We start from the raw sequence: 72,089 nt of genomic DNA, 5'->3' as shown, positions 1-72,089 counted from the left end.
GAAAAGACAAGAGGTGACAAGCCTCGACACAATAAAAGAGTATAGGCCAAAATTCATATCCTCATTTCGATAAATAAGTTGGTGAGTCGAACATGATTACTAGAACAAAAATTTAGACACACGGAGTAAGAAAAATCAGCATGGGCTAGTGAACAAGATAAACTGAACATCAATTAGGGATCAAATGATGTGATAATAGTCGACATCAAGAGAATTTCAAAGATCACATTCCAGCAATAATAAAATGGACAACAAAAGAATAACGTTTAAAAGTCATTCAGGAAGACGCTCTACCAAGGCAAAAACTTTGAGCGGAGTTAATCTTAGGGTATTAAGTGTGCTAGTTACACTAGGTGTCACCCTCATGTATAAGGAATTCAGTTATCCCTGGTAGAGAAGGGTTAGCTCAAGGCGAGTAAGAGTTAGTGAAGACGTAAAAATATGCCAAAGATGAAGAGGTAAACCATATATAGGTAAATCTTCATAGAACTAAATGCTAGTACTCCCCTAATGGGGAGAAAACGGTGTGATATGGTAGTAATTTGGAGTTATGTAGTTCAAGTAACTATTGAATAGTAAAGAAAGAATGTGATAAAAATACGAAAGGAATGAGATTGCATTTATTCAGATCCTATAGATATGTTACGACTTCAGAACATTATTCAAGCACAATATCAGGAAAGGCAGTAAGGGTTCCCATACCAGATGTTATTGATAAATAAGTGTGAATGAACATTTGATACATTAGGAGCTAGTGCAAAAGGTAAGTTATGACAAAATACATAACCCAAGAGAGGTTACGCAGATTATAAATATGGGCATTGACTGAGGAGTAGTTAGTAGTTGATTTAGGAAGAGCTTATTTATGGCTAAACAAGAGGTCTCAGATAAATCTGTAGATCATGCAAGGTAAACATAGTGAAACCCAACATCAAAAATGCAGTCTCGCAGATACGACATCGTAATCCTGGAGAAATATTAAGATAGGAGTTGGGGTAGTAGAAGGTACAATTTAAGTGTTAACGAAAATAAAAGAGAGTGCTACTAGGGAGAAAAATGAAATTTCAATTCAGAAGCAACTCTATGAGCACAAGGGCATGGAGGTAAGTAACTAAGGATAATGATAGGTGAGTAAGAACATCAGAAATTCCGTGGGATATACAATGTCATAAGCTCGCAGCTTTACAAGAGTCAAAGGGTTTTCCCTAAGCACTGCAACGAAAGACTAGCTGAGAAAATAAGGAAGAATGCTTCAAGCTAAGCATAGTGACCTAAAGATGAAATGATCTTATAACAACCGCCCCACTACAAAATTGTATGCACTCCATAAGAAAGTGACACCTATCGTGACTAAGGAACATAAAGTAAAATCCAAAGTAATTTTCGAGATCATATGAGTTGCATGAAATTCCAATATATGTGGGCACTAAGATAAGCCAAGTATTTATGCATCAAGTGGCAGGACGTCTAGGAATAATAATTGCTTTTGTTTAAAAACCACAGAGATGGCACAAAAGGAATTATTCGATCTACGATCCAGAGTTAGTTACATTATGATCGCACTTAATATTTTAGAGTATTATCCATACAACATATGTGTTAACATTCAAACAACTATAGGATACCTGGTATAAGTTAAAATAAAGAATTGAGTTCACGTCATAGAAAAAGGCTTGAATTGTTAGAAGATTATATCATGGATATTCCATAGTTTCCACGAAAGTCTAAAGAAATAACTAATACCATGAGCTGCGGATCGGAAGATAGCTTAAGACTACTTAAAGGCTGATATAGAAGAGGAAACTAACGAGTTACATCATATAAGTAAATCAGGAGTCTGCTTATTAGATCCAGATAATTATAGAAATCGTGATTCAGAACATTGCAAAATCACTCTTAATATCAGAGGTACAAGAAATATAGTATAATGGCCATGTTCTATAATTGCTCTATGATAAAGCCAGTTGAAAGATTACCAGCCTCATCAGAAGTTAGTATTAAGCCCCTGCTAGATTTTGTATACACTAGAGGTGCAAGTATTATAGTAGAGCTTCAAGGTGCGGATGTTGAATTCCACCTAAGTGGAAAGGAGGTTATGAACGAGGTGAGAGGTAATATGCGAGATTTAAAGGTAAGTAATATAAAGAAAAATAAAGTACGAGATACTTAAGTACAAAAGGTTATGAATAGTCCAGATATCACATAGAGGGCTGGAAGCGTCGTGATTCTGTATCAAAAAATAATAGTGGTGTTGCCAGTGGCATATCTTCTAGCCTATGGTTTTCAGGTACAAAGAGGTAAAGTTAAGAGAGTAAAGAAGAGTTAGAGGTATTGTGATGTCTCTCTTGAGGTTCCAGAATAACATAACAAAATCTGTGGTGCTATCAAGTTAAAGGAAGGTTGTGAGTAGTATAAATAGATATGTGTAGGTCGTAAGCTAAAGTATGGTAAAGCGACAATATTTTAGGTAGACGGGAGTAAGGATAAGAAAAGGTTAGTGAGAAGGTAACAGGAATAGGTAGGTCCTCAGGATTAAACTCATCGAAACAATAGAGTTAATGGTTTCCGTAAGTTATAAAAAGCTCAGTATAGCTTGAATGGACTCGGAGGTGTTTAAGACTTGGAGAATTTAGAAAATAGGGAATGCTACCCTAGTAGTAGAATACCCCCATAAGATGAATCACGTTGGGATGATATGAAATATGATTATTGACGATTAATATCCTCTCTATACTGATCAGGCAAATAACTTTAGATATTCCCTGATGAGACGTGAGCCCTAACGATAATTTATTACATAAGAGGTTTCAAGTTATCAGTGGTAGATTATAGATCAATATTAAGGTGAATAAACAATAGGCGGGTAAAATGTCCAAAGTAAGAGATGAGATCAGGCCATCATTTGTAAGATGAATAGTAATGAGGAAGAACTAATCGACTTATAATTATACATATAGGATAAGAAACGAGAGAGTAACCAGGAGTTGGGTAGCAAACCTCAATAATAATAGACAGAAGTAAGTGTTATGGTATAGTATAACCTGAGCGAAGAAGTTCAATACATCTATATATACCGGGAGGAACAACTTGTCATAGTTCTGTATATGTTCCCAAAGTGAGGCCTAGAGATTTGCTAAAAGCTGGAGGAAAAAGGATAGAAGAGTCGCCTAGGCGCACATACAAGGACAAAATCGTACAGGCTCCATGAAAAAAGGTCGCAACGGTTACGAGATTGGAAGAATTCCGACAACAAGCCGTGGTGTGAGAAAGAGGCCTAAAGTGTGGAAATCCCTAGCCATCAAATTTATTCAAAGAACAGTTTCCTAGATAGCAAGGACAATATTAAAATATTTGTAACATCTATGGGTTATGAGAATAATAAGCGCATCCACCAACATTCGAGGATGGATGTTCCAAAGGGAAGAATAATGTTACATCATATGTTTTCGTACATAAGAGTACGTCTTAAGTCAATTGATGTAAGACCAAAAAATGAGATCATCTTTGGAAGTATATATAGTATGTTATCATGTTACCTAGGATTTTACATATATTGAAGATCATGAATAACAAGTACAAAGAGGGTTGGAAGGTTTAGAAGCTAAGTAATTGAAGAAAACAATGTTTCGTCAAAAGTCGACAAGTTGGGAATGTTATAACATGTACTTTTAGGGTGAGACTAGGGTGCTTAATATGATAAGGACCATGTTATGAGTTATGTTAGTCGTATGATAGTCTTGTATTATATTTTGAAGTCAAGTGAGTTGTGGAACAAAAGTCAATGAAAGTCATCATAAGTTACGTTCATAAGTTTTACTGAACATTTGGGTCAACTATAACTGCGATTTTCTCCCAATATACTTAGATTTGTGGGGTGTTCCACCCATCAAATTGAAGCTCTATGAGTTTATTTTCAAATGAAGTAAACCATTTTTCAATAAGATATCAAAATAGAGAGATATATGCATTTTTGTGAGACTACATAGGCTACTAGGTGACAAGTAGGTGTGTCACCTACTTGCTTAAATGAGAGTCCAAAAAGGGGCTATTTCGGGTTTCCAAAAGAGCCCAATTTAAGGTATCATCTCCTGCAATATAACACCCATTACATAACACTATAATCAGACCTAAACCCCTAGAAACATTCTCCCAAAAATTTCCCACAAACCTTAATTGATTTTCTCTACCTTTCAAGTTATAAATGGAGGTAAAATCTAGAGTTTGAAGAATCATGATAGGATCTAAGTTATCCAACAAATAAGGTACGTTTACTACTCTTTTTCATCCATTTTCTTGCTGTAAATGTATGGTAAGTTGTTCTATATTTGTAAGAACTCACTGGACGGTGATCAAAAGCCGTGAGTTCGAGTTATTCACTTGTAGCGGATTGTTTTATGGAATGTTTTGTGTTGCTGTTGTGTTGCATGTTTTACTACTGTTTTGTGTAGTTTTGGAGGAGTAAGGATATGGAGAAACACCACATAAATATAGGGTGATGGGCTGGTCATTCGTCGTAATATTTTTGGGCCGTTTGACACTACTACGGTGATCGTTTTTTATTTGAAAAGATTGGTGTGTGTTGGGCTATTTTGTAGTATTTTGTGGTATATATAAGGTTGGAAAATAATGTATATATGTGGTTATTGTTGTGTTCTTTTGTTTTTGGTGTTATATTGAATTTGGCATAAGTAAGGATTATAGGGGAGATGCTACCCATTTTAATACAAAATAAGCTTGTCGTTCGTTGTGCAATAGTTGTACCTTTCGTAACTTAATGATAGTATTATTATTGTGGTTGTAGATTAAGGTGTGAAGAGAAGTTCAACTTGGTGATTGGAAATATTGTGATAAGGTATGTTATGGCTAAACTTTTGTTCATTTTGGCATGATCCTGTAACTACATGAGTTTGATAACGAGGCATAAAGAGAAGTTCGTATTCCTAAACTTATGTACATTATCCTATTCTCATAAGTTACAGTATTCTCCCTTATCGGGACTTTATCTCTCTCTCTCTCTCTCTCTCTCTCTCTCTCTCTCTCTCTCTCTATATATATATATATATATATATATATATATATATATATATATATATATATATATATATATATATATATATTTCACCATTTTGGAGCTATAATCGGTGGGTGCCCATCACTTCTCTTCAGGTTTGGGGCGTGACAGTTCCATCCACCCACGGTCGTTGTCATCATCCATGTTAGCTAGTACAGCATGGTGACTGCGTTTGCTGAAGTTTATCATTCCCCCACAGAAGCTTTTCGGGGAATAGAGGTTTATCACGTGAGCTAGGGATAGCTCATTTCCCGTCTCCTGGAACAAGTGTCGAAGGCATGCAATCGTCCTCCACATGGAAGGACTTTCTTGAGCCAAACATACCTGATAGCGGAGACAGAACTCCGCAATGGAATCAAGCTCTCCACTAAGAGAAAATGCTCCCAGAGTAAAGGGATACGTGCAAAAGTATGTAAAACCCTCATTAGGTAGGGTTACCCACTCTGCCAGATCAGAAGCGATACTGTCTAAATCCTGGCAACGACAATCTTACTTCACAACAGGAATACTGGATGGACGGATGGAAGAAGAGTATCTTCCAACGTCCCATGTACGAAAGCTAGCAGAAGGAAACTTCTCTTCGAAATCTTTAGTGGTAATCAGACCCTTTGGGACGAAGGTACTCATAGTAGGGGGAGCAGCATCGTTAGCTTTTCCTTTGTTCTTTAAAGAACTAGGTTTTCTTGAAGAGGAGGCTATTTCTTATTAGAGAAATAGTTTTCTCTCTCTAAGAAGGAAGTTAAAGAAAGGTTGAAGTCGGAAGATGAGTTGAGTAAAGAAAGTCTTAAGAAATTCAGAGTGTAATGAAATGTAAATTAAGGAAGTTGATGCGTATAAGCAAAGGTTTAAGCGGCTAAACTCGTGGCCATAATTATCTCGATAACCGATAAAGGTTATGCTGAATCCTAGGATGATGCGTGTTCGGGGTATTAAATGAGCAGGGTCGTGCGTCTAATCAACTGTCAGAAGCTTTTCAGAGGAGGTAAGTGAAATTCCCGCCAAAAAGAATGTTTCTATCAACTTCCCGGTTACACAAAGTGATGTCACCAGAAAATAGGGGGTCTATCTATATAGGGTAAAACATGCTATGTTATATGATTACATAAGTGAGCGACACATGGAGCCAAAGACAGGAGATAGCCAAAACTGAAGACAACTATTCCATCTATTACCGGAAAGAATGGTGCTCATAAAGATGAAATAAATGCCTACCACCCAGTAGCTTTTAATGGAGAACATTCTACATCATTTAGCATTACTGCCCGTTATAAAGAATTTGTCATTCATGCCCGCCGTTACACATTCTTCAGTGACCCTCGTAATTGACATTAAAGAAGGGCATGATCCTAGGACATTGTTCCCTAGGTGCAGCTATAAATTATGAGCTCTATTACCATTGTAAAGGGGAGAAATTTTTGGGAAAACTTATGCTATAATCTGCTCAATGCTTTATACAATTTTTATTTTCTTGCTTTTTTATTTGATTGATGTTATACCCAGAAGCCCTGCTCCTGGAACTACTGTTTCTGCTGTTTCATTTTCATTTCAAGGCTAAATATTGCATATTTACTCAATTCTTCTATTATTCCAGGGTCAAATAAATTTACTTGTTAGTAAGCTGTATTTGTAAACTAATTCTGGAAAAGATAAAATAACATAAACAAAAATATAAATGAAATGAAAATTAATTCGAGCCCACTGAATTCACAGTGTTTCCTTAAGGAATTTAATCCCCTCCTAGTATCCAAGGTTATGGATTATTTTCTCCTGGGATAGAACGAATTACCCACAGGTATAATGGTGCTTCAAACCCCAGTGTTTCAGTAAACACAAAGTTCGGTAGAAAATCACACTTATTGTTGCTTTCTTTGAAGTTAACACAATGTAGAAGGAGGAGAAACTCAGAAATTCGTATCGAAATTCTGAGAGAATAGACTTGTATTTATAGCCAAAGTTGGGCTAAAATCTGAAGAGGTGCAAAACAGCCATAACATAAATGGTTGTGTTTATGCAAAACAGCCATAACATAAATGTCATAACATAAATTGCTATTTATTCAACAACAAAGAAGGAAAATAAAGAGGAAATATTGAAGAGGGTAGATTAATTTTCAGTTACACAACTAAAAATGGAAAACTGATTGGATTTAATATTAATATTTATTTTAATACTAATATTCTGTTATTAAAACGAATATCTAATAACATTTCTATTAATATTTGTTATTAACAAATAAATTTGGTCCAAAAGATTAATAAATCAATCGATCATTTGGCCAAATCCAAATATAAATCCAAATCCAAATCCAAATCCTAAGCCGAGCCGAGCGAGTGACGACGTCGACGGAGCGAGGCTTGCCTTCTTCTCAACTCTTTAAGATCTAGAAGAAGATAAATTGTTTATATACCTATAAAAAACCTCTTCCTCTTCCAATATGGGACAATGTTACTTCATTAAGGGGGAAAACATAAAATTTCACTTAAAAATTTCATTTCCCTCCATTTTCTATTCACCCTCTTTTAAGAATTTAATATCTTTAAAACTTCAACAATCCCCCACATGAATGGGGAATGGCTATATCACAAAAATATGCACGAAAAACTGTGTGATTCGCAAGCAAGGATTAATTACATCTGGATAAGTAGGTTTCCCTTTGAACTTTCCGTAGTGTACATATGTCGGATATACCTCGGTCAATCGGTAGATTTGATATCTTTGAACCATCGAACTTTAGTGTATACCTAGACAATCATAAGTCACATAACCAACCCTTAACCGTCTTTGGTTCTCATTCTTGTGTTCATTTCAGCCATGAACACCGCCTGGTTTCATAAGTGCGTAGAGAACTGGCCTTACAAAGTTCTCCTTGAAACAGCTAACACTTCATACTTACATAGGTGATTCCTAAATGTGTCATCTCATAGATACACTATTTGATATACCCCGTATCAAATTTAAAAATCATTAAAAAGCCCTTAATGTTTTATCCTTGGTACTTAACATTGTCTCATCACGAGAATGGACCAAACGTTTAGTTGACAATGTTGAACCGTCATTAATGACTTTGTTTGATCTACTTGAACCTAGATCTTGGAATCTCCAATCTTCTAGGTGCAGTTACCGCCACTATGACTTGTTCTTGGCCATAGTCCCATTCCCCTTGATGATTTCTCAACTACATCTCTGGTTAGGCCTTTTGTAAGCGGATCCGACACGTTATCACTTGACTTTACATAGTCAATCGTGATAATTGCTCTAGAGAGTAATTGCCTAACAGTTTTATGTATTCGTCATATATGACGAGATTTACCATTATACAAAATGCTCCCAGCCCTTCCAATTACCGCTTGACTATCACAATGTATGCATATTAGTGCCAACTGTTTGGGCCAAAATGGAATATTTTCCAAGAAATTTCGGAGCCATTCAGCTTCTTCACCAGCTTTATCTAAGGCTATGAATTCAGCCTCCATTGTAGAGCGGGCAATACAAGTTTGTTTGGATGACCTCCAAGATACCGCTCCTCCACTAATAGTGAATACATATCCACTTGTGGACTTAGAATCAGTTGATCCGGTGATCCAATTTGCATAATAGTATCCCTCAATGACCTCTTGATATTTATTGTAGTGCAAAGCAAAGTCTTGGGTCTGTACTAAATATTCCAAAATTCGTTTCATTGCAATCCAATGAGATTGACCTGGATTGCTCGTGTATTGATTCAATTTAGTTATAGCACAAGCTATATCTGGTCGTGTACAATTCATGATGTACATTAAGCATCCCAACACACGAGCATAATCCAATTGTGATATACTTTGGCCTTTGTTCTTTGTTAATGCAAGATTCACGTCAATTGAAGTCTTTGCAACTTTAAAGCCCAAGTGCTTGAATTTTTCAAGTACCGTATTAATATAATGAGATTGTGACAATGCCAGACCTTGAGAAGTCTTATGGATCTTAATTCCCAGAATTAAATCAGCAACTCCCAGGTCCTTCATATCAAACTTGCTAGTTAGCATACACTTAGTAGCATTTATATTAGCAATGTCATTACTCATTATCAACATATCGTCCACATATAAACAAACAATGACTATGTGATTTGGAACATTTTTAATGTACACACATTTATTACATTCATTTATCTTAAACTATTTGACAATATTGTTTGGTCAAATTTTGCATGCCATTGTTTGGGTGCTTGTTTTAGTCTATAAAGGGACTTAACAAGTCTACAAACCTTCTTTTCTTTACCTGGAACTACAAACCCTTCAGGTTGTTCCATGTAGATTTCTTCCTCCAAATATCCATTCAAGAAGGCTGTCTTAACATCCATTTGATGAATTTCAAGACCATACACTGCAGCTAATGCTACTAACATCTGTATGGATGTAATTCTTGTAACTGGAGAGTATGTATCAAAGTAATCAAGACCTTCTCGTTGTCTATACCCTTTGACTACAAGTCTTGCCTTAAATTTATCAATAGTGCCATCATCTTTCATTTTCCTCTTAAAGATCCATTTAGAACCTAAAGATTTATTTCTAGGAGGAAGATAATCAATTCTCATGTATGGTTGTTCAATATAAATTCTATTTCACTATTGACTATCTCTTTCCAAAACAATGATTCCGAAGAAGACATAGCTTCTTTAAATGATTGAGGCTCATTCTCCAATAAGAAAGTCACAAGATCTGGTCCAAAGGAAGTAGATGTTCTTTGACATTTACTACGTCTTGGATCTTCCTGATTAAATGTACTTTCTTTTGTTTCTTCTTGAGGTCATTTAGATCCTTCACTAATCGACTCACATTCCTTTTTATACAGATATATATTTTCAAAGAACTCAGCATTATCTGATTCTATAACTGTATTATTATGAATGTCGAGATTTTTTGATTTATGAATCAGAAAAAGATATGTTTTACTATTGGTCGCATATCATATGAAAATACAACCAATAGTTTTCGGTCCTATTTTTACCCTTTTAGGTTTAGGAACTTTCACTTTCGCCAAACACCTCCACACTTTAAAATAATTCATATTGGCCTTCTTTCTTTTCTATTTTATTTATAAGGAATGTATTGTATTTTTCTATGGGGTACTTGATTTAGTATTTGGTTAGCCATAAGAATGGCTTCCCCTACAAGTTCTGTGGCAAACCAAAACTTATCAATAATGTGTTCATCATCTCCTTTAATGAAAGATTTTTTTTTCTGCAATCCCATTGGATTGGGGCATGTAAGGGGCTGTTGTTTGATGAATAATTCCATATTCTAAACATATTTGTTCAAAAGAAGATTCATATTCACCACCTCTATCACTTTTTATCATTTTGATTTTCTTGTTAAGTTGTGTTTCAACTTCATTTTTGTATTGCTTGAATGCGTTTATTGCTTCATTTTTACTATTAAATAAGTAAACATAGCAATATCGAGTACTATCATCAATAAAAGTTATGAAATATTTCTTTCCACCGCGAGATAGTATTGACTTCATATCGCAAATATCTGTGTGAATTAAGTCTAAAGGATTTGAATTCCTTTCAACTGATTTATAAGGATGTTTAACATACTTAGATTCCACACATATTTGACATTTTGATTTATCGCATTCAAATTTAGGCAATAGTTCCAAATTAATCACTTTCCGCAATGTTTTATAATTAACATGACCCAAACGTATATGCCATAATTCATTTGACTCAAGTTAGTAAGACGAAGTTGAAATTTTATTATTATTTTCAACAACCATTACATTCAGCTTGAAAAGGCCGTCAGTGAGGTAGCCTTTTCCTACAAACATTTCGTTCTTACTTATTACAACCTTATCAGAAACAAAAACACACTTAAAACCATTCTTAACAAGAAGTCTAGCAGAGACTAAATTCTTCCTAATCTCGGGAACATGAAGGACGTTGTTCAAAGTCCCTACCTTGCCAGAAGTCATCTTTAGAAAGATCTTCCCACATCCTTCAATCTTGGCGGTTGCAGCATTACCCATAGAAAGAGTCTCTTCGGGTCCAACAGGAGCATATGTTGCAAAGGCTTCCCTAACACCACAAACATGGCGTGTGGCTCCAGAATCAATCCACCACTCTTTAGGATTTTCCACCAGGTTGCATTCATAAATCATGTCACACAAGTCATCAACATCTTCATGCTTTTCAACTAAGTTTGCTTTCTTCTTGTCTTTCTTCGGAGAATGACACTCCGTAGATTTGGGCCCAACTTTTCCACAGTTGTAGCAATTTTTTTGAACCACTTCTTGCTTGGGTTACTTTTCGGTCCAGAAGCCTGCTTCCTCTTTCTCTTATTTTAAGAAGTATCCTCAACAATGTTTGCTCCCATTATTGTTGAGTTTCCACGGCCTCTCTTTTCAGCAGCTTTGTTGTCATCTTCGATTCTCAACCGAACAATGAAATCTTCAAGGGACATCTCCTTGCGTTTGTGTTACAAGTTATTTTTGAAGTCCGTCCACAAAAGAGGCAACTTCTCAATCATCGCTGCTACTTGGAATGCTTCATTGATGACAAGACCTTCAATGAAAATTCTGTTAGTAAAAATACTAAGATTACTAATTTTAACATTAGTATTAATTTGATTTATACCTTCAGCAAGGAGATCGTAAATAATCACTTGCAATTCCTGGACTTGGGTAATAACAGACTTGCTATCTACCATTTTGTAGTCCAAAAACTTGGCGGTAATAAATTTCTTCAACCTAGCATCTTTAGTTTTGTATTTCTTTTCAAGCGCAGTCCACAATTCTTTTGACGTCTCCACGCCATTGTAGACATTATACAAATCCGTTAAGAACATAATTCTTGCACAGAAAATCAGAATGCTTTCACGTCTCAATCACGAGAAAGCGTTCATTCTCTAGAGTTTCATCGGGTAGAATATGAACATCTTCCTTGATAAACTTTTACAGACTTAAAGTAGTCAAGTAGAAGAACATCTTCTGCTGCCACCGCTTGAAATCTAACCCGGAAAATTTTTCGGGTTTCTTCGCCGGTGCTAACGCCGGTGTTCGCCTTGTTGATGTATTGGCAGTCACCATTGGAATAGCCTGGTTCACGTTATGATTAATCATTTCTGTAAAAGAATGACACAAACAACCGTTAAAATCACGTAGATTTTAATCTCCAACGAAGTAGAAAACCACAAAGGTTTTAAACTCCAAAACAATAAATATAACACATATACAGAATACAAAATCAAATTCCTTAAGCTTGTTAGTAAACTATATTTGTAAACTAATTACGAAAAAAGATAAAACAACATAAACAGAAATATAAACGAAATAAAAATTATTCCGAGCCCACTAAATTCACAGTGTTTCCTTAAGGAATTTAATCCTTTCCTATTACCCAAGGTTATGGATTATTTCCTCACAGGATAGAACGAATTACACACTGATGTAGTGGTATTTCAAACCCCAGTATTTCAGCGAACACAAAGTTCGGTAGCAATACACTTAATGTTACTTTCTTTGAATTTAAAATAATGCAGAAGAAGGAGGAGAAACTCAGAAATTCATATGGAAATTATGAGAGAATAGACTTGTATTTATAGCCAAAGTTGGGCTGAAATCTGAAGAGGTGCAACTCTTCAGAATAGTTGTTTATGCAAAACGGCCATAGCATAAATGACATAACATAAGTAGCTATTTACTCAATAATAAAGAGGGAATATTGAAGAGGGTAGATTAATTTTCAGTTACACAACCGAAAAACGGAAAACTGATTGGATTTAATATTAATATTTATTTTAATATTAATATTCTGTTATTAAAACGAATATTTAATAACATTTCTGTTAATATTTTACTATTAACAAATAAATTTGGTCCGAAAAATTAATCAATCAATCGTTTGACCGAATCCGAAGCCGAAGCCGAGTGAGCGATGACGGCGCGAGGCTTGCCTTCTTCTCAACTCTTTAAGAGCTAGAAGAAGAACAATTGCTTATATACCCATAAAAACCCTCTTCCTCTTCCAATATGGGACAATATTCTTTCATCAAGGGGGGGGGAACTTAAAATTTCACTTAATAATTTCATTTCTCTCTATTTTTCATTCATCCTCTTTTAAGCATTTAATATACTTAAAAACTCCAACAATTTACTTGTCTAGAAATCACGTATAAATTCAACTGTAATTTTTTACGCGTAAACAAAAACAGTAACAAGAGCACGATCGAATGCAATTCAATTAAGTGGTACTTGTATCATTTATTTCCCATTACAGTTAGGGGTCGTTTGGTAGGATGCATTAGATAAAATAATGCATGCATTAGCTTTGTGTATTAATAATACATTATTTGGTACATATTTTGAACTCATGCATTAGTTATGCAAGCATTAGTTATACATCCTATTTGGTATTATCCTATGCATAACTAATGCATAGAAAACAATGGTATTAGCAATGCAATGAGTTTTAATGCATGCATTAGCTTAGTTAAAGACCAAATTGTCCTTTAAAATTTGTGTTTGATTAAAATATGCTAGTTAGTATATTAATGCAAGTTCAAAATAATCCAAATAGTGAGAAATAAAATTATATCCCTAGTAAATAAATAAATACTTAGCATATTTTCTTTTTTATAAATAAATGTTTAATTTTATTTTACAATATATGTAGACAAATCAAATAATTTTTTGTAAACTTTTTCATATAAAAATATTTCTCAACATATGTTTTTTTTAAAAAGTTAGAGTGTGAACTAGTTTTGAAGGCATTTTTGTAAACAAACAATTCTTTTAGAAATTTTGCAATGCTTAATACATCAAAACAAATAATGGATAATAAATATATCTGCATAACTAATACCAGCATAACTAATGCAAGCATAATTAATACCAGCATTACTAATACACTGTATTCAGTATTATTCTTATACACCATACCAAGCATAATTAATACCAGCATTACTAATACATTGTATTCAATATTATACTTATACACCCTACCAAACGACACCTTATAGTAGAACTAATTTGGTACAACGGATTGTAAGTCACAGTGACATCTACTAACATACAGTACGGCAGGATATGATTCACATCAATTGCCGAAATAATCAAACACCGTGACCTTTTTAATTATGGCAGAATACACGACGCGATAAGAAGGTACTCAACTAAGCAGATATATGACGTGACAACAGACATGTTTTATTTTGCAATAAATTAAAGGCTAAGTCCTAGCAGAAAGCTACAAAGAGGATCTGGAGCAAAATAACACAAAGTTACTCGGAGTGATTCGTTTTATCACTAGCGGTGCACGAATTGCGCCAAGTTTCTTTTCGGGCAAAAATACTTTTTTTTTTTGTTAAAAGTATTTTTTTTATTAAAATTAAGGTGCTTGACCAAGTTTTTGAAAGAAAAAAGAAAATGCTTTTGAGGAGAAGCAGAAACAGTTTTGAAGAAGCAGAAAAAACTAAGTTCTCTCCAAAATCACTTTTTTGAAAATCACTTTTGAGAAAAATACACCTAAAAACAGTTTTTAAAGCTTGGCCAAACACTAATTGTTGCTTAGAAGTACTTTTGAAATCCATTTGCCAAATACAAACTACTTTTCACCAAAATTACCTTTGAGAAAAGCACTTTTGAGAAAAAAAAATACTTCTCAAAATAAGCTGATTTTTGCAGCTTGGCCAAACGAGCTAGAAATCAGCATTCCGGCTCATCATACGTTTAGATTCCTGAGATTCAGGTTTATCTACCTATCTATCTATACTATATTAACCTTTAAGTTAAAAGTTAAATTATTAAAATGCCACTAAAAATCAAAGACTTTTTTATAAATATATTTAAATATAAAAAATTATTAATTTGAAGTGTCCTTGGCTTAAACGGTTGTGTTCTTTCAATTGTTTAACTAACCTTTATAGACGAAACAAACCTACCCTTTCAAAATTTGTGCCCATTCGTACGGCAACCTAATTATAAGAAGATGCTCTAAAGTATCTGAGCAGCAGCCAACGCATAAGAATAGACAAAGAGAAATCAAAGCATTCTTCTTTCTGCCAACTTCTCAAAAGTTCACTGCCAACGTATGCATTTTGGGTGGTCTTTAGATATTCTTTTTCTTTTCCAAGATATACTTTCTCCAATAGAATATGTGAATTTATATTATTCAATATTAGAATTTTGCTGAAAAAATAAAGGATAATCATGGATGACACAAGCAGCACTTAGAAGAAAACATTGAAGATACAGAAAGTCAAGAAAGCAATTTTGCATGCACGATGCTATGAAAATTTTCTAAAGCAGAAGCAAAGTGGATAAAGTTCTTTGGCTTTCAAATTTTCCAACCGACGCACCAGTATGTTTGTAGTGCCAATTACATCGCTACAAAATCATTGTTGACTTGGTTCATGGCAATTAAAGATTGCAGTCGGCGATGAGTTATACGTTGGCGATATAACCGAGTTCTACTTTCTTAACCCTATTATTTATTTATTTTAGTTTCTACCCTTTTAATTTACTAAAATCCGACTTCTATGATTTATAGGGTAGAGTAATTTTTAAAGTGATAATCTCATGTTGCCCAATTAAATGCATAATTAGGAATAATATATGTTTACTGTTTAATTTGTTATTCTTTTTGCTGACTAATAAAATTATTGATATATAAAATTAGATGCATCAAACAAGAAGCTTCATTGGTAAAGTTACAAGACATGCATGAATCAGAAGTTGCACTATTTTTTTGATAATATTCTTGAGATCAGATCATGAAAATGATATCTTATATATAGACAATATTGGCACTAAAGACATATATATCTATATACTTGGTGAGAAACATACGATCAAAATTTAGATAGGTTAAAAAATTTAGCATTTATTGAAAACCATTGCACGAATTACCGCGCACTGCCATATAAATGATTGACAAAGAAGATGCAGAAGAAATGATTTTCTCTTTGTTGTTTGGGAAAGTATGAGATACATATTGTCTAACATATTAGCGGTCGACTATTCCTATTTTCCGAGCCAGGGTAATGTAATTAATTGATTTGATGAGAATGAGTATGTATCAGTTTGCGTTTGGTTTGAAATTTCATTAAATGGTATAATAAAAATTTTTTGATTCAAAAGGCTCTCTTTGAAAATGGACTAGCTCTCAATAAGCAAATATATCAATGTGAAAGTTTGCAAATTAAACGTTCCTCCTAATTGAGTAAATGATACAGGTGGGTTTTACTGCTTTCGAGGTGCTTTGTTAATTTATATGCACAATACTTTTATGTGTTCATGTATAATTATTTAATTAAAGTATTAAATAAATAATATGGATATTATTATACATAAAAGTATATTATATGACTTGGTATACACGTGCAACACACGTGCCGCAAAACTAGCATATCTTAAATATATGTCCATCATCTAACCTAAAGATACTTCAATTCTCCATCCCATCCACTCTCCTTTTCACCTTCAACAAATCGAACCACGATTTGTAAAGGAATTATATCATCTTTCTCCCCCCTGCACACCAAAATTCTTGAACAACCTAGCCCCGATAAAGATTGAGCCTTTGAAGAAAGTAGATTAATCAATGGACTATCAATAGGCGATAGTAACCCAGACTCTAGTGGCGGACAAATGTTGAACCAAATCTTGTAAGCAAAACCCTCTTAATCAATGTCCATATTTGGAAACAAGAAGTAACGATAAGCAAGAATTGATCCAGTGATTTTCACCTCATTATTCGAAATTCCTATTCCAGCCCTCATAGTCATATGGTATACTACTAAATTACCACCAGCACTGTCACCAGCTAAAAACACTGCTGCTAAAATCACCATGGTTTAGTAACCATGAGCCTTTGTCAATGTTTACCCTTAAAATCGGAAAAAAATTCAATTTATATATGGTTTTAAGAATACGTGGATTAATCTGATACAAAACGATGGATTGAATTATAAATAAAGCAAACAAGAATTAAATTCAAACTGTGTGACTTAAACAGTTATAACCTTGAGAAATAAGTCTCACTTGAACTGAATATGATCCAAATGATGTCAAATTCAGAAGAAAAGTGGCTTGCAGTAAGGAAATAATATTATAATGCTTTGGGATACGTGTTACAATGTGTATTACAAAGAATTAGCCCCCTTTATATAACAGAGGAGTTCTGCTTTATATAAAAGTTAAGAAGTCTCATGATTTGCTAATTAATCGGTCTCTCACTGATACCTACCGAGATTTCCAACGTGATATCCGACCGGTTATAGATATTTTGGCCTTCCGTTATTTGGTACGATAATATTTCCTCGAGCTTATTCAGAGTCGGGGTTGGTTCCGGAGTCAAGGGCTCGAAGATCTTGGAGACGTATCTTCTGACTTCGTACTTTAGTTCAATGGAACTTGAGGTCGACCTTCGATTCATCACGTTCAATTGCGATCCGTCATGTAATAGATGAGCCCGATTTCGGCGGTATATAGATAGTCCCCTCGTTTTTTGGGGTGTAAACGACGAGGAATGATATGAGCCCCTGATCCTAATCTCTATACTTTGCATCAGAAATAACAAAAATAAACGAAACGTCTCGTCAGTCACGTCTTAATGGCATTAAATATTCGCAATCGTTGGTCGGCCACTACAGAATTTGAACCGTCATTTAAAAACTATAAATACGCCATCCTTCATTCATTCAAACTATATGTTTAAGTCTCTTCTACTTTTGTTCTTAAAAATTTTTTGCGCTTTCTATCACTTGTACCAGATTTCTTGAGGTTTTTGCAAGAACGTTCGCTTGTCTTCATTCCAAAATATTAAGCGTAACCTTTTAACTTCCTCTTCTTCATCTTTATTCAAAAGAATAATGGTGAAAACTTCTAACAAAGTTTCATAAAAAGAAACTACCTCTTCACCACGGCCGGCCGGCGAGGAACCAGCGGCGGGACCTCACCCTGAAGTGATTTTTCCTGGTGGGTGCTCGACCGGTGCTGATTTCAAGGTCGAAAAAAACATTCTCGGTACCTGGTCGATGCGAGACAGTCTCTAGATATATATGCTCGATCACCGACAGTCTCCTCTCCAAGGTCAAGTAGGATTGCAACTAGATTGATAAACACATGTTAGTACCTATGCCTGAGGAACCGATTACTGCTCACTTGGAGGATTTTTCATGTGTTACAATTATCCCTTTATGTTGGGCCCCTTGGACCGGTCATCATCGCCTTCTGTACGAGGCACGAGGTGACCCTTGATCAAATACATCCCTCTTTCTGGAGGATAGTAATTCTCTTCCGCTTCTTCGTAAACAAAATCGAGGAGTGTCCCTTCACCCTCGATCCTCTCATGCACCTGTACAGTCCTCGACTTTATCGAGGGGGATTAATAAAACTTGCCCGTCGGACCAGTAAGGCCCCATACTCGAGTATAGATAAGGATCGGGACTGAGGTTGGTTGGACCAATTCGTTCGAGTGAAGACCTCGGATTTAATCCCGGCTGAGGACATGCCATTTCTCTAGGAATGGAACATGAAACATAAGTATAACCTTGCCTTAAAGATTTTTTTATTGTTTTTCCTTTTCCCCCCTTCTTATCGGCGTTTTGTGGTGCAGCTGCTGCTCGGATGCCGGATGCCAAATGCAGTTCCTTGACTCAAGGAGTGGGTTGAGGGCCTCAGGTCACAGAAACCTAATTCCAAGCGCGCGTGGCATGAACTGTCGAAGGGACGGTGGGACATTCTCAAAGAGCCCATTTCTAGGGTAAATTTCCTTTTCCGAATTAATAATATTTGATCTCTTTTTATTCTCGTGCCATTGAGTTCTTATATGTTCCATTTTGTTTTGCAGGTATTCCCAAGGATGCTGCTATGAGGCCTCTATCTGGTGACGAGGATATGCCTGTTGAGTCCCCTGTACCGAGGCAGGGTGATGAGAAAAAAAGGAAGAGGGCCTCGAGTTCTCGCATGCGGTCAGGTATCGTGATTTGGGTCCTTAGAACTAGTGAGAGCTGAAATTGAATTGCTTCGACTCAGGGAGGTTGATGAGGGAGCTTTAGCCGAAGCTCTAAACCAGAAAGGGGACAGGCCGCTTTGCCTCGAGATAGGGATACCGATAATAAGGTTGTAGCTGGTTTTTCCCAGGAAGCGGATAGTGTTTCGAAGAGTGTAGCCAGAGTGATAGACCTCTCCGGTTCGCCATAACTTACTGAATCTATGTTTACCGAGGCTCAGGTACTGAAAGAACGATCCAATAAAGAGCCACAAGGGGCAGTAGACCCCCTTCACAACTTTTTTGATGGCGTAGATTCCATCACTATGGAGGACGTCATCGGATTGGGTGATTTATCGGTGTCGAGGAAGAGTCCTTCATCGGGGACCAACAGACCTTCATTGAGCCCGAAACTAGTCAACCACTTCCCAACCCCGAGTTTGAATCCTTATCGGAAGCGGTCAATTTTTATGTCCATTCTGAAAGATGCCCGGGCTGTTTCTGCCCCGACGGGCGTGGCCAGTTACCTTCAGTGCTTGGTGACCGAGTAGGATCAGACCAAGATGAATGAGGTGGGAGTGCCTTTCTTGTTCAATGAAGCCCAACAGGTATTAAATCGGGTAACCTCAGACACCTATTAATAATTTGTAGTGTGTACTTAGATTATTTTGTAGGTGATCATAACTCCTCTCTCTATGTTTGTAGGCTTCAGTACTTTACCATAGACATTCCTCCGATACAGGGAAGAGCTATATCACTACGAGGCCGAGATTCAAGGACTCACTGAGAAAGAGATGCTTACAAACTTCTCAATGAGCAAAGAGAAGGGGAAGCTAAGGGCCTCGGGGCTAATTTGAAGGTGTCTAGGAAAGAGCATGCCGACCTGGTTGAGCAGGTAAGAAGAATTTTTTTAGTTAGTGATGATGAATCAGATATGGTGACTAACGGTCTGAACCCGTAGGCCCATTAGAATATTGAAAAGATCTTACAGCTCCGGGATGAGGTAGATGTGGTAAAGGCGGAGGCTGAAGAATGGAAAAAGAATATAGACCGTATGGCCTTAGAAAAGGAGACCGACCAGGCTAGCTGACTTCGATTGAGGTCCAACTCTAATGTATAAAGAAGAAATCCTTGGTGTAGGACAAGGATATCGAGGAGCTCCAGTCCCAGTTTAATTTGGTCGTCTCTGATCGAGAAAATCTTGCCACGGATCTCGAAGTGGCTAGGTTTGGAGCCAAAGTGATTAAGGCCGATACTAATGAGATGGTGGCTGTTTATAAGGCCGATGCCGAGGCAGCTCAGGTTCAAGCAAAAGACATCATCGAGAATGCTAAATGGCAATCTCAAAGGGAGGCCCTTGAGGAAATTCATGCTTGGGGTTTCGACCTAACAACTGATATTGAGAGTGCAAAAACACTTGAAGTCGAGGCCAAAAAATTGGCCTATCTTGAGGACGACGAGAAGCCCGAAGACATGGGGAATTTCGAGGATGACGGAGATCGTAAGGGTGACAATGCTTCCCCTGATGAAGACTAGGACACTTAGGCCTTTAGATTATTTTATTTTATTATTATGTTTTTGGTTGAGGCCATTCGACCTTTGTAAAGAATTTTGTCGGGCTATTTTACCCTAGTAAAAAGAATTTCATTATGAATATAAGGCTTTTTCCCTTCAACTACTTTTGATTTTTCACTTTGCTTTTATGTACTTTTATTTGCAAAGATCTAAATGCTTTAGCATGAAATAGTTAGATTTTGTTCAGAAACCCGAAGAAACATTGCCTTCAACTTTATTTCATTTTAAGGCATCGTGGGGGTTCAGTATGAACGAAAGTATTCTTTCCCCCAAGTACTTATCCTATATTTGATATCATAGTCTGCCGAGGGCAGCCTTTAGAACCGGTTATGAAAATTTTCTTTTTTGAAGGCCTTATTTTTATTATGGGTCTCAGACGTCTCCGCGCCGTGTTAATGTGGCAGTAGCCTTTTAGTTCGGGTATTGCCTAGTGTGCTTGCTTTCCCGAGTTATCTGGGCTTGCCTAAGATAATAGTCTTCGAGTGGAGGTGGCTGTGGCCTTTAAAATTCAGAGGTTACCTTGTAGGTCTTATGCCCTTGAGGTCTAATAGCTTGGACCATTCGAGTTTGTTTTCGGACGGCAGTCCCCGAGTGAGAGAGTGATTGTTCGATCTCAAGTTAAAATGACCCTTGGGCTCATTACCTTTAGGGGATCAGAAGCAGGGAATTGCTTAAGAAATGTAAAGAAGAAATTTTAAAAGACAAAATGATTGCAAGGAAGAGACTTCTCTTTATTCTTGTGCATAATAGTAATATATGTGTGCCTGCTTTGTGTCAGGGCTCGAGCAATCTATGCGGGCACGGTTCATTTGATCGTTTGGCCCTTACAATAAATCCTACCAATCGAGACCCTTCCATTACAAAGTACTTTCCTTGCTAAAGTCGACATCCGAGTGAAATGACCCCCAGTATTCGAGGTTGATCATAGAGAGAAGCCTCAGATATTGTCGATGCAATCCTCAATGTCGATTCATGATTGGCCTTCCATTATAAGTTGGCACGATCCATTGTTTCCTCGTTAAAAACCTTGCCGGAAAACCCATTTGGGACAAAACCAGTCTAAGGGAAAAAGAGTACAACGCGTGCTTTCAGACCTAAAAACATGTTCCGCTTCTTGTTGGTTACCTGTGAGTGTTAGTCCAAAATAAGTAAAAAGGAAATGAATGGGGTCGTACCTTAGTAGTAGTATCATTTCAAGTGAGTTATGTTCCAGTTATTCGATAAAATTTCACCGTTCATTGCGCTGAGCTTGTTTGATCCTTTCTTGTCGATTTTGAGAATTTGGTACGGTCCTTCCCAATGCAGCCCCAATTTCCCATCATTTAGATTCCAGGTGTTTAGTGTGACCTTCCTGAGTACTAAGTCCCTGATATTGAAGTGTCGAAGGTTAATCCTTCGATTGTAATAAAACTCAATCCGTTGTTTTTGAGCGGTCAACTGGACGAGGGTGGTTTTCTTTCGTCTAATAGATTCAAGCTCGTACTGATGGCCTCGTCATTCGATTCCTTTGTTGTATTTTGAAATCTAACATATTGGTTCACCGACATCAATCGGTATTAGTGCTTCGGTGCTGAAAAAAGCGAGACAGGGTGGTCCCGATACTGGACTTTAAGGTAGTACGATTTGCCCATAGGACTTCGAGTAGGATTTCCTTCCATTTTTCTTTGGCGTCAGTTAACCTCTTTTTGATGTTTTGGAGTATAGTTTTGTTGGTCGATTCCCTTTGTCTGTGCACACTAGGGTTATAAGGTGTTGACAGGATCCTTTTGATCTTATGATCCTCGAGAAACTTGGTCACTTTGCTGCCGATAAATTGTTTCCCGTTGTCACATACGATTTCGGATGGCATTCCAAACTAACATATGATGTGGTCCCAATGAAGTCAATGACTTACTTCTACCTGACCTTCTCGTATGCCTGTGCTTCACCCCACTTAGAAAAATAGTCAGTCATAAATAATATAAATTGAGCCTTACTGGATGCCCATAAAAGAGGGCCAACGATGTCCATACCCCACTTCATGAATGGCCATGGTGACAAGACAGAATGCAGCAGCTCCCCGGGTTGGTGAATCATCAAAGCATGTCTTTGGCATTCATCACATTTTCGTACGAACTCATTCGCTTCTTTTTTCATGTCGATCCAGTAATAGGCAGCTCTGATTACCTTTTGAACCAATGATTCGGGGCCTGAATTATTTCCACAGGTGCCATCGTGGACTTCCCTTAAAACGTACTCGGCATCACGTGGTCCCAAACATATCGCTAGTCGAACATTCTTCTGAACAAGGTTCCTTCTTCGCACAAGCTGAATCGGGCTGCCTTTGTGCGTAGGGTCCTCGATTCCTTTGGACCTAAGGGTAGTTTCCCGGTCTTCAAATATTCTACATATTTGTTTCTCCAATCCCAAGTCAAGCTTGTAGAGTTTATTTCGGCGTGACCTTCTTCTACTACAGATCTCATAAGCTGTACCACTGCCCCCGAGTTGAGCTTGTTGTCTTAGACCAATGACCCTAAGTTCGCAAGGGCATCGACCTCGCTATTTTAATCTCGAGGTATGTGCTGCAAAGTCCACTCTTTGAACCAATGTAATGTTATTTGCAACTTATCTAGGTACTTTTGCATTCATTATTCTCTTATTTCAAACATTCCATTAACTTGGTTCACCACAAGGAGGGTGTCGCACTTAGCTTCGATCACCTCCGCCCCCAAGCTTTGGCCAGTTCGATACCTGCAATTATTGGCTGATATTCGGCTCATTGTTAGTCAATTTCACAGTTCTAATGGATTGTATAACTACATTGCCTGTGGGTGACTTCAGTATGATGCCAAGTCCAAAGCCCTTTGCGTTCGAGGCTCCATCTATAAAGAGGGTCTAGATTCCCGAAAACATCCTCGAGTTTACCAAAAACTCTCTTTCGACCTTGGGTATTAGGGTCGGCGTTAAGTCGGCCATGAAATCTGCCAAAATTTAAGATTTAATAATTGTCTGGGGTCGATACTCAATATCGTACCCGCTGATTTTCACGGCCCATTAGGCCAATCGTCTAGAGAGTTTGGGTTTATGCATTATGTTTCACAATGTGTAAGTTGTCATAACACATATAAGATGGCATTGAAATATAGTTTCAATTTCCTAGCGGCGCTTAGCAAAGCGAGCGCTAATTTTTGTAGGTGAGGGTACATAGTTTCGGCCTCATCCAGGGGCCTACTAACATAATAGATTGAAAATTGCGTACCTTGTTCTTCCCGAACTAAGACTCCGCTTATTGCTATCTTCGATACTGCCAAGTACAAGTGTATTTGTTCGTCTGGCTTCGGCGTGTGGAGTAGTGGCGGGCTTGATAGATATCGTTTGAGTTCTTCCAAGGACCGTTGGCATTCCGGGGTCCATGTGAAGTTGTTTTTCTTTTTCAGTAACGAGAAAAATCAGTGGCTCTTATTTGAGGACCTCGAGATGAACTGCCCCTAGATGGCAATGCTACCGGTTAGTCTTTGTATGACATTCACAGTGTCCATTACTGTGATATCCTCGATAGCTTTAATCATATTGGGGTTGATCTCGATCCCTTGATTGGATATCATGAACCCGAGAAATTTACCTGATCAGACTCCGAACGCACATTTCTCCGGATTCAACTTCATGTTGTACTTCTTCAATATATTGAAGGTTTCCTACAAATGCTTTAAATGGTCCTCTTCTCGCAGGGACTTAACCAACATATCGTCAATGTAAACTTCCATGGATTTCCTTATTTGTTCTTCGAACATCCAGTTTACTTGGCGTTGGTAAGTGGAACCGTCATTTTTTAACCCAAATGGCATCACGTTATAACAGTATGTGCCATATTAAGTAATAAATGATGACTTTTCCTTATCATCATCCGTATTTGGTTGTACTAGGAGTAGGCATCGAGAAAGATAAGGATCTCATGGCCAGCCGTGGCATCGATCATGTGATCGATGTTGGGAAAAGCGAAAGAGTCCTTGGTACATGCCATTTGGGACTACAACATTTTCTAACTGATTCAGGTATTTGACTTCCCGGATAGACCCTATTTAAAGGAGTTAGTTATCTCATCCTTAATGAAAGCATGTTTGATCTCAGATTGGGGTCTCCTTTTCTGCTTAGCCGGGTAGAATTTCGAATCCAGGCTCAGCTTTTGAGTGGTTATCTCCGGTGGGATTCCTATTATGTCGAGATGGGACCAAGAGAAACAATCTATGTTAGCTGTGAGAAATTGAATAAGTTATTATTGAGCTCGGGGGTTAACCCTGTGCCGAGGTATACCTTCTAATCGGGTAGATGTTCGGTCAGTGTGACTTGCTCTAGCTCTTTGACCATTGATTTTGTAGCATCGGAATCATCAAGGACTACAAAAGATCTGGGAACCCCATAATCACCGTCTTCATCGGTCCACTATTTATCTGATTAGGTCGTGGACAGTGTCGATAATTCTTTTTAGTTTCCAGCTTTGTATTCGAACTTGGTTCCTTCGATGTCGCCAGTGTTGATACCATAATCACTTCTTCGACTGCAAACATTTCCTTTGTGGCCGGTTGTTCCCCATAAATAATTTTAACCCCTCCTAGCATTGGGAATTTTAACACTTGGTGAAGAGTCGAGGGAACTACCCTCATGTTGTGGATCCATGGCCTCTCGAACAAGGTGTTGTACCTCATGTCCCCCTCTATCACGTAAAACATAGTTTCCTAGATGGTCCCGACGGCGTTTACTAGTAATGTTATTTCTCACTTTAAATTTTTACAAGCCATGTTGAATCCGTTTAGCACTCAGGTTGCATGCACAATTTGGTCCTGTAGCCGAGTTATTCTACGACCCTTGATCGAATGATGTTGCTCAAGCTACCTAGACCAATTTAACACACATTTAACATGAGATTTATTCATGAGTATCGATATTACTAGTGCATCGTTATGGGGCTACATGATTCCTTCTGCGTCCTCATCGCTGAGAGATAAAGTTCATTCTGGTATGTAATCTCAAGTCCGTTTCTCCCTTATGATGGATACTTTGGTACGCTTTAACATTGGACCTTGAGGAGCATCGACCCATTTTATGATCATGTGGATGACGTGTTGAGGTTCTTCCTGCTCGGTTTATTTATTAGAGTCCATGTTTCTGAAATGATTCTTTGCTCAGTCACTCAGGAATTCTTGAAGATGTCCGTTGTTGGATAACTAGGCTACCTCCTCCCTCAACTGTCGGCAATCCTCTATTATGTGGCCATGAGTGTCGTGATATTTGCACATTTGGTTTGGATCCCTTTGGGCTGGGTCGGATTGTAGAGGTCGAGGCCATTTTGTATCTTTGATGCATCCTATAGCCAATACGATGGCAACAACATCGATGATAAAGTTATATTTTGATAACCTTGGTGCTTCTTTGGGTCCGATAGCCCTATCGAAACCTTTCTTGCTCATGAGTCCCCGATTGCTCTAGCCTCAATCATTTCTTCTTTCATTTTGTATAGAACTCCGTCCGAACCCATTGCTTCTTCGATCCTTATTATACGGCTGATACCGATCTTCATTCGACCTTAGATCAAGATCGATATCTCTCTTGACTCTATCGATGGGTCTAATAGGATAAATGGACCCGGAAGAAGCCCCAAGTTGATAATCTTCGAATCTGATATTCGAATGATATCGGTTATGCATATCAGCCCAAGTAAAAGCCAGATATTCTATTAGATTCTGTTTCAACTGCTGTGCAGCCATCGAACATCGAATATTGAGTCCTTGGGTAAAAAATTGAATGGCCTAATCATCAGTGACTGGTGGCAGGTCTATCCGTTCCATTTCACGCCGAGATACAAACTCTCTGAGCATTTCATTATCCTTTTGTCTTACTTTGAAGAGGTCTGATTTCCTAGTTTCGACCTTGATAGCCCCGGCGTGTGCTTTCACAAAAGAGTCTGCAAGAATAGCAAATGAATCAATAGAATTAGGGGTAAGTTATGATACCATATCATAGATCCATTTGACAGGGTTTCTCCGAATTTCTTTAGCAAGACAGACTCGATCTCATCATCCTCCAAGTCGTTTCCTTTGATGGCACATGTGAATGAAGTGCATGCTTTTTTGGGTCGATCGTTCCATTGTACTTAGGAATCTCGGGCATGCGGAATTTTTTAGGGATCGGCTTCAGAGCCACACTTGGAGGGAAAGGTTTCTGTACAAACTTCTTGGAATCAAAGACTTTCAATATCGGTGGCCCCCCGGGATCTGGCCGACCCTAGAATTGTAGGTTTCCACCTTTTTATCATTTGCTTCAATTTTCTTCTCCCCTAATTCTATTCATTTTTCAGCTCCTTGAGCATTTTTATGATCTCGGGGTTATTACCCGACTCGTTCCTACTCATCATTTCCGTGACCGATTCCTCCATGCTAGTGATCTCTCAAAATGGGTGGGCTCAATCTTGCTTGGTATGCGACTCTTGTTTTGTAACTGAGCTATTGCTACCGGTAGAGTCCGCAACATTTCGAAGATCATCCGTAGATTGACCCTATCTCATCCATTATTTTAAGTATTTTGTGCTGTCAACAGGGCTCCACCACGGATGCTATTCTCGGGGTCAGTATGGAGGCTTGTGTCATTAGCCACATGCGAATTAGCGTCCAACGAGTTCGCAATTGAAATTCTGATGGGATCAACGGGTATTACCTCGTTATCGGGTGCTATGTTATTGTTTACACCGTGGTGACTAGACTCACTGTCAGCAGGTAGATGTGCTAATTGTCAGTTTGAAATTTTGAGTTTAAGCATGAAATCAGAGACACTTAAAAGATCAAGTGTAAAATTGTGTGTGTTATGAAAATTCATATCAAACAACCACAATTTTCATTAGTCCTACGGTGATCGCCAAAGTGTTTACCCTTAAAATCGAATAACAATTGAATTTATAAGTGATTTTAAGGATACATGGATTAATGTAACACATAGAGATGGATTGAATTATAAACAAAGCAAACAATAATAAAGTGAATTCAAACCGTGTAACTTGAATAGTTATAATCTTGGGAAATAAGTTTTACTTGAATTGAATATGATCCAAATGATGTCAAATTCAGGAGAACAATGACTTGCAGAAAGAGAATAATATTATAATGCTTTGAGATGCGTGTTACAATATGTATTACAAAGAATTAGACACTCTTTATATAGTAGGAGAGTTCTGCTTTAGGTACAATTCTATAAAAGGAAAGAAATCTCAGGATTTGATAATTAATCGGTCTCTCATTGATACGTGCTGAGATTCCCGCCGTGATATCTGACCTGTTGCGGATATTTCGGCCTTCCATTATTAGGTCTGATAATGTTTCCTCGAGCTTATTCGGAGTTGGGGTTGGTTGCGGAGTCACAAGCTCGAAGATCTTTGAGACATATGTTCTGACTTCGTACTTTGGTCCGATGGAACGAGGTTTCGACCTTCAATCCATCACCTTCTCTTCCGAATCATCATACAATAGATGAACCCGATTTCGGCCGTACACAGTTAACTATGGTGACTTTTTCATCAGCATGCGAAGCGGCCCATTGAAGTACAGTACTCCAACAATCTTCATAAATCGTCTGCACATCAACCTCTAGACTAAACGATATTGTACAAAAATAGCAACGACGTGTAACTCAGAAGCTAAAGAGTTGACGTAACTGTGAGCCGAATTGAAGAAGGCAAATTCTATGACTAATCCACCGCCATGGTAATATACAAACACGGGGAGCTTTTGGGCGTCGGTAGTGTTCTGTGGAAGGTAGAGTCTGTAGAAGACGTGGGCTGAGATGGTGACATCATTAGAAAAGATGCCATTCAATGGGTGGTGTGGAGATGGCAGAACGTGAAAGAAACCATGTACGTCATAGAAATGATCAATGCGGCCGCTTTTGTAGAGTCGGTAGAAGGAGTCTACCTCTGTGACTATCTCATCATTGTCGAAATTAGACATGGTAACAAAACATAAACAAGGTGTTATGGTTTACTATGATTATTATCATAGGAGTAGTTAAAAGAGGAGTGAAAGCAAAGGTTCCACTTGGCTTTCTTTCGTTATGGAACATTTTTGGGCGAAGTTACGACATTAAATAAAACAAACAAGATTAATGACTCATAAGGGAGAATTCGAAAATATAGAAGACTTAGCGTTAGGGTAAAGTCAAAAATTATAAATTAATAATAAGCAATGTGTATGCGGTCAAAATCGAGGAGCACGATTTTAAAGTCTTAAATCAGGCTATAGGCTCGAGTCTGGGAGACTCGAAGTGGATGTCGCATCTGGCTAAGGGACACCTACCTCGAGGAAGATGATCGAAGGCCTGTCACGGCTTGCATCGAGGGAAGCATAATCTCGAAGTCAATAAAGAAAGAGCGGGAATTTCTTTAGGACACGTGGACGGGCGTATTAATTATAGGATAAGGGTTGTATGAAATGGTACAGGTTTGTATTAAACCATTATACACCTGTACCAATAGGATTCTTTACCTTTATGAGCAAGGTACTATATTGGGGTTTTCTCCTCCTATATAAAGGGTACCCCAATCATTTTGTAAAGATCAAATCATTCACAGCAATAGAACATTCTTATTCTTTTCTTGTTTAACGTGCTCAATAATTTCTCTTCAGCTTCATTGCCTTTACTTTATTGTTCATACTTTTTTGGTTTTATATAACCTCAAGGTCCCTGGATAGACGAGCTCGAGGCCCCTACTGCATCGACAATATTTATTTGGTTCATTATCTCCTCTTATTTAAGCTCAATATTACTTGTTTAATCACTAGTATTAAAAAATATATCACATATCTTGAAAACCACAAATTTTCTTCGATTTTTACTCACGTTTTTTGAGGTAAACAGTTTGGCGCCCATCGTGGGGCTAAAGATAATAGTGATTATTTTAGTGCTAGTTTTCTGATAACACATATTATTCTTCACACTTTTTCTTGTCAAAGATTTTTTTATTTCAGGCCAAAATTTGTCTAGCACACAAAATGCACTTGCTCATGATAGTGAGGGACTTGGAGAAAACATCGACATAGGGCTCGGTGTACCACCTATAAACCCTGAGGGAGTGCCAAATGTCGAGCCAGTTGATAATAGCTCCCACAACGCTCTAAACACGGAAGCAGGCACAAACCCTATAAGGAATAGATGGGGGAAGCCCAGGCCGGAGGCCAGGAAACACGGGGACTGGAAGAAGGAGGAGTCAACCTCCAGGTGATATTCAAGATGCTACAAGCTCAGCAAGTCGCCATCGCTCAGCTCCAAAGTCAAAATAGAACTCCTAACACCGCCGAACCAGTAAACACACAGCACGAGCCGGTGCTTGAAAGGCCTGGTGAAAACGGCTCGGGGACTAACCCCACAATCATGAAAATGCTCGAGGAACTGACTAAAAGGATCGAGTTAGGAGAAAAGAGGATAGAAGACAACAATAAAAAGGTAGAAACTTACAACTCCTGGATGGACCAAATACCAGGAGCACCTCCAGTTTTGAAGGGTCTAGATGCCAAAAAATTCATACAAAAATCTTTCCCCTCGAGTGCGGCTCCGATGCCCATTCCCAAGAAGTTTTGCATGCCCGATATACCGAAGTACAATGGAACGACTGACCCTAATGAACATATTACCTCTTACACTCGTGGAATTAAAGAAAATGACTTGAATGATGACGAAATCGGGTCGGTATTATTTAAAATGTTTGGGGAAACACTATCAAAAGGAGCTATGATCTGTTTTCATAACTTAGCTCCTAACTCCATTGATTCGTTTTCTATGTTGGCGGATGCCTTCGTGAAACCACACGCTGGGGCCATAAATGTGGCCACAAGAAAATCAGACTTGGGATTACTTGCCCGAGGACACCCTCACATTCAACGAGGAAGACATTGAGGATTTATCTCAACCTCATAACGATGCACTGGTAATTTCTATCCTTTTAAATAAAGTTCAAGTTAAACGTGTTCTCGTGGATCCAGGTAGTTCTGGGAATATAATCAGGTCCAGGGTCGTGGAGCAGCTCGAGTTGCTCGATCAAATCATACCGACATCTCGGGTCTTGAATGGCTTTAACATGGCAAGTGAAACGGCGAAGGGAGAAATCATCCTCCCAGTCAATGTGGCTGGAACCATACAAGACACCAAATTTCATGTCATCAAAGGTGACATGAGATATAATGCTTTGCTCGGAAGGCCATGGATCCATAGCATGAGAGCGGTACCATCGACCCTCTACCAAATGATAAAGTTCCCAACGAAGGATGGTGTGAAAATAGTGTAGGGAGAGCAACATTCAGCTAAGGAGATGTTTGTAGTGCATGACTTAGACCCGGTGTCAACTCCATCCACATCAAAAAAGTCGAATGATAAATAGGTGACCAAATAGCAATCGCAGCTCGTGCCCTCGGTTGAGCCCGAGGGAAAAATGTTCGATGAACAAGTGGCCAAGAACGAAGAAGAAGATTTCCTCACCCCTCGAACTTTCATCTCCCCCGAAGAATCAGACGCAACGAAATCCACGATTGAAGAGCTCCAACAAGTCATATTGATCAAGCATCTTCCGGAACAAAAGGTATACTTGGGGACGGGGTTAACTCCCGAACTCAGGAAAAAACTCATTCAATTTCTGATCGATAATATTAATTGCTTCGCTTGGTCCCATTTAGACATGACAGGAATCCCACCAGAGATAACTATCCATCGACTAAGTGTCAATCCCAGGTTTAAGCCGGTAAAGCAAAAGAGGAGATTTCAGTTCGAGGTAAAGCATGCATTCATCAAAGAAAAGGTATCCAAACTTCTCACAATAGGATCCATTAGGAAAGTAAAATATCCTGAATGGCTTGCTAACGTAGTGGTAGTACCTAAAAAGGAGAATAAACTTAGAATGTGTGTAGACTACAAGGATTTGAACAAAGCATGTCCTAAATATTCTTTCCCACTGCCCAACATCGCTCGATTGATCGATGCTACGGCTAGCCACGAGATCCTTACTTTTCTCGACGCCTACTCCGGGTACAATCAGATTCAAATGAACCCAGAGGACCAAGAAAAGACTTCGTTCATCACGAAGTGCGGTACATATTGCTATAATGTAAAGCCCTTTAGGCTAAAGAACGCAGGATCCACATATCAACTCCTAGTCAATAAGATGTTCGAATATCAAATAGGCAGGTCCATGGAAGTTTCTATTGATGACATGCTAGTTAAGTCCCTACACACAGAGGACCATTTGACCCATTTGCAGGTAATGTTCGACATCCTAAGAAATTACAACATGAAGATCAACCCCGAAAAATGCGCTTTTAGAGTCGGCTCAGGCAAGTTTTGGGGTTTCATGGTGTCAAATAGAGGTATCGAGATCAACCCCGATTAAATCAAGGTCATCGAGGAAATCACCGTAGTGAACAATGTGTAAGCTGTACAACGGCTAACCAGATGGATAGCTGCCCTAGGCCGATTTATCTCGATGTGATCAGATCGAAACCATCATTTCTTCTCTCTACTCATGAAGAATAACACCTTCACATGGACTCCGGAGTGCCAACAAGCCTTGGAAGAGTTAAAATGATAACTCTCGAGCCCACCCCTACTCCATACTCTGAAGGCGGATGAAACATTCTACTTGTACTTGGCCATGTCTGAGGTAGCGGTAAGTGGCATGTTGGTTCGAGAAGAGCAGGGTACATAATTTCTTGTCTATTATGTGAGTCTGACCCTTGGAGATGTTGAAACCAGGTACGTACATTTAGAAAAGTTAGCTCTTGCATTAGTAAGCGCATCTAGAAAATTAAAATCATATTTTCAAAGCCATCCTATATATGTGCTAACTACATACCCACTTCGAAATATTTTGCATAATCCTGAATTATCGGGCAGATTGGCCAAATGGGTCATCGAACTTGGAGGGTATGATACTGAATATCAACCTCGAATGACTATCAAGTCTCAAATTTTGGCAGACTTTGTGGCCGATTTTGTGCCTACCCTCGTACCCGAAGTAGAAAAGGAAATTTTGCTAAAAAACGGGTACGTCATTGGGCCATAGACCCTCTTCACAGACGGTGCCTCGAATGTGAAAGGGTTCGGGCTCTGCATTGTTTTAAAACCACCTACGGGCGGTGCCATCAGGTAATCTATTAAAATTCATATATTGACTAACAATGAAGCCGAGTATGAGGCCATGATTGTAGGTCTTGAACTAGCCAAGTGCTTCGGGGCAGAGGTCATTGAGGCAAAGTGTGACTCTCTTTTGGTAGTAAATCAAGTAAATAGGAGCTTCGAGGTTCGAGACGACCGAATGCAGAGGTACTTGGACAAACTCCAAGTGACATTGCACCACTTCAAAGAGTGGACGCTGGATCATGTACCCCAAGAATAGAATTGGGAGGCTGATGCAATTGAAAACTTTGGATCATCAGTTGAAGAAGACGATATCGTACCGGGGACTGTCGTCCAACTATCGAAGTCGGTGGTCGAAGAAGACCTACAGAGATTAACTCGACAAGCTTAGTACATCGATTGTTTAAAGCATGGGAAGCTCCCCACGGACCCAAAGGAGACAAGAACACTCCGAGCCAAAGCGTCTCGATTTTTGCTCGATGAAAGTGGAATGTTATACAGAAGAACCTTCGATAGACCACTGAAAGTATGCTTGGGACCCGAGGATACAGGCTATGTGCGACGGGAAATCCACGAGGGCTCTTGTGGGAACCATTATGGTGCGCAGACTCTTTGGTTCTTAAGGTGATCAGAGCAGGATATTATTGTGACGACATGGAAAAGGATACCAAGGAGTTCGTTCGTAAGTGTGATAAATGCCAGAGAATTGCACCAAGAATTCATTAACCTAGTGAACAACTCCACTCGGTCCTATCCCCGTGGCCATTCACGAAATAAGGGATGGACATCGTTGATCCCCTACCAACGGCGCTAAGTAAAGCTAGATTCATTTTGTTTATGACTGACTACTTCTCAAAATGGGTTGAAGCGCATGCCTTCAAGAAGGTAAAGTGAAAACGAAGTCATCGATTTCATATAGGACCACATCATATGCCGGTTCGGGATACCTGCTGAAATAACATGTGACAACGAAAAATAGTTCATCGGCAGCAAAGTGACAAAATTCCTCGGGGACGATAAAATCAAAAGGATCCTATTAGCACCTTACCATTCGAGTGTAAATGGGCAGGTCGAGTCCACCAGCAAAACCATTATTCAAAACTAGAATAAAAGGCTAGACGATGCAAATGGGAAATGGAGAGAAATGTTGCCCGAGGTATTATGGGCATATCGGACAATATCAAAGTCAAGCACGGGGGAGACCTCGTTTTCCTTGGTATATGTGTCCGAAGCTTTAATCCTAGTCAAAGTCGGGGAGCCTAGCTGTCATGCCCCAACCTTAGGAGGCGCGGTCGGTGCTCAATCGAGTGAACATAACTGATCAAGCTTTTTTACAAGTTCTACCCAGCTTAATACGATTAAGAAACCATGCTTTCGTTTGTTTAGACAATAGCAAAATCATACATTCAACATTATTGATTCATTTTATATCACAACCTTAAACCGTAGTTAAGTTCCTAAGATCCCATATAGTTACAATTTTGAGAAACAAGATTTTAAGATTTCAACCTAGTTCATAGACCTGTCCAACACCCGCAAATAACCCACACAAACGTCTACGGAGCCTCTATGAATACAAAAGACAAGTTATAACAATGCTGTCAACAAGGCCCCGGCTATACCTCTAAAGTGGAAGTCTACAACAAAAAATATACAACATAACCCCTTGAAGGAGGAAGGGGATCACCAAGACTTTGAGAGGAGGACACTCTGCTACGCGCGATCAGCACTGTCTGCTACGGAGCCACCTACATTCATTTAAAAATGTAGCGCCCCGGGAAAAAGGGATGTTAGTACCATGGAATAGTATTAGTATGTATAACTAAACACCATCTAATTAGAAAGAACTTTCATACAAGAATAAGGAAATCACAATTATAACTCAAACACTCTAAATGATCACAACATTATCAAATAAAAGAATCATACAATTTTCACATCATTTTCCCATAGCTTTTAATTTTTTTGGGGTATTTCATACTATTCATCATTGTCCACAATAGAACCGCTATCTTGAGCAGAGTTCGATCTTGACCCGATCGGCTAGGTTGCCTCATTTGAGACATACACTTCAATCACAAATATAATACCACCATGTGTGCGGTATGGCATCCGATCTCGGCCCGATCGGCTAGGCCGCCTTACCAAGGCATTTCCCTTTTCCATCAATCATCTCATTTCAATCATTGTTTCACATATATCATTTCATAGGCACTTGGGGCCACAGCTATCACGTCATATATTTGGTACTAGGCCACATCTCACATCATTCCCAATTTCAATGTTAGATTTGTAATTTAGGATAATATGTGCACACAAGGGAAAATAAAATTGTAAGCATCGATGAGACTTCACTTTCACATAGATGGCACAACATATGCATTTCAATATTATTTTAAGGTCCAGTTATTTCGATACATAATTCATATTCATTGCACCTTTTCAAGTTATCAAGAATAGCACTTCGACCATATTGAGACACATCTTTCACGCCTATAAGGTTGCAACTCCAATTCATGCGAAACAATAATCAATATAACAATCCAAACTTAATCTTACCATATTTACACAAACACCAACGGAGCTCAATTTCTAAAAAAACAGGGTTTTAGCTATACATACCTCGATTGAGCTTTCCCTTAATCCTATAATGTTCTAGAATGCTCGCACTTCAATATATTTATGCAATGTAGCACAGTTGAACCCATAATCAGGAGAAGATCATAGTTTAAGCTCACGTGTGCATTTTATCAAGCATTGTGTGTTCATCAAGGTCTTATGATCCTTTTATGCAAGATTACACTAGCCTTTCCCCATGCTCCTCTATTTATAATTTCCCCATATCTTCTAAGAACACAGGCATGCAATGTAATCACCCTTATCCCCATGAATTATCTCACTAATGGCCCCTTATAGCTATGTTTAAAATTAAGAGCTTAGGTGATGAAGTCTTACCTCCTGGGATGAAGATTTAGGTGCCTCACTTGATTATCTTCAATGTTTTAATATAGATTTGTGAAGCAATTTTGATGAAAGGCACTTCCCTTCTCTTAGACCCTCTTTCTTACTCTAAAAGCACCCAGAAAGTAGGCTCAAAATGAGCTATTGCACAGGATATAACGACAGGGGGTCGGGTTTAAAATTTAGAAATCTGGAGCCCCGACTCAGATCTGCGGTCGCCTATGCGATCGCAAAGTTGACATGCGGCCCGCAAAATGGACCGCAAAAATGCTCCAAAAAACCTAAACAAATTCCCTGGGTATGCGACAAGAATGCGGTCCGCATACCTATTCTTCGATCGCACAATGCACCGCAAAGCTGCCCTTCGCAAAAATTTCAAGGGGATTATGCGATGACTATGCGGCCCGCATATCGGCTATGCGATCACATAATTTGCCACATAGTTGACTTCAAAATTAACCATCACACTGCCTGACTCTGCGGTGACTATGTGGTCTACACAACAATTATGCAACCGCATAGTTGACCGCAGAATCGCACTTTTCTGGAAAACACTATTCTTTAACTATTTAATGCACAGATCAATCCAAAGGGTCCGAACCACGTCGAGCTTGAGAATAACTATATGAATTTCCAGCACATGAACCTAACTTGGCACTACGGGATTCGGGTTTTGGAGTAGAAATTTTACGAGGCCTTACATCCTCCCCCACTTAAGATCATTCGTCCTCGAATGAGGATCAAGGTTCACTCATCAGCAATCTTTATGCAACCTCATCTTTTTACAACATGAAATATATCAACAGCCCTAAATTTGGCTAACTCCCTAAATTTCCAAAAATTTCACCAGAGTTTCCTTTGTATTTAGGCCTATCCACCTGTCAAAGAGCTCCACGAGCATATCCTAGCAGTATATACATGTTACAAAGACATAACATAACTTGTACAACACCATCCATGGCCGCATAGGTAATTTATATAACCAAAATGGAACAATTTTACATAGATCGAATAAAAAAGGTAGGAGTTCATGGGGACCAAATGCACAAAAAGCTATTACATGGCTATACAAACAAATGCGGGTACTTCTTTCACATTTCTTCCTCGACTTCCTAAGTGGCTTCCTCAACTTACTAGTTTTGCCATAACACTTTCACGGAGGTAATTTCCTTATTTCTTAATTTTCGGACTTGCATGTCAAGAATGGCAATCAGGACTTCTTCATAAGACAGTTCTTCATTAATGTCAATAGTTTCAACTGGCACAATAGTGGACGGATCTCCCACCACCTTCTTCAACATAGACACATGGAAGACTGGGTGTACCAATTACATCTCGGGTGGCAGTTCGAGATTGTATGACCCGACATACCTCGCTTTCAATTTTCCTTTCTTTCCAAAGCACGTGATACTCTTCATAGGAGAAACCTTCACAAATACCCAATCATCTTCATTGAACTCTAAATCTCTGCGACGAATGTCTGAGTAAGACTTTTGGCGACTTTAAGCAGTTTTCAACCTCTCTTTGATAATCTTGACTTTCTCCATAGCCTGATGCACGAGGTCTGACCTTATCAATTCAGCTTCTCCTACCTCGAACCAGCCAATGAGAGATCTATATGTCCTACCATATAATGCCTCAAATGGTTCCATCTGGATACTAGCATGGAAGCTGTTATTATAAGCAAATTCTATGAGTGGTAAGTGATCATACCAGCTACCCTTGAAATCAAGAGTACAAGCACACAACATGTCCTCAAGTGTCTGAATAGTCCGCTCTGCTTGCCCGTCGGTTTGAGGATGAAAAGTTGTGCTAAGATTTACCTTCGTACCCAAACCTTGGTGAAATTTCTTCCAAAAGTTGGCTGTGAATTGAGCCCCTCGATCAGAAATGATTGAGACTGGAGTGCCATGCAATCTGACTATTCCTTTGATATACAACTGAGCATACTGTTCCGCTATGTCGGTAGATTTAACTGGCAAGAAGTGCGCTGATTTCGTGAGTCTATCCACGATTAACCAAATTGAGTCAAACTTCCGTAGAGTGCTTGGTATCCCTACCATAAAATCCATGTTAATCATCTCTCATTTCCATATTGGAATTTCTATGCTTTGGGCCAATCCACTGGGACTTTGATATTCAGCATTCACTTGCTGACAGTTCGGATATTTTTCCACAAAATTCGCCACATCCTTTTTCATGTTGTTCCACCAATAAATTTCCTTGAGATCATGATACATTTTCGTAGAACCTGGGTGCACAGAATACCTAGAAGTGTGAGCTTCTTCCATGATCCTTTCGCGAAGGTCGTCAATATCCGGAACACATATCCAGCCTTGGTACCGTAGGGTACCATCATCCATGCCAAAGGAAAAAGCTGTGGTATTGTGCTTATGAATCCCCTCCTTCAGTTGTGCTAACAATGGATCGTTGAATTGCTTCTCTTTCACTTCCGCCACAAGCGATGATTCAGCCCTATTTTGCACAATCACTCTTCCTTCATTAGAGTCCGCAAGCGAACTCCCAAACTAGACAACTGGTGAACTTCCCTGGCCAACGGCCTCTGGTATACTTCCAAATGAGCCAAACTTCCCATTGATTTTCGACTAAGAGCATCCGCCACAACCTTAGTCTTTCCTGGGTGATAGAGAATATCAATGTCATAGTCCTTGAGTAACTCTAGCCACCTTCTCTGTCTCAAATTCAACTCCTTATGCTTGAAAATATATTGAAGGCGCTTGTGATCCGTAAATGCATCCACATGGACCCCATACAAATAATGTCGCCAAATCTTTAGCGCAAACACCACTGCCGCAAGCTCTAAGTCATGGGTTGGATAGTTCTTTTCATGATTCTTGAGTTGCCTAGAAGCATAAGCTATAACCTTGTTGCATTGCATTAACACACACCCAAGCCCGATTCTTGAAGCATCGCAATACACCACAAATCCCACTGTACCCTCTGGCAGGGTTAACACCGGTGCTGTAGTCAATCTTGATTTCAATTCTTGGAAACTCCTTTCACAAGCCTCAGACCATTAGAATTTAACTGCTTTCTGCATCAATTTTGTCAATGGAAAGGCAAGAGTAAAAAACCCCTCTACAAATCTCTTGTAGTACCCGGCCAAACCCAAGAAACTGCGAATCTCTGTTGGAGTGGTAGGTCTAGGCCAATTCTTCTCTGCCGTAATCTTTTGTGGATCTAGCATAATTCCTTCCCTGGAGACGACATGACCCAAGAACGCGACAAATTCAAGCCAAAATTCACATTTCGAAAATTTTGCATACAATTGATGTTGCTGAAGAGTCTGTAGAATTGCTCTAAGATGGTCAGCATGGTCCTCTCGACTTCGGGAATACACAAGAATATCGTCAATGAACACTATCACGAAGGAGTCTAGAAAAGGCTTGAAGACTCGATTCATAAGATCCATGAAAGCTGACGGGGCATTTGTTAGCCCCAAAGACATCACCAGAAATTCAAAGTGCCCATACAGAGTCCTGAAAGTTGTTTTTGGAATATCCTGCTCTCTTATCTTCAGTTGATGATACCCGGACCGCAAGTCAATTTTTGAGAAACACGTAGCACCTTGAAATTGATCAAACAAGTCATCTATCCTTGGTAGAGGGTATTTATTTTTTATTGTGACTTTATTGAGTTGCCGCTAGTCAATACACATCCGTAGTGACCTATTTTTCTTCCTTACAAACAAGACCGGTGCACCCCACAGTGACACACTCGGCCAGATGAAACCCTTCTCTAGCAAATCCTTCAATTTTCCCTTTAGCTCTTTCAACTCTTTCAATCAATCTCCCTGTCTGGTGGAATCCCAGCGAGTTCATCTGGAAAGACATCCAGAAATCCATTCACAACTGGCACAGACACAAGGCTAGGCACCTCGGCATTGGTGTCCATAATCCGAACTAAATGATAGATACACCCTTTTTTGATCATCTTCACGGCCTTAAGGTAAGAAATAAGCCGACCTTTAGGCACTACATTATCTCCCTTCCATTCAGGAAATTCAAGCCTCATAGTTCTAGTACGACAATCAAGTTTGGCAAAGCATGAATAAAGCCAATCCATTCCCATTATTACATCAAACTCGACCATCCCTAATTCAATAAGATCAGCAGTGGTATCCCTACCCCGTATCGTAACAACACAACCTTTATAAACTCGAGCAGCCGTAATTGACTCACCAACCGGAGTAGACACCGAAAATGGCTCATGAAGCTGATCCGATTCTATCCCAAATTCCATAGCAACAAAAGGTGTAACATAGGACAAGGTGGAACCGGGGTCAATAAGTGCATACACATCATGAGATTGGATAGTCAAAATGCCTGTAACAACATCTGGAGAAGCCTCTATGGTATAACGACCACTTATAGCATAGAACCGGTTGGGTCCTCCTGAACTCTACACACCACCCCTGGTTATACCATGCCCTGTGGGTGCTGGGGCACCTCGAGGTAGAGAAGGGGCTGAAGATGTAGCAACTGCTGGACTGGATGACAGAATTGTGCCCCTATCCGCTCCCTGGCGGGATACACGACAATGCCTCTGAACATGACCCCTAATCCCACATCCATAGCATATAGGCAATTCCAAATAGCAAGTCCCTGAGTGTATCTTCCCACACCTGGGGCACAGGACCTCTGCTGCTGCTGGGATCTCTCTCCTAACCGACCCCGCTGGTGGGATTCCCTATTGCCCTGACCGGGCCTGAAATGACTCCACTATTGCTGTCTGGGCCCTGATGATGGTGCATTAGCTGAAGACTGTGCAACAGACTGGGACATCTCTGATGATCCTCCCCAAAAGGCTGATCTTCCCCCACCTAATGACTCTCCCATGTTGCCCGTAGATCGGGCCTTACTGTTACCCTCACTCTCCATTCTGTTCTTTAGTTTATGATTCTTTGTAGCCTGAGCAAATGCTACCATCTTCCCATAATTCATGTCGGAATTCAATGCAGCCGTAGAAGCCTTATTAATAGTCAAAGGATTAAGGCCTGAACAAACAAGCGCACCCTGGCCTCCATTGTGGGTAACATATGAATGGGATACTTGGACAGGCGAGCAAACTCCATGTGGTACTCCCACAAACTTCTGTTACCTTGCTTCAAATTTTCAAACTATACTGCACGGGTTGCCCTTGTCTCAACAGGCAGGAAATCATTTGTAAAGGCATCGAAAAACTCGTTCCACCTTGCCGGAGGGCTCCCCTCCTCACGGGAATCTTCCAACAACTCAAACCACGAATAGGCCACCCCTTTCAAACGATAGGCAGCCAACTCTACTCCCTCTGTCTCAGTTTCACACATAATCTTGAGGGTCTTGTGCATCTCATCAATAAAATCCTGAGGGTCTTCTTCTGGATTGGCACCCAAAAACACTAGAGGGTTTAACTGAATAAATCTATTCACCCTGGAACTGGTGGAATCCCCTTGTTGTCTGGATGAACTGGGTGCAACATTAGACCTCTGGGCCTGAGAGGCCACTAGCTGGGTCAATATCTAAATAGCTCCCCTAAGATCCCCATCAGAAAAACCAGAACTGGAAGCTAGGGCTGGAGGTGGTACATGAGTATCAATGGTAGGGATAGTAGTACCATCCGCAGGTGTAGGAACTGGGGTAGTCTGCTCTGGAATAGAAGAACCAGGCAAGGTGATAGCAGGGCGACTAACCTCACTCGCGGTATCAAGCAGTGATTCATCAGCCAGTCCTAAGGTGGCATTGGCTCCTTGGCCGATTCTCGCTTTCTTCTTAGGTGCCATTTACTGAAAGATAGAACAATGTACTAGTTAGAGGGGGAGTAGTTTCGTAACAAATCTTGTCGCACGATCCAGAATGTCAAAGAAGGGTTTTATTCCTAAATGCCCAAGTAGCCTCCAACCTATAGATGTGGTCGACTACACACCGATAAGGACTCTACTAGACACGACTCTAAGGCATCCTAGGACACTTTAAAACCTTAGGATCTGATACCAAGTTTGTTACACTCCAACCTCGGGAGGCGCGACCGGCGCTCAATCGAGTAAACCCAACTGAGCAGGCGTCTTTAACAAGTTCTACCCAACTCAATACGATTAAGAAACCATGCTTTCATTTGTTTAGACAATAGCAAAATCTTACATTCAACATTATTGATTCGTATTATATCACAACCTTAAACCGTAGTTAAGTTTCCAAGATCCCATACAGTTACAATTTAGAGAAACAAGAGTTTAAGATTTCAACCTAGTTCATAGACCCGTCCAACACCCATACATAATCCACACAAACGTCTACAGAGCCTCTATGGATACAAAAGACAAATTATAACAACGTCGGCAACAAGGCCCCGACTATACCTCAAAAGTGGAAGTCTACAACAAAAGATATACAACATAACCCCGTGAAAGAGGAAGAGGCTCACCAAGACTTTGAGAGAAGGACACTCTACTACGCACGATCGGCACTGTCTGCTACGGAGCTACCTACATTCATTTAAAAATGTAGCACCCCCGGCAAAAGGGACGTTAGTACCATGGAATAGTACTAATATGCATAACTAAACACCATCTAATTAGAAAGAACTTTCATACAAGAATAAGGAAATCACAATTATAACTCAAACACTCTAAATGATCACAACATTATCAAATAAAAGAATCATACAATTTTCATATCATTTTCCCATAGCTTTTATTTTTTTTGGGCATTTCATACTATTCATCATTGTCCACAATGACAATCATTTGATTATACTATTCATCATTTCATACTATTATCTTGAGCAGAGTCCAATCTCGACCCGATCGGCTAGGTTGCCTCATTTGAGACATACACTTCAATCACAAATACAATACCACCATGTGTGCGGCATGGCGTCCGATCGCCTAGGTCGCCTTACCAAGGCGTTTCCCTTTTCCCTTTTCCCTTATCAAATAAAAGAATCATACAATTTTCATATCATTTTCCCATAGCTTTTATTTTTTATTGGGCATTTCATACTATTCATCATTGTCCACAATGACAATCATTTCATACTATTCATCATTTCATACTATTCATCATTTGAGCAGAGTCCAATCTCGACCCGATCGGCTAGGTTGCCTCATTTGAGACATACACTTCAATCACAAATACAATACCACCATGTGTGCGGCATGGCGTCCGATCGCCTAGGTCGCCTTACCAAGGCGTTTCCCTTTTCCATCAATCATCTCATTTCAATCTTTGTTTCACATATATCATTTCAGAGGCACTTGGGGCCACAACTATCACGTCATATATTTGGCACTAGGCCACATCTCACATTATTCCCAATTTCAATGTTAGATTTGTAATTTAGGATAATATGTGCACACAAGAGCAAATAAAATTATAAGCATATATGAGACTTCACTTTGACATAGATGGCACAACATATGAAGCTTCAATCTTAATTTAAGGTCTAGGTATTTCAATACATAATTCATATTCATTGCACCTTTTCAAGTTATCAAGAATAGCACTTCGACCATATTGAGACACATCTTTCACGCCTATAAGGTTGCAACTCCAATTCATGCGAAACAATAATCAATATAACAATCCAAACTTAATCTTACCACATTTACACAAACACCAACGGAGCTCAATTTCTAAAAAAACAGGGTTTTAGCTATACATACCTCGATTGAGCTTTCCCTTAATCCTATAATGTTTTAGAATGCTCGCACTTCAATATATTTATGCAATGTAGCACAGTTGAACCCATAATCAGGAGAAGATCATAGTTTAAGCTCACGTGTGCATTTTATCAAGCATTGTGTGTTCATCAAGGCCTTATGATCCTTTTATGCAAGATTACACTAGCCTTTCCCCATGCTCCTCTATTTATAATTTCCCCATATCTTCTAAGAACACAGGCATGCAATGTAATCACCCTTATCCCCATGAATTATCTCACTAATGGCCCCTTATAGCTATGTTTAAAATTAAGAGCTTAGGTGATGAAGTCTTACCTCCTGGGATGAAGATTTAGGTGCCTCACTTGATTATCTTCAATGTTTTAATAGAGATTTGTGAAGCAATTTTGATGAAAGGCACTTCCCTTCTCTTAGACCCTCTTTCTTACTCTAAAAGCACCCAGAAAGTAGGTTCAAAATGAGCTATTACATAGGATATAACGACAGGGGGTTGGGTTTAAAATTTAGAAATCTGGAGCCCCGACTCAGATCTGCAGTCGCATATGCGATCGCAAAGTTGACATGAGGCCCGCAGAATGGACCACAAAAATGCTCCCAAAAACCTGAACAAACTGACTGGGTATGCGACAAGAATGTTGTCCGCATACCTATTCTGCGGTCGCACAATGCACCGCAAAACTGCCATTCACAAAAAATTCAAAGAGATTATGCGATGACTATGCGGCCCGCATATCAACTATGCGATCGCATAATTGGCTGCATAGTTGACTTCAAAATTAACCATCACACTGCCTGACTCTGCGGTGACTATGCGGTCCGCATAGCTATTATGCGACCGCAGAACCGCTCTTTTCTGGAAAATAATATTCTTTAACTATTTAATGCACAACGGGATTCGGGTTTTTGAGTAGAAATTTTACGGGGCCTTACACTAGCGCAAGGCTTTAGTATGCCGCCGAAGGCTCAAATTACGAAGTGATGAACACTTCTCTCGAGCTACTAGATGAAAAATGTGAGGCCGAATTAATTTGAATAGCCATGCAAAAACAAAGAATCGAAAGGTATTACAACAGAAAGACAAACCTTCGACATTCAAAGTCGGGGACTTAGTTTGAGGAAAGACACCCTTAACACTCGGGACCTAAACGAAGGGAAGCTAGGTCCCAATTAGGAAGCATCGTACCATGTCCTCGAAGTCATAGGGAAAGGATCCTACAAACTTAGCACAATGGAAGGCGAGCTACTACCAAATAATTGGAATATATCAACGCTTAAATGATATTACTGCTGAGAAAAAAGGTGATTGAAGAAAGAGATGAGGATTGGAAGAGATTGAAGAAAGTAAAGTCATTTACTAAAGGAAGACGTCCCCATATTTATAGAGGGGCAGCGACGGTTCAAAGGCATTAATGACCGACAACATTGGCGTGCATTTAATATTTTTAGGGAAATGGGCCGATGGGACGTTTCGGTCACTTCGAACGTTGGCTTCACAAGGATGATGTCATCGCGAGAAGCTCGGAAAAATCGAGGTTCAAATCGTTTGATATCATTTCATTCTAAGAAACGTTGGGACTATCTGTATGCGGTCAAAATCGAGGAGCACAATTTTAAAGTCTTAAATCAGGCTATAGGCTCGAGTCCGGAAGACTCGAAGAGGGTGTCGCATCCGGCTAGGGGACACCTACTTCGAGGAAGCTAATCGAAGGCCTGCCACGACCTGCATCGAGGGTAGCATCATCTCAAAGTCAATAAAGAAAGAGCGGGAATTTCTTTTGGACACGTGGACCGACGTATTAATTATAGGATAAGGGTTGTACGAAATGGTACAGGTCCGTACTAGGCCGTTATACACCTGTACTAATAGGATTCTTTACCTTTATGAGCAAGGTACTATATTGGGGGGTTTTCTCCTCTTATATAAAAGGGGACCCAATCATTTTGTAAAGATCAGATTTACATCCACAACAATAGAACATTCTTATTCTTTTCTTGTTTAACGTGCTCAACAATTACTCTTCAGCTTTATTGCTTTTACTTTATTGTTCATACTTTTTTGGTCTTAGCTGACCACGAGGTCCCTGGATAGACGAGCTCGAGGCCCCTACTGCATCGACAACATTGATTTAGTTCATTATCTCTTCTTATTTAAGCTCAATATTACTTGTTTAATCATTAGTATTAAAATATATCACATATCTTTAAAACCACAATTTATCTTTGATTATTACTCACGCTTTTCGAGGTAAACACAATGACCCAAATGGGCGATGTTGACGTTAAATAATATCAAAATCAGAGCGTTGGGGTAACGTCTAATTATTTCACTCTATTTGACTGAATGTGAAATTGATGAGCTTTTCTTATTTGCGTTCAAAATGTCGAATATAGAAATCGAGGTATAGCTTACATGAAAGAATATCGAACTCTTAGGACTATATTTTCTACCTTTAGTTCCACTCAACCAACCTATCATACTAGTCCATTACCAAACATTGCAATTAACTTTTGGTTTAATATTCTTACAGTAACGATATATGGAATGTTTCATTGTTAGACTTACTTAAAACCGATGTTGCCACAGATTTTTCAAGCAGATACTTCCATTCACCGAATAAACCAAAGAGAAAAACAAAAACAAATACTAATTAAAAAAATGAGTAGGGAACGGCTTTTTCTGCTTTTGTTTTCTTTATCAAAAGAGAAAATAGGAGTAACTTAAAAAAAATTAATTTTGCACCCATTAATATCACCTTAATTATACTATGAGTTTAAATCTTTTTACATTATTACCGTATCTTTAATAATTCAGGTACATGTCTATTGCTGCCAATACTGAAGGTGAATTAGCATCCAAAAAAGAAGGTAAAATACATTGATTAGGTATTTAAATACTACAACCTTTTTGTAGACTTATATATTTAAATCTTTCATTTTTCTTGTTTCTTCTAAAGATAGAAAATGACCACTATACCCTCTTACCAAACATTGACTTGTGTTGGCGTATGGCTTCTGGAAACTAGCTTGGCAAAGTTCATTGGTTCAACCGCTCCTTTCACAACATATAATAAAGAAAATAAGAGAGAATTTTTTCATATATAAACATGAATCACTATAATTCCAATTTCTATGCCTAAAATCAACTTCTTATTCACCTTGTAATAATTAATACTCATTTTCTACTTCCATATCCGAAAGCCTTCACTCTCTACTTAATTCCATAGCAAAAATGATTTGGCCTTTGATGTTTATCCTTTCTTCCGAATCTATAAAGACGGTCGAGTGGAACGTTTCGATGACATATTCAAAGGCTTTTTCTACGTCCCACCATCGCTTGAAGACCCAGAAACTGGTGTCTCCTCGAAAGATGTCGCAATTTCATCTCATGTTTCAGCTAGACTTTACCTTCAAAAAAACACCAACACTACTAGCCAAAAGCTTCCTATCTTAGTGTATTACCACGGTGGTGGATTTGTTGTCGGGTCTGCCTTCTCCTTTGTTCACCATCGTTACCTCAACATCTTGGTTTCTAAATCAAACGCATTTGCGATTTCAGTACAATATAGATGAGAATGACGTGCTAACAATCTATGAAGATTGTTGAGCTGCAATTCAATGGGTCGCATCACACGCTAGTCATGAAAATCATATTATTTTTAACAAAGAACCATGGTTAACAAACCACGGTGACTTTAGTAGACTGTCCATAGCTGGGGACAGTGCTGGTGGTAACATAGTTTATCACATGGCCATGAGAGCTGGAAGAGAAGGTGGTATTAATGAAAATGTGGTCATCTCTGGTTCAATTCTTGCTTTTCCATACTTGTTGGTCCCACTTGAAAACATTGAACATGGTATAACCTACAAGATTTGGAAGGCCATCGCCCCTCCATCGGAAGCTGGGATCCACAGCCCAATGATTAATCCTCTAGCTGAGAAGTCTCCTCGTTTGTCAGGGCTAGGATGCTCAAGATTGTTGTTGTGTATTGGGGAGAAAGATGAGTATATTCCAAGAGAAATTATGATTCGATTCGTTGAGGGTATGAAGAAAAGTGGGTGGATAGGAGAATTGGAGTTCATTGAGGTTAAAGACGAAGGTCACTGCTTTCAGATGAAAGATTTTGAAACTGAGAAATCCCAAGATTTGATCAAGCGTATTGCTTCTTTCATCCAGCATAAATGATCAAATTAGTCCTGTAATATTAGAGCCTTATTATAGTTAAAAGTATTTGGCTCTTAATCTAAAGAAAGAACCCTCTCAATGGATATATTTTGAATCATCTATTTCTGAGGAAGAATAGTTCGGGACCTCTAAACTTGGCAAACTTTTGTTTATTTCCACCTTAAATTTCACGTGGTCTTTAATTCCCTTCTGAACTTGGCATTTTTATAGCCTCAACTCCGCCGGGCACTAACAATCCATGAGAATGTGACACACGCATTGTCACATAATTTTTTTTTTGTCCATCTAATAATTTTTTATAATAAAATATATAGTTTAACCTTTCTAAGTCCATCAATAGTTTAAATTATTTTTTCTTGCCAAATCTATAAAAAGAACTTTGAACAATATTATTTTGACTACTACTCCCTCTGTTTCATATTATATGAGATAGTTTGACTCGGCACGGAATTTAAGAAAAAAGAAGAAGACTTTTGAAATTTGTGATCTTAAAAGCTTAAGGGGTAAAAAGTTTGTGGGGCCATGATAATTGTGTGGCTATAAAACCTTCTCATTAAGGGTAAATGGGTAAAATGAAAGAGTTTAAAACTGAATTATTTCCAAATTTAGAAATATGTTATTTGTTTTGGAACAGACTAAAAAGAAAAATACTTCATTTAATATGAAATGGAGGGAGTATATTTTTTTATTTGGCTAAAGATAATAATATTTTAAAAGAAGGAATCAGTTACAACATATACTTGTTGCATCAAAAGAAAAACATAAAAAAAAAAATATGTTGTTGGAACTCCAATCTTTTGGCAAAAAAAAAATATTTTGGCTAAAAATAATAAAATTTCAACTAAATATTTTATGAATTTGACCCGAAAAAGAATAATACATAGTATAAATAAATAGTCATTGCATGAAAAGAAAATTATATGATACTTTTTCTTGTAAGATATATATCTTGTTCATAATATTTGAATAAGATATTATAGAGAATAAATTTGTGTCAAGAAAATAACCAAGACTGAAATATATTGTAACAATCGTAGTATTTGATTTCAAATAATATGAGTGTACCATCTCTATGAATCCTCTGATTCTTCTTTCCAATAGTAAATAAATTCAAGGGCCCTTGAGCTTGATCTCGAATCTATATTTGTTCCCACGAACGATGATCTTGGACTCAACTAGCACGAACTTTGATTTGAACTCGTACTCCTTGAATCTTGATTTGTTCTTCGTTCTTCGGCTTGAACTTGATTTCTTGAATGATTGCTTGAAACTTGAAACTTGTAGAGAAATTTGCGGCGTTTGATCCACGAGCTCTCTCTTGCTTCTTGTTATAACTTCTGGTGTTTTTTCTGAATTATGAAGACCACTATTTATAGTTGTGGAAGAGAAGAATTGTGATGAGAATAAACTCTTTCCGATCAATTAGATTGAAGTATGACAAGGCTATAGTTGATTGGCCAGAACATGTCACTTGTCCACGTGGCATAATTTTGTTGGTATTTTAAATTGACTTGGCGTGCCATGTCATTTTGACACGTGACACGATCCTATTGGCTCTTCCGCTTGACTTGGCGTACCACGTCATTTGAAACGTGGCACCAAACGGGGCCTCTAAGATGGCATCTTGGGCTTAACGAAGTGGGTTCATCATATGTAGCCCAACTAAATGGGCTAGCCCAATAGATTAAGACTTATTTATTTAATCCATATATATTTGCACTTATATAATTAATCTAATTATATTAGTCCATAATATTTAGTTTGTTGGACTAACATATTTAATATATAGTCTAAATGCTTTTTTTAAATTTAAATCCAATAATTTTTTTATGCATACATGGATATCATAGTATTGTTGAAACTTTTGATCTTATGTATATCATAATATTTGTGTGATTATAAAAAATTTTAAACTAATAATCTTATACATTATATAAATTTTGTAGGAGTAGTATTAGGGGTTATTGAACTTTAATTTGTTAATTTTAAAAGAAATCATTCTGTATACGGGTGAAACCCGCCCCATAAGCTGGCCCGATTTCCGATAAAATGAATCCAGTAAGGGATGTGATGACAAGGAGCCTAAATCGAATTAAGGAACCCATCGGGACAGGCTTCCGGGGGGGGGGGGGAGGGAGGGGGCTCACGATGCCCGCCCTCGAGTATATCGGGGCCATGACCCCGGGATCGGTCCAAATTCCAAAAAAAATTCAGAAAGCATTATTCGGGAATCGAACACGATTAACGGAAGGCCGTAATATTCGTGATCAATCGGGTATCACGACGTGGATCTCGGCACGTACCGGAGGGAATCCAATAATTAGTTAAATTGGAGATTTTTATCTTTTGTGGAATTGTACCTAGAGTAGGATTTTCACACTATATAAAGGGGTTATTATTATTTATTAGAGATATTGTAACACGCATTATAAAGCAATATATTATTATATTCTTTGTTCTCATTCTTGTTCATTAGTAATGGTCTATGTGAGACCGAATCGGGGTGGAAACTTCATTGAGACTAGAATCATCTTCCTCACGTGGTTTGAGTTTACTACATCTTTATTTAGTTAATTTAACATAATTTATCGTTTGTATCGAATTAATCCGTGTATTCTTAAAATCACTTACAAAATAGTTTGGTGCCCATTGTGGGGCCAAGGATAATAGTGGTAATTTGATACAAATTTCCATAACACACCCTACTTCACACTTGTTCTTTGAAGTGTCTTTAATTTCAGGTCAAAATTTAAAATGTCGAACTCCCAATCTGTGCCTCTAAACATGGATGCTGAGTCTGGCCACAATGGCGAGAAAAACAATTTGGTAACTAGTAACGAGGTGTCCCCTGTTGATCCCAACGAAGTTCTGGCCGCAGACCAAATCGACGCCAACTCACATGTGGCCATTAATACGAATTTGCCTATCGATCATGAGAACAATGTCCATGGGGGAGTATGATCGGTAGTCCAAAATACATGTGACGATTAGGGAGGAAGGATCAACTTGCGGGTAATCTTTGAAATACTACAGGCTTAATAGGAAACGATAGCCCAATTACAGAACAAAAGTCACGTTCCCATTAGAGTTGAGCCCGAACCATCCCGAGAAAACACTCGCAAAAATGAACCAACCACAGATAGGCCAAGTGAAGCTGAATCCGGGACCAACCCTGAGATAATAAAGATGCTCGAGGATTTGACAAAATGGGAGAAAAATAAATCGAAGCTAACGACAAAAAGGGAGAGACCTACAAATATAGGCTCGACCAAATCCCAGGAGTACCACCAATATTGAAAGGCCTAGATTCCAAAAGGTTTATTCAAAAACCTTTCTCTCCAAGCGCAGCTCCAAAGCCGATTCCAAAGAAGTTTCACATACCCGAAATTCCTAGGTACAACGGAACAACTGACCCAAATGAACATGTGACCTCTTACACGTGCGCCATCAAGGGGAATGACATGGAAGATGATGAGATCGATGTCCTTCTGAAGAAGTTCAGAGAGACCTTGTCAAAAGGAACTATGATATGGTATCACAACTCAACCCCCAATTTTTTTGACCCATTTGCTATGCTTGCAAATGCTTTTGTAAAAGTACACGCTGGAGCCATCAAGGTCGAGACCAGGAAGTCGGAACTTTTCGAGGTAAAACAAAGAGATAACGAGATGCTTAGGGAGTACGTGTTAAGGATTCAAATGGAACGGATGGACCTGCCGCCGATTGTAGTCGGTTGGGTCGTTCAGACCTTTACCCAAGGACTCAATACTCGAAGCTCATTGGCTTTGCAGCAGTTGAATCAAAATCTGATAGAATATCCTGCCTTAACTTGGGCCGATATGCATAACCGGTAACAATAAAAAATTAAGGTCAAAGATGATTAGCTTGGGGCCCCTTTCTGGGTCTGTTTATCCCGTCCGAGCTAGTGACAGATCCAAAAAGAGAAATTGATCGTGAACCTAGGTCAAATAGAGATCGGTATCGACTGTACATTGGTGATCGTAGGGATAATGGGTCTGGAAAAACCCTGTGAGAAATGAAAGGAGAAACGATAGAGGTCAAAAATAACCGGGGACTAATAAGAAAAAGTGGTTTCGACAGACCTATCCGGCTTAAGGAAGACCAAGGTTATCAGAGTACAACTTCGACATAGATGTTGCTGCCATCATAACTGCCATCGGACGCCTCAAATACACCTAATGGCCTCAACCTTTACAGTTCGATCTTGCCCAAAGAGACCCCAACCTAATTTGTAAGTATCATGGCACTTACGGCCACAAAACTGAAGACTACCGATAGCTGCGAGAGAAAATAGCTCGATTATTCAACAACGAAAACCTCCGAGAGTTCCTGAGCGATTGAGCCAAAAATCATTTTAGGAATAGAGAGTCAAATAAGAAGATCGAGCAAGAGGAACCTCAACACGTCATTAACATGATCATCGGTGGGGTTGATGTCTCCCAGGGACCACTGTTAAAGCACACCAAAGTATCCATCGCAGGGAAAACACGGACCCGAGATTAAGTGCCAGAGGGAACCGTATCCTTCAACAACTAGGAAGCTGAAGGCATTGTGCAATCACACAATGATGCACTAGTAATATATATACTAATAAATAAATATTGAGTTAAGCGTGTGATTGGTCTAGGTAGCTCGGCCAATATCATCGGATCGAGGGTCGTAGAGCAACTGGGCCTACAAGACCAAATTGTGCCTGTATTCAGAATTTTGAATGGATTCAACATAGCGTGTGAGACCACTAAAGGGGATATAACCTTGCCGGTGAACACCTCCCGGAACCATTCAGGAAACAAAATTCTACACGATCAAAGGAGATATGAGATACAATGCTCTGTTCCGGAGGATGTGGATTCACAACATAAGGGCAGTACCCTCGACACTACACCAGGCGTTGGAATTCCCAACACTAGGAGGAATTAAAACGGTTTATGAAGAGCAACCGGCCGTAAAGATGTTCGCAGTCGATGAGGTCATCCTGATATCCACACTTTCAACATCAAAGGGTTCGAGTTGGGTCGCCAAGGGGCAAAGCAAATAGCAATCATCGATATCGGCCCCGATTGAACTAGAGAAGCTACAGAGAGGATGACGACTATAGAGTCCCTAGATCATTCATAATCCCTAATGATTCCGACTCCACCAAATTAATGGTCGAAGAACTGGAGCAAGTTATATGGATCGAGCGCCTGCCCGATCATACGGTAATCCTGGGCATGGGGTTAAATCCCAAGCTAAGGCAAGAACTCATTAAATTCCATATAGATAACATAGATTGTTTCGCTTGGTCCCACCTCGATTACAAGGATCCCGCCGGAGAGAACTAATAACAAGTTGAGCCTGGATCTGAAGTTCCACCCAGTCAAACAAAAAACAAGGCCTCAATCCGAAGTCAAACATGCATTAATCAAAGACGAGATATCTAAACTCCCTAAAATAGGGTCCATTCAGGAGGTTAAATACTCGGATTTGTTAGCATACGTAGTGGTAGTCCCTAAAAGTGGAATAAATTAAGAATGTATGTAGACTACAAAGACCTAAACAAGGAATGCCCAGGGAATCTTTCCCTTTTCCAAAAATCGATCGCATGATCGATGCAAGGGCTGGCCACAAAATCCTCAGTTTTCACGATGCATATTCCGGGTACAACCAAATTCGGATGGACTCGGGTGATCAGAAAAAAAAACATCCTTCATCACTTAGTACGATACCTACTGCTATAATGTAATGACATTCAGACTAAAAAATGCCGGTGCCACTTAGCAACACCTAGTAAATCAGATTTTCAAAGAGTAAATAGGAAAATCAATGGAGTTTTACATTGACAATATATTAGTTAAGTCCCTGCGAGCAGTGGATTAGTTGAAACATTTGCAGGAAACCTTCAATATATTGAAGAAATATAATATAAAGCCAAACCCAGAGAAATGTGATTCGGAGTCGGGTTCGGGAAATTCCTCGTATTCTTGATGTCAAACCAGTTGACCGAGATTAATCCCGATAAGATAAAGACCCTGAAGTTCTAACAAGACATGGAGGAACTCAAGCGGTACCGCTCGAGCCCACCTTTGCGTCATACTCAGAAGGTAGACGAACAACTCTGCCTGTACTTAGTGGTATCCGAGATAGAGGTAAGTGGAGTCCTGGTCTGGGAAGAAGAAAGTACGCAATTTCCTATATATTATGTTATCAGAACTCTAGGTAAGGGCGAAACTTGGTCTCCTCACCTAAAAAAATTAGCACTCACTTTGCTAAGCACCTCTGGGAAGCTAAAATCGAATTTTCAGTGCCATCCCATATGTGTTGTAACTACTTACCCATTGAGAAACATAATGCATAAACCGAGCTCTTGAAATGATTGGCCAAATGGGTGGTGGAGATCAACGGGTACAATATCGAATATCGACCCCGAACCACAATCAAATCTCAAATTTTGGCAGACTTTATGGCCGACTTTATGCAGACTCTAATACCCAAGGTCGAAATGGAGTTGTTGTTGAACTCAGGGACTTTCTCAAGAATCTGTACTATCTTTATGGACGGTGCCTGGAATGTAAAAGGTTCCAGACTTGGCATTGTGTTGAAACCACCGACAGGTAATGTAGTTAGACAATCTATTAGGACTATAAAATTGACTAACAATGAGGTCGAATATAAGGCTATGATTGCAGGTCTCGAACTGGCTAAAATCCTTGGGTCCGAGGTGATAGAAGCTAAGTGCGACTCCTTCCTTGTGGTAAACTGAGTCACTTGGACTTTCGAAGTCAGAGAGGAACAAATTTAAAGAGACCTAAATAAACTGCAAGTAATGCTACATCAGTTCAAGGAGTGGACTCTACAACACGTACCTCGAGATCAAAATAGCAAAGCCGATGCTCTTGGTAATTTGGGATCACTGGTTGATGATGATGAATTCAACTCACGAACAGTCATGCAACTCATGAAATTAGTAGTGAAGGAAGGCCATGCCGAGATAAACTCGACAAGCTTAACCTAGGATTGGAGAAACAAGTATATATATTACATGAAGACCAGGAAGTTTCTCTCGAATCCTATCAACGCCCTATCACCCTAGTGGAAATGGGCAGGTGGAGTCTACGAACAAAACCATACTCCAGTACGACCTCAAATGGAAGGAAATTTTGCCCGAAGTCTTATGGGCATACAGTACGACCTCAAAATCCAGTATCGCGGCCACCCTGTTCATATTTGTTAATACTGCCAAAGTGCTAATACCTGCCGAAGTTGGAGAACCGAGTTTCAAGTTCAAATATGTGACCAAAAATAAAACAACGAGGCCATGAGTACGAGCCTGGAAATGTTGGACAAGAGGCGCGAGGCCGCCCTCGTCTGACTGGCCACCCAAAAGCAATGGATCAAGAGTTACTACAACTGGAGAACCAACCTCCGACACTTAGAATTAAAGACAGTTATGCACCGGAGTCAGAAATCAGACCAATAGTATCCGAACCCTCTCTATGATCGGCCTCGAATATTTGGGGGATATCACCCTTGGATAACAATTTTAGCAAGGAAGGAAACTTTGTGCTCAAATAGTCTAGGCTCGGTAGATAGGATTTATTGTATGGGCTAAATATTCAAATGAACTATGCCCACATAGATCACTTAAGCCATAAATCAAAGCTTGTACACATCTACAATCTTGTATTATGCACAGAAATGAAAGAAAGTTTCTACCTTGCAGATACATATTTTGTCTCCTAAAAACTACTACATTTTATTCCTTAGGGACATCGAGCCCAAGGGCCACCTATATTAGGATTGAAGAGATCACCGCCACTCAGGAACTATCATCCAAGACAAACTCGGATAGTTCGTCTTGTCAAAGCCCGAGGGCACAAAAACCTATTAGGCAGTGCCCGAACCTTAAAGGCAATGGCCACCCCCACACGGGTATTGTCATCTCGGGTAAGCCCGGATGGCTCAGGTATTGAAACTCGGGGTAACAAGCCTACTGGGCGTAACCTGAACTTAAAGCGCTACGGCCATCCTAAAAACGACTTTGAGACGTCCAAAACCCGTAACCAAAACATAAGGCCTTAAAAATTTTAAAACTGGTTCAAAGGCTACCCTCAGTAAAATTATAATCTAAAAAATTCTAAGTAAGCACTTCGGGGAAAACTTCTATTCATACCAAGCCCCCACGAGCCTTAAGCAAAATTACATCGAAAACGAGCCTTGTTCGAACCTCTGAACAAGACATTATTATTACGAAACAAGACCTTATTATTACGCGCGTAAAGAAAAACCAAAAAGAAACAAACTTGAAAATTGTCGAAGGGAAAAAAGGAAGAGCCTTATATATATATGTAAATTTTTACAAAGGCCAAATGACCTCAACAAAAAATACAAAAGTACAAACACGAAGAAAAATCTATAAAAAATACAAAAGTACAAAATAAAGAAAAATTTACAAGGCACCTAAGCTTGATCTTCGTCGGAGCCCGCCTCATCATCGGGACCATCAGGGTCTTCTCTGCCCTCGGATCCACCGGAACCCTTGAAGCCTTCCTTATCCTCAGGATATGCCAACTTCTTGACCTCGGCCTCGAGCCTCTTAGCATTTTCAATCTCGGCCGATAGATCGAAACCCCGGGCATGAACTTCCTCGAGAGCCTCCCTTTGGGACTACCACTTCACATATTCAACAATTTCTTTTAGGTGGTCCTGGGCAACCTCAGATCATCTTTGTACTGGGCCACCATCTCTTAAGTATCAGCCCTGGTTATTTCCGCCACTGACTTGGTTTCTTTAAGCTCCTTTGCAAGGGTATCTCGTTCGGCAACAACCGAGCCTATTTGGGATTGGAGTTCTTCATTTGTTTGAGCTTTAGCCCTCTTATCTCAAAGTTGGGCCTTAACCTAGGTCAGCTGCTCCTGGGAAGTCTCCTTTTCCGAAGCCAAGCGATCCATCTTGCTTTTCTACACTTTGGCCTCGGCCTTGATTACGTCCATCTCGGCTCGGAGTTGGTCAATCAGGTCAAACTTCTGTTGGACCTGCGAGTTTTGACTTTTAGTATTCATGTCTAGATCGTCATTACTAGCTTCAAAAATTTTTACCCGTTCTACCAGGTTGGCATGTTCTTTCTGAGCCGCATCCAACTCGGCTCGAAGGCTCTTGACTTCTCTTTCGTGTTGCTCACTAAGAAGCTTATACATGTCCCTCTTCTCATCAAGCTCTTTGACTTCGGCCTCGAGTTGGCTAAGCTCATGCTAGTACCGAAGAAAGGTTTCATGGTGAAGCACCGAGGCCTGCAAAATAAGGAAAGGAAAAGACATTAGAATCCTCAAAAACTGAATAAAAAAAATAAAAGAATGTGATAACACCTTATCCGGTTCACCGCATGTTGTTCTTCGTTAAACAAGCATGGCACATCCACCTCGTTCAATTTTTCCTGGCCTTCTTCGAACCAAGCATCGAAGGTAGCTAGCTATCCCAACATGGTCAGAAAGAACCGAGGCATCCTCCGGATCGGTGATAATAATTAATCGCTTTAGACCAGGATCCGTGCTCGGGGCAGGGAACCGGTTAATCAGCCTCGGGCTCAAGTACAGCCCACCAACCTCCCAGGATGAACTTTTCCTCGAAACATCAAAGTCACCCAGCCCGGTGACGTCCTCAAGGGCGGTTGAGTCCACACCATCAAAAAAGCAGTGTAGTGGATTGTCTACTTCGTGAGCCCCTTCGTTGGGTCTCTCTTTCACCGTTCAGACCACATCAAACATGGACTCGATAAACGAAGGTGACCCAGAAATATCAATCATACCGAGTGCCTCCTTCTATGGACTACCTTCCTCCCTGGGAAGCCTCGGTCCCAGTCTCCTCATCAACCTCCCTATCCTGAGGGAGATCGGGCTCATGGGTCTCCTGTTTGGTGCCCCTACTCTCCGAAGAGCGACGGATCGCAGGCCACTTAAGGCTCTTCCTCCTCGGAATTATCTTTGAGCTTGTAGAGCAAGTCCAAATCTAGCGCTTGAGAGGTAGAGCTCTCCTTTGGCTTGCGAGCCAACCTTCTTTTCGGTCTTTTCTTCTCTTAGCTCAGGGAACCCAGATCTTTTCTTTTCTTCTTCTTCTTCTTCTTTCCTGCTACAGCCCCTAGCTGCCCCAAGCAGATGAGTCAACGGGCAAGTCCTCACCCCCGATCGGAGGACTAAGCTTGATGGTCTTAGGCAAACATGTGAAAAGAAAATAAAGGAAATAATAAGGCAATCCGAAAAGAAGAAACCCAATAAAACTTGCTGAGTAAAGAAATCATACCATGTGAATGGGCCACCCAATGGCCCTTTGATAGTTTGCGCCACGAGCACTCGGAGTAGGTTATCTGTGACACAATGCCCTCGATCCACTCCTTGAGCCGAGGAATGACGTTTGGAACTCGAGCAATGGCTGCACCACAGAAAACACCGATGATAAAGGGGAAGATAAAACATAAAATCGACATTTAGGAAAGAGTTACCCTTATGTGATACGTTCCACTTCTCAAGGAACGACCTCTACTTTGCAGGTATCAGTTAAGCAATCTTCATCAGGAAAAAGCGTCATTGCCAACCTTGATCCTAGTCCTTGTCAATGCTTTAAAATGGGGCTTTGCTGGCCAGGCGTACAAGTTTTATGAGTTCCTTGTTACAACCTATATCCACACGCGTTAGTTCATGCCATATATTATTTAACATAAATTCAAGAAAGAATTACCTTTGAGATGATAAGAAGTTAATCCTATTGGTCTTAAGTGATACAAGAGTGTATAAGGGTGATTAACAAGTATTAGAAGTTAAACGAATCAAGGATATGGTAACTCGTATTTTCAGGTAAACCTAGAGGTTCTTAATACACTCAAGGTCATGTATTAAGGTGTTTGAAACATATAATATCCGTATCATAAGTCTTGAAGTCAAACGAGTTATGAAACAAAAGTCGACAAACGTTGTCGCAACTTATGTTCATAATTTTACTTAAACATTAGGTTAAATATTTCTAAGCTTTTCTCCTAATTTACAAGGAATTACGAGGTGATCTACCCACCAAATTAAAGATCTACGAGTTTAGTTTCTAAATTATTAAACCATTTGTCAATACGTTCTCTGAATATAGAGATATCCATATTTTTGCAAGACTGCGCAGATTGGTAGATGACAAGTAGGTGCATCACCTACTTGCCAAAATGATAGGACAAAATTAAAAGACCTAAGTCGGCAAAGAGAGGACTTTTAAGGGGTTATGAACACATTTATTTCATCCATATTTCAGACCCTCAAAACCAAAGTTAACCCCTGCAACTCCTCCCCAAAAATCCCACACAAACCCTAATCGATTTTCCCTATCTTTCAAGTTCTATTTGAAGGTAAAACCTAGAGTTTGAAGAAACAAGGGAAGGGTTGAGTTATCCAACAAGTAAGGTAAGTTACTGCCATATTTCATACATTTTTATCTGCTGTGAATTCATGATAATTCGTTCTATACATGCAAGAACTCACGGGACGGTGATCGGAAGCCGTTAGTTCGAGTTATTCACTTGTAGCGGACTGTTTTGTGGACTGTTTTGTGTTGCTATTGGGCTGCGTGTTTTACTACTATTTTGTGGAGTTTTAGAGGTGGAAGGGTGTGGAGTATCACCATATATATGTAGGGTTGTGGGCTGATAGTGATTCATAACATTTCTGGGTCGTTTGACAGGACTACGGTGGTTGTCGTATGTATGATGTAATAAGGTTGTGTGTGGACTATTTTGGGAGGCTCAATATGTTTATTATTGATGTTGTTAGGGCTGTTTGGTGATTGTTTGGAATGGTGTGAAGTGATATATATAGGGGAGGTGCTATCCGTTTCAACGTAAAATAGGTTGTGTTCGATACATAATAGTTATGACGCTTAAATGATAACGATAATATCGTTTCTCTTATTGTAGACTAAGGAGTTGTGACAATTGCATAGCTTGTGATTGGGGAAGTATATACAAGGTATGTGAGGCTATCCCTTTTCTTCTTTTTCACGACTCCGATTGTACATAATGTAATGAACGAGCTTCCAAAGATACTCTACTCTTAGAAGCTAGCAGTACTTACATTGCTTTCCCTCTTATGGAACGATTGATGTTAATGTTGCTTCTCTTATTCTTGTGTTATCAATGTTGTTGGTACTTCCTGATTCTTATAAGGTTCGTAATGAAGAGTTGGTCCTAATAACATGTACAGAGGATACCGACCTTACGTCACTCCGAAAGGTTTAGAATGTGATTCCATGAGTCAAGCATGCATTATATATATGTATCTATTTTACTCTACCTAGACGCGCTATAGTCGGCCGGGTACAGAACATAATGTGCAACCACTAATCAGTTGGGTTTTACCAAGCTCCACGTGGTTGGGTACGATTCTACCGAGCCTTTTGACGGCCGAGTACGTTTTTACCAAGCCTATTATGGCTGGGTACGATATGATGATGATGATGCCCACAGAGGTGTATGTTTTAAAAGTTTATGTATACATACATATGTATCATGCATTTCATGTTAGTAGCCCTCAGAGGTACTCAGATGTTCCAGGTTGTATATTCTCTATCCCTACTTACATTACTGTTCGTATTCATGGTTCCCTGCCTTACATACTCAGTACTTTATTCGTACTGACATCCTTTTGTTTGTGGACACTGCATGTCGTGCTGTAGGCCCTAATAGACAGGCAGGTGCAGCTCCCCCACCATAGTAGGTTGTCCAGTTCAGCAGTGATTGGCGAGATCCCTTCTCCGGACATGTCGTGGTCTTGGTATGCATTTCTGTTATAGACATTATGATTATTTCGGGGCCCTGTTCCAGCTATGTTGCAGCACTTATGTTCATTTAGAGGCTCATAGACAAGTGTCGACTCATGTATAGTTTGGTATGCCTTGTCGGCTGGTTTTTGTTGTATAGTCTTTCATGGTAGCGTGGTAGCTCATACCTTATATGTAGTTTCTTGATTGTCTGGTCATCCCCTGCTATATATATTCATGCCGTCATATTTTATTGCTGGTTGTCCATGATCCAGGTCTATCATTTATATTGATCTTGTCAACCCTAAAAGATAATAAAAAAAACGTTAGATAAAATGTACATTGGTGCTCGGCAAGTATGGTCGGGTGCTAGTCATGGCCCTCCAGTTTGGGTCGTGACAAACTTGGTATCAGAACAAGTCTGTCCTAGGGATTGTCTATGAGCCATGTCTAGTAGAGTCTTGATTATGGATGTGTAGCGCGCCACATTTATAATCAGGAGGCTACATGACGTCTAGGGTTGTTACCTTCTTCCTGAATCTGGATCGTGCGTAGAGTTGAGTCGTAAGTGTTTGTCTCTAATATTCACCTTGTTTTCTTTCAGCGATGCCTTTGACTAGGAAGCAAACAATTAATAGACGGCTTGATACAACTGTGGGAGAGGGTACCAGTCAGGTGCCCCAAGCCAGAGCAGGCTAAAGTGAGGCTCAGAGTGAGATGCCGTCTCATACCTCATCTACCCCGTCTCCTCCAGAGGATATTAGGAGGCACCTAGCACATCCAATTCCTCCGTCTGGCACTACAAACCAGGATATGCGAAGTGCTTTGTAGTTATTAACTAGCTTGGTAGCTGCTCAGACTTAGAGGCAGAATACAGGTGTTGCTAAGAAACCAGTTAGTATGAGAGTTTGTGATTTTATTAATTTAGACCCTCCAGTGTTTACCGGATCAGACCCCAAGGAGGACCCGCGGACTTTTATTGACTAGGTTCATCGTACATTTCGGGTTATGCATGTTAGTGATATAGAGGCAGTAGAGTTGGCTTCTTATCGGCTACGGGATTTAGCGGTTCTCTGGTATGATAGTTGGGAGAGATCCAGGGGTTCGAATGCTCCTCCAACTGTGTGGAAGGAATTTTCTGAGGCCTTTCTTCGTCACTACTTGCCAGTTGAGATACGACGAGCTAGAGCTGATAAGTTCTTGAACCTTAGACAAGGTAATATGAGTGTGCGAGAGTACAATATGCAGTTTGATTCTTTAGCAAGGTATGCTCCCCATATGGTGGCCGAGATGAGTGATAGGGTGCATTTGTTCGTGAACGGATTGGGACCACATCTGATAAATGAGTGCACGACAGCCTCCTTGGTGGAGGGCATGGATATTTCCCATATTCAGGCTTATGCCCAGACCCTAGAGGATCGTAAGCACTAGCAGAGAGCAGATAGGGAGTAGGATAGGGACTAGCATAAGAGGGCGAGATTTGCAAGGTATTCTAATGACTTCAGAGGCAGCGTCAGGCCCCAGGCTTCGAGGAGTTCGGAGCCACCTGTAGCTAGTGCTCCCCCACAGTTTCAGAGGCCTCAATATGATCATTTACCCATTCTGGTCCAAGTCAGAGTTCGCAAGCATCATACTCGCAACATCATAGGGATACTAGTCAGACGAGACCCACAACACCACGTTGTGATCATTGCGGCAAGGCCCACTTTGGACTGTGCCGTCGAGGTTCTGATGCATGTTATTCTTGCAGACAGCCTGGCCATATGATGCGAGATTGTCCTAACAGGGGAGGTGATGGTATGGATCAGTCGACTGGATCTGTGTCTGCTTCTTCCTCATCAGTTCGACCTCCAGCACGGGGTTTTCAGCAGTCGACAGGTCGTGGTAGAGGTAGAGGTGTAGTGCCGAGTTTGAGGGGTGGTCAAAATCGAACCTATGCTCTAGTAGGTCGACAGGATCTCGAGTCGTCTCCAGATGTTGTTACTGGTATTTTATCTGTGTTTTCTTATGATGTATATGCGCTGATTGATCCGGGATCTACATTATCATATGTTACACCGTTTGTGGCTAATAAGTTTGGCATTGAACCTGAATTGATAAGTAAACCCCTTGCGGTATCTACTCCGATAAGAGATTTTGTGATTGCTAGAAGGGTATATAGAGGTTGCACTGTGATGATTTGTAGTCGTCAAACCTCGGCAAATTATTTGAGTTAGAAATGGTTGATTTTGATGTGATAAAGGGAATGGACTGGTTGGCCTCATGCTATGCAAATGTTGACTATCGTACGAAGATGGTTAGGTTTCAATTTCCTAGTGAATCCATCATTGAATGGAAAGGGAATATTGCTACACCAAAAGGTAGGTATATTTCCTATCTTAAGGCAAGGAAAATGATCTCAAAAGGTTACATTTATCATTTTGTTCGCGTTAGGGATGCGGAGGCGAAACCGCCTACTTTACAATCAATCCCCGTGGTCAACAAATTCCCAGATAAAATCCCAGGCCTTCCTCCGGAAAGGGAGATTGAGTTTAGCATTGATGTGTTGCCTGACACTCAACCGATCTCTATCCCTCCATACAGAATGGCCCCGACAGAGTTGCGAGAGTTGAAGGTGAAGTTGAAGGACTTGCTGGATAAGGGCTTTATTAGACCTAGCACTTCACCTTGGGGTGCACCAGTCCTATTCGTGCGGAAGAAAGACGGGTCGTTACGGATGTGTATCGACTATCGACAGTTGAATAAGTCTACTATAAAGAACAAGTATCCACTTCCAAGAATTGATGACCTGTTTGACAAACTCCAGGGTGCCAAGTATTTCTCCAAGATTGATTTACGTTCAGGGTATCATCAGGTGAGGGTTAGGGAGAAGGATATTCCAAAGATGGCCTTTCGGACAAGATATGGGCACTTTGAGTTCTTGGTGATGTCGTTTGGGCTAACAAATGCCCCAACAACTTTTATGGATATCATGAATACTATATTTAGGCCCTATCTTGATGTGTTCGTGATTGGATTCATTGATGACATTCTAGTATATTCTCATTCAGAGGCGGAACATGCGGGCCACCTACGGATAGTATTACAGACCCTTCAGGATCGTAAGTTATATGCTAAGCTCTCCAAATGTGAATTTTGGCTGAACTCAGTAGTGTTCCTTGGCCATGTGATATCTGACGAGGGTATTAGTGTCGACACTCAGATGATCGATGCAGTAAAGAATTGGCCGAGACCTACAACACCATCAGAAGTCCGCAGCTTCCTAGGGCTAGCAAGATATTATAGGCGGTTTGTGGAAGGGTTTTCCTCTATATCATCACTATTGACTAAGTTAACACAGAAAGCTACCAAGTTCCAGTGGTCTGACATTTGTGAACGTAGTTTTCAGGAGCTGAAGAATCGATTGACATCCGCACCAGTGCTTACTCTTCCTGAAGGAATAGAAGGTTATGTGGTATATTGTGATGCCTCAGGTATAGGTTTGGGGTGCGTATTGATGCAGCGTGGGAAGGTGATTGCTTATGCATCAAGACAATTGAAGAAGCATGAAAAGAATTATCCAACCCATGATTTGGAATTGGCTGCAGTAATATATGCTTTGAAGATATGGCGACACTACTTATACGGCGTCCATGTTGACATCTACACAGATCACAAGAGTTTACAATACATCTTCAAGCAGAAAGAGTTGAATTTGAGGCAGCGTAGGTGGCTTGAATTATTGAAAGACTACGACGTCGAGATATTGTATCATCCCAGTAAAGCCAATGTTGTGGCAGACGCTCTCAGCCGTAAATCAATGGGAAGCTTAGTACATATTGAGGCAGGTAGATGAGGGTTGACTAAAGAGCTTCATCTGCTAGCCAATATGAGAATCCGATTGTTAGACTCTGATGATGGAGGTGTTACTGTACAGAATACATCAGAATCATCTTTGGTAGTCGAGGTAAAAGCACAGCAATATGAAGATCCTATCATAGTACGATTAAGAGAGAGCATTCAGCAGTGTAAAAGTATGGCTTTTGAGATCGGAAGAGATGGGTCACTGAGATACCAGGGCCTATTATGTGTGCCTAATGTGGTAGGGTTGTGAGAGAAGATTATGAATGAGATTTATCAATCCCGATATTCTATCCATCCCGGCTCGACAAAAATGTATCATGATGTCAAGGAGCAGTATTGGTGGGATAACATGAAGAAATCTATTGCAGAATTTGTAGCCCAGTGTCCCAATTGTCAACAAGTAAAGATAGAACATCAGAAACCCGGTGGATTGCTTCAGAATATAGAGATTCCGACCTGGAAATGGGAGGTGATTAATATCGACTTCATTATTGGATTACCTCGCTCTTATCATAAGTTTGACTCCATCTGGGTGATAATTGATTGACTTACAAAATGTGCCCATTTTCTGCCAGTTAAGACAACTTACACGGCTGAAGATTATGCGAAGTTGTATATCAAGGAGATTGCTAGGCTTCATGGTGTACCGGTATCTATTATATCAGACCGAGGAGCTCAATTTACAGCTAACTTTTGGAGGTCTTTTCAGAAGGGTTTAGGCACACAAGTGAATCTCAGCACTGCATTTCATCCGCAGACTGACGGACAGGCTGAACGTACCATTCAGAAACTGGAAGATATGCTACGAGCATGTGTTCTTGAATTTAAGGGTAATTGGGATGACCATCTTCCACTCATAGAATTCGCCTACAATAATAGCTACCATTCCAGTATTAAAATGGCCCCATATGAGGCACTATACGGGAGAAGATGTAGATCACCAGTTGGATGGTTCGAAGTCAGTGAAACAAAATTATATGGGACAGATTTGATTCACCAAGCTATTGAGAAGGTGAAAGTGATACATGAGAGATTGAGGACGGCACAAAACAAGCAAAAATCTTATTCTGATGTCCGACGTCGTGATCTGGAGTTTGAGGTTGGTGATTGGGTTTTCCTGAGGATCTCACCAATGAAGGGTATTATGCGTTTTGGGAAGAAAGGTAAGCTGAGTCCAAGGTATATCGGGCCGTATAAAATTCTTCGACGGATTGGACAAGTTGCTTATGAGTTAGAATTGCCATCCGAATTGGAATTTGTCCACCCGGTATTCCATGTATCTATGTTGAGGAAATGTATTGGAGACCGTTCTCGAGTCGTCTCTATCAAAGATGTACAGGTTAAGAGGACCTATCATATGAAGAAGTGCCAGTGGCTATATTAGATCGACAAGTCCGCAAGCTGAGAACAAAAGATGTAGCTTCCATCAAAGTATTGTGGAGGGACAAGAATATGGAAGAAATAACATGGGAATCAGAGAGGAGATGAAGTCTAAATACCTGTACCTATTCCAGAATGAAGATAACAAGGATGCTGGTGGAACACATGATACATTGGAAGGTGAAATGGCTCTATGAGGTAAACAATAACTTGAGAATACTCTTCATTAATACAAAATGGCGATATGCAGATAATGTACATGTCCATAATGCTTTGCATACTCTTTTAAGGCCATACGTTGAGTTAACCGCTTGCAAGTTTGTCCTCTATTTATGGGAGAAACTTGACCGGAATCCACGATGATTTAAACTCCCCATGAACCCTTACATTCGAGGACGAATGTTCCTAAGGGGGTAAGGGTGTTACAACCCATATCCACACGCGTTAGTTCATGCCATATATTAGTTAACATAAATTCATGAAGGAATTACCTTTGAGATGATAAGAAGTTAATCTTATTGGTCTTAAGTGATACAAGGGTGTATAAGGGTGATTAACAAGTATTAGAAGTTAAACGAATCAAGGATGTGGTAACTCATATTTTCAGGTAAACCTAGAGGTTCTTATTACACTCAAGGTCATGTATTAAGGTGTTTGAATTATATAATATCCGTATCATAAATCTTGAAGTCAAACGAGTTATGAAACAAAGGTCGACAAACGTTGTCGCAAATGAGGTTCATAATTTTACTTAAACATTAGGTTAAATGTTTCTAAGCTTTTCTCCTAATTTACAAGGAATTACGGGGTGATCTACCCATCAAATTAAATATCTACGAGTCTAGTTTCTAACTCATTAAACCATTTGTCAATATGATCTCGGAGTATAGAGATATTCATATTTTCGCAAGCCTGCGCAGATTGGTAGATGACAAGTAGGTGCATCACCTACTTGCCAAAATGATAGGACAAAATTAAAAGACCTATGTCGGCCAAGAGAGGACTTTTAAGGGTTTATGAACTAAGTTATTTCATCCATATTTCAGACCCTCAAAACCAAAGTTAACCCCTGAAACTCCTCCCCAAAAATCCCACACAAACCCTAATCGATTTTCCCTATCTTTCAAGTTCTATTTGAAGGTAAAACCTAGAGTTTGAAGAACCAAGGGAAGGGCTGAGTTATCCAACAAGTAAGGTAAGTTACTGCCGTCTTTCATACATTTTTCTCTGCTATGAATTTATGGTAATTCGTTCTATACATGTAAGAACTCACGGGACGGTGATCGGAAGCCGTGAGTTCGAGTTATTCACTTGTAGCGGACTGTTTTGTGGACTATTTTGTGTTGCTATTGGGATGCGTGTTTTACTACTATTTTGTGGAGTTTTGGAGGTTTAAGGGTGTGGAGGAACACCATATATATGTAGGGTTGTGGGCTGATAGTGATTCGTAATATTTCCGGGTCGTTTGACAGGACTACGGTGGTCGTCATATGTATGATGTAATAAGGTTGTGCGTGGACTGTTTTGGGAGGCTCAATATGTTTATTATTGCTGTTGTTTGGGCTGTTTGGTTATTGTTTGTAATGGTGTGAAGTCATATATATAGGGGAGGTGCTGTCCGTTTCAACATAAAATAGGTTGTGGTCGATACATAATAGTTATGACGCTTAAATGATAAAGATAGTATCGGTTCTCTTATTGTAGACTAAGGAGTTGTGACAATTGCATAGCTTGTGATTGGGGTAGTGTATACAAGGTATGTGAGGCTATCCCTTTTCTTCTTTTGCACGACTCTGATTGTACATAATGTAATGAACGAGCTTCCAAAGATACTCTACTCTTAGAAACTAGCAGTACTTACATTGCTTTCCCTCTTATAGAAGGATTGATGTTAATGTTGCTTCTCTTATTCTTATGTTATCAATGTTGTTGGTACTTCCTGATTCTTATAAGGTTCGTAATGAAGAGTTGGTCCTAATAACGTGTACAGAGGATACCGACCTTACGTCACTCCGAAAGGTTTAGAATATGATTCCATGAGTCGAGTATGCATTATATATATGTATCTATTTTACTCTACCGACCCGTGTTATAGTCGGCCGGGTACGACACTTATTGTGCAACCACTGATCAGTTGGGTTTTACCGAGCTCCACGTGGTCAGGTACGATTCTACCGAGCCTTATGACGGTCGGGTACGTTTTTACCAAGCCTATTATGGCTGGTTACGATATGATGATGATGATACCCACAGAGGCGTATGTTTTAAAAGTTTATGTATACATACATATGTATCATGCATTTCATGTCAGTAGCCCTCAGAGGTACTCAGATGTTCCAGGTTGTATATTCTCTATCCCTGCTTACATTACTGTTCGTATTTATGGTTCCCTGCCTTACATACTCAGTACTTTATTCATATTGACATCCTTTTGTTTGTGGACACTGCATGTCGTGATGCAGGCCCTAATAGACAGGCAGGTGCAGCTCCCCCACCACAGTAGGTTGTCTAGTTCAACAGTGATTGGCGAGATCCCTTCTCCGGACTTGCCGTGGTCTTGGTATGCATTTCTATTATAGACATTATGGGTATGTCGGGGCCCTGTTCTGGCTATGTTGCAGCACTTATGTTCATTTAGAGGCCCATAGACAAGTGTCGACTCATGTATAGTTTGGTATGCCTTGTCGGCTGGTTTTTGTTGTATAGTCTTTCATGGTAGCGTGGTAGCTTATACCTTATATGTAGTTTCTTGATTGTCTGGTCATCCCCTGCTATGTATGTTCATGCCGTCATATTTTATTGCTGGTTGTCCATGATCCAGGTCTACCATTTATATTGATCTCGTCTACCCTAAAAGATAATTAAAAAAAAGTTAGATAAAATGTACGTTGGTGCTCGGCAAGTATGGTCGGGTGCTAGTCATGACCCTCCAGTTTGGGTCATGACATCCCCTACCCAGAAGATTCAGGGACTGTACAAGAAAAGTAGATGATCGGTGGTGAACATGCACGAATCAATTTTGTTCACAAAGAATCGGAAGAGGATCAATATCCTTCACAGTGATGGGTGAATTTGGCTGAGGCATATGTTATACCTCCTGTAGAAATCCAATATGACAGGGTCTACCGTGCCCAATATAAAGGGATAAGTGCAAACACTTAGATATCCCTCAACATGGGTGGTAATGGCCTCCTCGGAGTCGGGAACCACTATGTCCTTGTTGACCCAGTTACAGTTAGGGGTGTCAATGGATATTTAAAACCCTACTAAACCGATCAAACCGAACCGAATTTTATGTTATTTTTAAGAAAATTGTACTTTTTTCGTACTGATTATTAGGGTAGGCTTTTTATTTTACAAAAATAAACCGAAAAATTACTGAACCTTACAGAATAAATTTACATGTGAAAAATATATTTATACATTAAGTTTAAAATAATAAAATATTAAATTTTTACTTGGGCGTTGTAAATATGTAAACAACAAGCCACAAGTAATTAAACTCAAAATTATAATTCCCAAACTATTATGCTACTTTTATTGAAACTAAATTATTTCTAGCATATACACTAGTAAAATACAAGGTAAGTTAACGATTATGAGTACCAAACTACAATATGTTTAATATGTTTCCTTTATTATGATTTAGATTTATCTTTTTGAATATTAATCTTCTATAGACTTTATTCTTGACTCCCAATATATATATATATATCTTTTATCTTTTCTTAATTTATCACTCTTTAAATAGTAAAAATATTTAGAGAGTATTGCCAAGTTCCATACATGTACGTGTTTTATTGCATTCTACTTCTAATAGTGACGTTTATATGACTCTAAAGAAATATAAAAAATTAGGTGAATCGTACCAATACTGAAGAGAAACCGACATGATTGGGATGGTTGCAAAATGTCTAATTTTGGTTATACATAATAAAATAACCAAAAAATTCGTATGGTACAGAATTAATATAATAACCGGCCGACCCGAACCATTGACACCCCTAGTTACAGTCCTTTAGGACTGTGGGGAGGTCCTCTTTGGTGATCTAGCAAATATATCTCGAGGCCTACTCATGTCGATCCTGCACCGTAGAAGGATTTTCAACTATGAAATCATCGTTGACCGAACACCGCTCGAGGACGAACATTTTCAAGGGGGCTCGGCTGCCAGTTCATTAGTGGTTGCCCCCGGGCGGTCTCCTCGGCCTTAATCTCCTGAGCCTGATCGAAAAGGTTGCATATGGGATAAGGAGAAAGACTCCTTATACAAAGAGAACATGGCTTAAGAGATGGATAGATCTAGAGAATGAGATCAACTAGAACTCTTTCGCCAAGGAAGAGTAGCATCAAAATTTTAGTCAATCTCTATTTACTAACTCCATAAATATCTTTGTTGTTCTCTTTTATAGGTAATGCACATAAGCAAAAGTTAAACATGAATTGAGAGCAAAATAGCAAGGAAATTTTGCAAGTAATTTATGTGTGATTCAAGTGTGCAATCCTGAAGCTACTTGAACCAGATAGAAGAACCAGTTCCAAGTGTCTATCTTTTATTCTAGTTCAATTGTAGTAGGTAATTTTACATTGTACCTTTCAGCTTTTATAGAAGCAATTGTATTAGGTACTTAGAGTTTTCAAGTTAGAGTTAACTTGATGTTGTCGCAATAGTTGAGGTTGTGTGCTACAATGGGATTAGAGTTAATCCTAGGTTTACAAAAGAGCTTTTTGTAAATATAGTTTTGGCTCAGTAATTTTAGTGGAGAGTTTGGAAAAATCCTACTGGAAGGTAGGTCGTGGTTTTTTCACCTTTTGAGCTAGGTGTTTTCCATGTAAAATCTCTGTGTTCTTTAATTTTTGCATTTATCATTCCGCAACAGTAGTAGTTGTAAACATAGAAGAACCAGGTCCTTCTATATTCAGGTTAAACGAAAATTGGGAACCACACAAATCACCCCTCTCTTGTGTGGTATTAAAGTATAAAACATCAATTGGTATTAGAGTGGGTTATCCTTGAATAGGTTAACACCTTAGGAACAGATCAAGATGAGTTCACCACCTGAAAACTGGGAAGGACAATCCACTGCTAGGCCTCCACTCTTTAATGGCCAGTACTACACTTGGTGGAAAAACAGGATGAGGGACCATATCATCGGAGAGGACTATGAACTCTGGGACATTGTTACTGATGGTCCCCTAGTTACAATGAAAAAGAATACAGAAGGAGTGGATGTGCCAAAGACTAGAGCTGACTACACTGGTAAAGACTTGCAGAAGTGGAAAAAGAATGCCAAGGCCAAGAAATGGTTTGTGTGTGGACTTGGTCCAGACGAGTACAACAAAATTCAAAGCTGCACTACTACTAAAGAAATTTGGGACACTTAACAAGTGGCTCATGAAGGAACTTCTCAAGTGAAGATATCAAGAGGAACATTATTGTAAACTCAATATGAGAATTTCACCATGGAGGAAGGAGGAACCAACCAAGAGATGTACACAAGGTTCACAACACTAACAAATGAACTTAAGTCTATTGGAAGGATTATCTTTGAAGAAGACAAGGTTGAGAAAATTCTGACAAGAGTTTTGCATATTACTTGGGAAAGCAAAATCACTGCTATTCAAAAGCCAAAGAACATTTTCACTGTCAAGTTGGACGAGCTAATTGGAAATCTCAATGCCTATGAACTGAGAAGGTAGACCATGATGATAGATGCTCCCAAGAAAATAAGAAACCTGGCTCTCAGAATTGCTGAAGGTGCACATCTAGAGGAAGATGAAATGGCTATGATCACGGGGGACTTTCAAGAAGTATATTATGAGAGGAAAGGGTTTCAAGAGGTGCAACTTACAACAAATCAAGGGTCCCTGTAAAAAAGAACAACAAGGGATGTTACAAGTGTGGTAAGACTGTTTATATGATAAAAAATTGTCCTCAATGGGAAATAGAATGGAAGAAGGAAAGGGCGAAACGAAGGAAAAGAAAGAAGGAACAGGGTCATCCCAAGAAGAATAAAGGATCAACGAAGGCTATGGTTACTGCCTAGGGAGAAAGCTCATATGAGGATTCAGAAAATGAGGATGGAGATGAACAAACACTTATGGCCATTGGAGAATCAGACGATGAACAAGAGGTCAAAGTGAAGGGAAGCAGCCAAATATGGTATATGGATAGTGGCTGCTCAAAGCATATAACTGGTAGCAAGAACCAGTTCGTTCCACTTGAGGACCTCAAAGGAGGAAATGGTAAGAAAGGTGAGATCAGTAGTGTTGGAAAGGTAGGTAAGACAGACTCACATTCCATTGAGAATGTCTACTTGATAGATGGCTTGAAATATAGCCTAATCAGTGTATCACAACTCTGTGACAGAGGTAACTTGGTAGCATTCATCTCTACCAAATGTTTTGTGATAAATCTCACCACTGACAAGATTGTTTTGAAGGGAAAAACAGTAAACAATATATACATTGTAGATCTGTCCACTCTTTCTAAAAATGA

The 72,089-nt window shown here is 39.5% G+C and overlaps 2 pseudogenes; one reads left to right on the top strand and one right to left on the bottom strand.

The window, feature by feature from the left end:
- Positions 1–14,745: 14,745 nt before the first annotated feature.
- Positions 14,746–28,585, bottom strand: LOC107804735 (catharanthine synthase-like; annotated as a pseudogene).
- A 1,201-nt stretch (positions 28,586–29,786) lies between these two features.
- LOC107804734 (2-hydroxyisoflavanone dehydratase-like) lies at positions 29,787–47,737 on the top strand (annotated as a pseudogene).
- Positions 47,738–72,089: the final 24,352 nt, after the last annotated feature.

The sequence above is a fragment of the Nicotiana tabacum genome, chromosome 7, assembly GCF_000715075.1.
Source record: "Nicotiana tabacum cultivar K326 chromosome 7, ASM71507v2, whole genome shotgun sequence".
Lineage (NCBI taxonomy): Eukaryota > Viridiplantae > Streptophyta > Magnoliopsida > Solanales > Solanaceae > Nicotiana > Nicotiana tabacum.
The sequence above is the reverse complement of the archived record's forward strand: the minus strand, read 5'-3'. Positions and strand labels throughout refer to the sequence as shown.